The 65,905-nt window shown below is 44.1% G+C and overlaps 3 protein-coding genes across 5 annotated transcripts; 2 read left to right on the plus strand and 1 right to left on the minus strand.

Annotated features, from left to right (window-relative positions):
- The first annotated feature begins 11,054 nt into the window (after window positions 1-11,054).
- Window positions 11,055-14,064, plus strand: LOC108415222. Of its 2 annotated transcripts, none has more exons than XM_017688230.1 (5): window positions 11,055-11,649; window positions 13,026-13,124; window positions 13,209-13,271; window positions 13,428-13,508; window positions 13,812-14,064. In XM_017688230.1, the coding sequence occupies exons 1-5, from the start codon at window positions 11,086-11,088 to the stop codon at window positions 13,863-13,865; spliced, it is 861 nt and encodes a 286-aa protein (XP_017543719.1). In that variant the 5' UTR covers window positions 11,055-11,085; the 3' UTR covers window positions 13,866-14,064. The 2 variants fall into 2 exon arrangements, with proteins under 2 accessions (XP_017543719.1, XP_017543720.1); XM_017688231.1 differs by having other exon boundaries at window positions 13,428-13,502.
- A 21,196-nt stretch (window positions 14,065-35,260) lies between these two features.
- Window positions 35,261-50,773, plus strand: LOC108417063. 2 transcript variants are annotated; one of them, XM_037546310.1, is made up of 5 exons: window positions 35,261-35,599; window positions 40,176-40,315; window positions 42,219-42,642; window positions 43,020-43,220; window positions 50,119-50,773. In XM_037546310.1, the coding sequence occupies exons 1-5, from the start codon at window positions 35,597-35,599 to the stop codon at window positions 50,197-50,199; spliced, it is 849 nt and encodes a 282-aa protein (XP_037402207.1). In that variant the 5' UTR covers window positions 35,261-35,596; the 3' UTR covers window positions 50,200-50,773. The 2 variants fall into 2 exon arrangements, with proteins under 2 accessions (XP_037402207.1, XP_037402206.1); XM_037546309.1 differs by lacking the exon at window positions 35,261-35,599 and adding an exon at window positions 38,214-38,911.
- Window positions 50,774-54,256: 3,483 nt separating this feature from the next.
- LOC108416516 lies at window positions 54,257-60,550 on the minus strand. Its single transcript, XM_017689465.2, has 3 exons — window positions 60,050-60,550; window positions 59,382-59,477; window positions 54,257-55,244 (listed from the first exon to the last, which is right to left on the minus strand). The coding sequence occupies exons 1-3, from the start codon at window positions 60,497-60,499 to the stop codon at window positions 54,984-54,986; spliced, it is 807 nt and encodes a 268-aa protein (XP_017544954.2). The 5' UTR covers window positions 60,500-60,550; the 3' UTR covers window positions 54,257-54,983.
- Between the last annotated feature and the right edge of the window lie 5,355 nt (window positions 60,551-65,905).

Genomic DNA, 65,905 nt, shown 5'->3' on the forward strand with positions numbered 1-65,905 from the left:
GGCTGGCCTTTCCATTCGCCCCCACCTCATCTAGGGGGACGGGGGGGTGTATATATGGGTGGGTGTTTGTACATATTGGGGTGATGTGTATGTATATATGTGGGTGTATGTCTGTATGTAGGAATGTATATAGGTGTGGAGGTATGTGTGCGTAGGTGTATATATAGGGGTGGAGGAATATAAGGGAGTGAAGGTATGCAGGTGTATATATGAGGTTGAGTGTATGTGAGGACAGCTGGTTCTGGGTCGGGGGATTGTTGTCCCCAGTCCTCTCCCGGCTGCTCCCCTGTGGTTGCTACTTCCCCCCCAGATGGGGGGCGCCTTGGGGCTTCAGGGCCTGGCCTGGTACTCCGGCGTGACGGTTGGCCCGCTCCCCTGGGTGGTTGGGCTCCGGGGCGGCTCAGGGCCCCTCGGCGGGGATGGGGCCCTGCTGGGTGGTGGTTGGCTCTCGGGCGTATGAGGCGCTGGGTCTTTGCTGCTGCCTCGTGATGGGGAGGGGCATCCTGGGGGCGGCTCTGGTTCCTCTGGTTCCCCTGGACCTGCGCTCCATGGCTGGGGGGGGTGCTGTCCGGAGTCCCCCTCTCCCTTCCGCTGGGGTGGGCATGCAGGGGTCACTGGGAGATACGGCCCAGGGTCTCCACTGCTCCTGGGGGGGCCGCGGCGGGCGGGATTCCCTGGTCTTTCTCTGCCTTCCTCTGGCCTCTGGGGGGATGTTGTCACAGCTTTCTGCCCTCGATATTGAGTGCATCTTGTGACAAATTTATACTGTACTGCACTCACAAACACACACACTCACATACACATACATCACAGTCATTTGTGCAGTATTTCCAAGTGCTGTATGTCTCAGGTACACTTTCTTCTCTTTTCTCAGGAGCAGCAGTTGGTGAACCATCGCCGTGGCATTTGCGCTGTGTTTTTCTTTTTTTTCTGCCCTTATGTTATTTCCCTCCAGGCAAAAAAAAAAAAAAATAGATTGGGACTGTTTGTTCATTGAACTTTACTTATATAAATTACTTTAAAGTGCTTTAATTGGATTAGGCAAACATTACTACTTTGAGCTGGATTGTCAAAATTCAGTTGGGTTTCTTTCACTCCAGTTTTTTTTTGTAGAGTTGAAAAGATATTTTCATGTTGAAAAAACACACTTCCATTGTGTGGAACCACTGTCCATGATTAAATCAAGTTCGTTCAAAGATTTTTTTTTTTTTGAGAGTAAAGAACTTCAGTGAACGCATAAAACGATGTGCCCGAGGCACATAACTAACGTTCTGCTAAGCGTTACCTCACTCTGTATAACAATGACCTCTCACACATTATTACTTGTGTTAGGTTTAACTTAAGTTACATAACGACTGTAACTGCTAACTCACATGAGGTCATGCACGCATATCAGTGTAAATAAAGTCCTTCAGCTCTCTACTTGTGCGGCGCTTGCTCTCCCCCTCTTGCTCTCCCGCTCCGTCTGCGCAGCATGCTCGCTATTTGCCGCGATCCGCGTGAGTTCGGTCGGGCGGCGAACTCGGTCCGGGCAGAAACTAGAGGCAAATCCTCAGCCTTCATAACAAACTTTATTGTTGTGACATGCGCAGTAACAAGCACCAGAGCACATGGGGTCAGAGTGTAACGACACCTTTCAAACTGCAGACAATTTAGAGCAGATAGTAACGAGTATTAACAATGAGGATAATAAAACTGAGACCACTGAAACCCTCCTTCGTCAGTTTCCAGATAAACGAGTGCAGGCTGGGTCTGTGAGGCAGGGCAGCATGGAGAGGCTCGGAAAGCGCAGCTGACCCTTTGGGGCTGGGGGTCAGTGTGGCCCGGGGTCAGATCTCCTTAAACGACATGCTGAAAGAAGTGGAGCAGCTGATGGAGGACACGCAGCACAAACTGGAGGAGGCTATTCCTCAGGTAGGAAGGGGAGCACCAGCACAGCAGCTCAAAGGGCCCTGCTGGAAAAAGCACAGTAGTGGTCACTCCTCTCCTCTCCTCGTCAATAAAGAACTCTTTTACTGAAGTTTTATTGTGGCTTGAAAAAATCGTGGACTTGACATTTGACACTGAACTGTTGCCATGTCTCAGACACACAGAATGAACTGTTGTTCTATTAAAGACCCACATTCCACCTTTGTCTTGTGTTTTATTATGAGATTTGTGTAGTTTTATAAACCACAATTCATTTCAGGTCAGAATTCATTTTTCCATGGAAATTTTCCGACATCCCTTTAACCCTTTTCATTAAACAGGCTGTTCTGAGTTATTAGTTGTTATATATATATATTTGTATAAGACATGACAGACAAACCAGAATCACACAATCAATCAACAGATCAAACAACCAAACAGTTCAGACATCAAACAAAGATTCAAACAACAAAGACCAGCACAAAACAAAGAGCAAAGCACAGGGCTTAAATAACACGTGGGAAACAGGTGGAGACAATCAGGGGTGGAGTCACGAAACGAGGGGGCTGGACTAAAAAACCAAAACAAAGAACACGCAGACTGGGAAGGGCCAATCTTGACAATGTCCTTGGACTGTGAGAGGAAACCGGAGAATCTAGAGGAAACCCACAGATTGTTATTATTGCAATTATTGTTATAATAAAAATAATAATATACATAAATCTATAAATAAACACACACACACACACACACACACACACATTTTCTCCCTCAGGGTCACGGGGGGTGCTGGACCCTATCCCAGCGGTCATCGGGCGTGGATACTAGTATTAATAGTTTTAAAAGTGGGTAAAATCTGTTTTCCAGCTGCTTCTTAATGTGATGCGCTGATGTTACTTGTCTGATCTCTTTTGAGAATTCGTTCCATTTTTTGGAGCATAACAACAAAAGGCTGCCTCCACACTTCTTCTCTTGTTTACTTTTGGTACAGTAAGCAAGCCTGGGCCTAACGAACGATGTGGAACAGAGACAGGCAGCCCTTTATGGATGATGGCACTCATCCATGTCCCCCTTTGAAAATCAGCAGTAGTGCATTAAAACCTGTCCTGAAAGAGACCTGAAGCCAGTGTGATGAAGCTAGAACTGGTGTGATACGCTGCTGTCCGGTTCACCCTCTGGCTGCAGCGTTCCAGACTAACTGGAACTGATCGATCACCTTTATTGGTAAACCAGTAAAGCAGTTACAGCAGCCACATCATGAGGAAATAAACGCATGTGTCAGTTTCATAACTCAGACTAAGCTCACGGTCTAACATGGGAAGTATTTCTACATGCGCGTCCAGCGTGTATCGGCGCAGGAGCTGAAGTTCAATATACTTAAAGGGGAATTCCACTCATTTCTCTTTCCTACACAATTAAATGGCAAAAATGTTGTTAAAAATCCATCAGAGTGATTAGATGTGAAATGCTCAATTTTAGAGAAACATGTTCAATCTGAATTGTTCACAGTGGTGGTGATAGGAACCAGACGTCTGAAGAATAACTACACAGTAGTGTGTAGGCCCTGTTACATTTTGGGTAAAACCAACAGAGTCTAGAATTTAATTAAATGCCTTTTTTAGTGGGTCGTCTACCTTCTCAAAGTGAATATTAAAACCTCCTACAATTATTACTTTATCGTTGCACACTGCCAGGTTTGCTGCAAAATCACTAAATTCTTTTATAAATTCAGAGTCGCCCCCTGGTGGCCTGTAAATGTTAAATAATGAAAACGTCTTTTTTGTGACCGGATTTGTAACGTGAATAGAGAGGATATCAAAGGAAGTGAAAGTGTCGCATTGTTTCTGACTGATATCGAGAGTATTTTGGTAGATTATACAGACTCCACCTCCCACAGCTTGTTATTATTGCAATTATTGTTATAATAATAATAATAATAATAATAATAATAATGTACATAAATAAATCTATATATATAAACACACACACAGCAGCCACGTCATGAGGAAATAAACGCATGTGTCAGTTTCATAACTCAGACTAAGCTCACGGTCTAACATGGGAAGTATTTCTACATGCGCGTCCAGCGTGTATCGGCGCAGGAGCTGAAGTCCAATATACTTAAAGGGGAATTCCACTCATTTCTCTTTCCTACACAATTAAACGGCAAAAATGTTGGTAAAAAGTCCATCAGAGTGATTAGATGTGAATTGCTCAATTTTAGAGAAACATGTTCAATCTGAATTGTTCACCGTGGTGGTGATAGGAACCAGACGTCTGAAGAATTTAAAGGGGAACTCCATCAGTTTCTCAAAACGTTTGCTGGATTCCGTCATGGAGATGTAAACAACATCATTCAGAGAAGTTTGAAATGAAACGGCTCATTGTAGAGAAATTTACTGACTCAGATTTCTTTACAGTGGTGGTGATGGGAACCAGGCGTCACAACACAAACACAGCATTCACAACATTCACATCCATTGACCTGCAGCAGCCACAGTGTAGAACACTGTCTTTCTGGGTCAGTGATGTCATAATAGGTGAGATTCTCACCTGATGAACCAAGATTACAAGGCTGTGATGTCATAATAGGTGACCAAGATCAAAGCCCTGTGATGTCATAATGGCTCTGACGCAGATAAATTCCACGCGCACCGACATTTCTCGTCATTCTTCGTTGAGACACCGGAGGAGACAGCAGCACAATGAGCTGCCTCCTGTTCTGGTGTTGTAGAGGGCGGCAGTCCGATTCCGACGGAGAAACTAATGGAAATGAAGAGCAACTGCATACAGATGGAGGTAAAATCAAGAGGAAGAAAAAGTGGAGAGCAAGAAAACGGAAGAGACAGCAGGAAAAAGAACCGGCAGTGGACGTAGGAAGAGCCGAAGAAATCCAAGCAGCCCCACAGCCGGCAGCCGGAGAGGAGGGCAGCGATGGTCCACACCTCCCAGCAGGTACTGTGTGTGGTAGCTTGGAGAGAATCTCTGCTGGCTCCCCGGAGAAGATGGAACCTCCTCTACTTGAGGACTTCCACTCCACCAAGGCCATTCCTGAAGCCAGCAATGATCCAGCAGGAAATTTGCCGGATCAGATCCAGGCTGAAGCCGAGGCCGAGCCCATTAAAGCGCTCATGTCCACTGACCTGGATGAGGAGGCGGACAACAACCAACCTCTGGGTAAGAAATGGAAATTAATATCTGCCAGAATAAAAAAACAATGCTAAGATGAATTAGTCCAGCACTGACCACCAAACATCCACATGACCGTTCAATGATCAATATCAGTAAAAAAGTTGATCAACTACCAACAATATATTGCACAAAGCAGCTCTTTAAAAATGTCAATGACTAAATCGTGTTATTGAAAACTTTGCAGAGAGTCAGACGACGAGCAGTGAAGCAGAAGCCATTGAACAACTGATGGAAGCCTTACTGCAGGAGGTTGAGGCACACAGCGACGCTCTGAGTGAGTAAAGACAATGAATGACTATAATTATATTAATTATATAATTTACATCATGTAAAAGACACAGCTGGACTCACAGTATCTATTCCTGTGAAAACAGACAGCGAGAAGCTGAAGAAGGCGGCAGCTGAAGCCGAGGCCCAGGTCATCCAGGAACTCATGGATGTTTACCTGGATGAAGCAGAGGAACCGGTGGAGGAACATCTGCCAACACCGGTGGCCACAGAATGTGAAGCACAGGTCAATAAAGATCTAGTGCTCACTGACCTTCAGGACACAGAGACCGACCGTCTGGGTAAGAATCGTGAACATGAACAATCACAGAGACCTCACTTTAAAATGATGAAATGCCTTAATTCATTTTCTTAAATAAGGCCATTCACATGTTTGTCCTGATGAAAAAATATTATAAATAATAAGTAAATAAGAAGTGTCACTTCAGCCACAGCAGCTAAGAAAGGCCTGTTCTCGCCACAGCCTGTAGCTTCACTCAGCCCTTTATTACTTACTTCATTAATATTCATGACTACAGATCTAAACCATCATCTGTGATGTTAAATCAAATGTTGACGGAACTTCCTTTTACTGTGCCTTTAAAGTGAGGAACTCTGCAAATCCAGAGGATGAAGCCTCTACAAACAGCATGCCGGCCCACATGGAAGAACGTGACACACCAAATGACCACCTTCTGGGTGAGTAGTGCGAATGACCACTAAAATAAGAGTTGAACTGTTAAAAATATCAAATTCACACCAGGATTTTAACGAATGATTCTGTCTACTGTATGAACAGATGTGGAAGAGAAGCCGGATGCTGAATCAGACTGGTTCTCTGATTACGAGCCCATTAAAAGTTGGGCAGACTTCTTGGAGGACGCTGAAGGAAGCATCCAAGTGGGAGGTGTCGATCAGTTGAGACACCAGCAAGAATGTGGAGAGAAAAGAACTCTATCAGAGAACTCAGGACCCTGTGATAGAGCACCGGAAATGGATCCTCAGGAGCAGAGGAGGGCGCAGAGAAAGGAGGGTAGGAGAGAGTCATGCCACTGGACAGTTAGACATGCTCTGAAGACCCTACAAGCCCCTCCCGAGGAAAAGAGTGCTCCACAGAGGGACTCCAGAATGAACGGAGAACTAACATCTGGAAAGACAGGAACACAGCCTGAGAATCCAAGAACCTGTGTACGAGCACCTAACACTGATCCTCAGCAGCAGAGGAGGGCGCAGAGAAAGGAGGGTATGAGAGAGTCATGCCACTGGACAGTTAGACATGCTCTGAAAACCCTACAAGCCCCTCCCGAGGAAAAGAGTGCTCCACAGAGGGACTCCAGAATGAACGGAGAACTAACATCTGGAAAGACAGGAACACAGCCTGAGAGTCCAAGAACCTGTGTACGAGCACCTAACACTGATCCTCAGCAGCAGAGGAGGGCACAGAGAAAGGAGGGTAGGAGAGAGGCATGCCACTGGACAGTGAAATATGCTCTGAAGACCCTACAAGCCCCTCCTGAGGCAATGAGTGCTCCACAGCCAGACAGTAGAGAGTGTCTCAGAGTCACAACAGCTGATATCAGGCAGAAGACCCATCCCAGACCACCAAACAAGCCGAGAGACAGAGGATGTCGAAAGGGCGAGTATGGGAGAGGAGCTGCCCAGGGCTGGCAGAGCGAGTCCAGTTGCCAGAGGAGGGACGCTCCACGAACTCCTTCAAACAACGGAGGACGTGTGAGCGAGAGAGGAAAGAGAGGAAATCCCGCTCAGTGTACCCCTGCACGCACTGAGAGGAATCAACGGCCTGTGAGAGAACCGAACTGGCAGCAGCACGAAGACCGCTCTGCAGAACCTGAAGAGAGAGAGACCAGAGAGAGAGGTCAGAAAAAGAAATGGTCAAATGGAAACAGGCAGTGGAGGAGTGGGAGAAGACCGGATGCCTCACATTGACCAGTGAAAAACCCACAGAAGGTGAAGCACAGGTCATTAAAGATCTAGTGCTCACTGACCTACAGAGACACAGACAGACAGACTGACTCAGACTAGAACTCCACCTCTACACTACAACCAAACCAATCATCACAAACTGCTGCTGCTCATTCGTGGTAAAGCAGGAGATGAGATGCTTGAGGTGGTGCCCACAGAAGATGAAGCACAGGTCATTAAATCTGCTATTAATATTATTAGTATAATCATTTGTTGGTAGTTTGACCAGAGGAGGATGGGTCCCCCCTGGTGAGCCTGGTTCCTCCCAAGGTTTCTTCCTCAGCTCTGAGGGAGTTTTTCCTTGCCACTGTCGCCCCTGGCTTGCTCACCTGGGGGTTTTTACACTTCTAGATCTAGTGCTCTTTCACCTACAGAGACACAGACTGACTCAAAGTAGAACTCCACCTCTACACTACAACCAAACAAATCCATCTCTCAAACAGCCACCCCCCCGGAGAGAAATCAACAGAACAACACTTTTAAAGCCTAAAACCAATAAAAGACTAACAGCAGACTCTGTTGGAGCCTCTTTTATTATTCAGGGTTTTTGCTTTTTTTTTGCTTTAACTGTGCTGCAGGCTTTGTCATTACATCTGCTAACATCTTACTTGTTGGACAATATTCCAGGTTCCCCTTTCTGTCGTGTACAGTTGACCTTACTAAACTGTATTTTATGTCAACATGTTTACACCTTTGTCTACTCACTGGGTCCTTTGCTAATGCTATTGCACCTTGGTTATCTTTATAAGTCTTAGGTAGTGCATCATCACATTTGTCAATACCCTGCAGTAGTTGTGTTAGGTACATGCGTTCTTGTACAGTTGCAGCAAGTGCCGTTTACTCGGCCTCACAAGTAGATAGCGCTACTGTTGGCTGCTTTTTGGTTTTCCAGGAAACTACAGGCCCGTTTTCATTAAGACACCCACAGTAACCTGTTGTGCCACGTCTATCATTTGTCATCAGGCTTGGCTGATATGTACAGTTGAGTATCGTCTGCATAACAATGAAAGTTAATGCCGTGGTTACTTATAACTGTGCCTAACGGTAACATGTATAGAGTAAATAATAATGGTCCTAAAATAGAGCCTTGCAGAACTCCAAATCTTAGTTTTGAATAATTGGAAGATAAATTGTTTACCCTAACGAACTGATAACGTTGTGAAGATCTGAACCATGATAGGGCCGTCCCTGTGACTCCAACCATGTTTTCTAACCTTTCTAGGAGAATATTGTGGTCTATTGTGTCGAAAGCTGCGCCGAGGTCAAGTAGCACTAAGAGAGATATGTAGCCTTGATCAGAGGCAAGAAGAAGATCATTAGTTATCTTAACTTGAGCGTCTCAGTGCTGTGGTGTGGCCTGAATCCAGACTGAAGTTTTTCATATATATGGTTCTTGTGTAGATATGAACTAAGTTATTGGGCCACAGCTTTTTCTAAGATCTTTGATATAAACGGTAAGTTAGAAACAGGCCTGTAATTAGACAAAACGCCGACATCAAGATTTGGTATCTTGATCAGAGGTTTGATAACTGCTAGTTGAAAAGCTTTGGGTACATGGCCCAGACTAAGGGACGAGTTTACTATACTTAAAATAGGGTTTATAATAACTGGCAGTACTTCTTTGAGTAATTTTGAGGGAATTGCATCGAGTGTGCAGGTTGTGTAGTTTGTAGAGGACATCATCTTCTCTAGCTCCAGCTGTGGGAGTGGGTAAAAGGTTTCCAGGCTCTTTTCTACAGCTGTGTTTTGTTTTATATCAGCCACGTCAGATGACAGCCAAGTTGGGTTTAATACTATGGGTTGAATTTGTTGTTTAATATTTTCAATTTTATTATTAAAGAAGTCCATAAAAACTTCACTGGTGAGAGTTGCTGGGATTTCTGGTTCAGTACCTGTCTGATTTTGTGTGATTTGGGAAATCACATTAAACAGAACTCTAGGATTATACTTATTTTTCTCGATCAGCGAGGCCAGATATTCTGAGCGAGCTTCAGTGAGAGCATTTCTATACTCTATAAGGCCGTCCTTCCAGGCAGAGTGGAACACTTCCAGTTTGGTTTGTCGCCATTTCCGCTCTAATTTCCGAGCTGTTTGTTCTAAGGTCCGGGTTTTATCGTTGTACCGTGGGGCTTTTTCTGCCTTATTTCATTTTCTAAAGTGGATCGGAAGGTATTTTCTAAATAATCGGTTAGTAAATCTAGTTCCATTGGGTCTGATGGAGTGGAGACTGGGGTTGATAGCTCTGGGAGATTTTCTATAAATTGTCGGGCGGTAAACGGTTTTATTGAGCGTCTTGTAGAATAACGAGGAGACGTACATATATTATGGCTAAGATGTAGTTCATATGAAATTAGGTAATGGTTGGAGATCGCTGAGGTTTGCGGTAGGATATTAAGCTTGTCTATGTTAAGACCTCGTGTCAAAACTAACCCTAACTACACAGTAGTGTGTAGGCCCTGTTACATTTTGGGTAAAACCAACAGAGTCTTGGATTGAGGTAAATGCCTTTTTTAGTGGGTCGCCTACCTTCTCAAAGTGAATATTAAAATCCCCTCCAATTATTACTTTATCGTTGCACACAGCCAGGTTTGCAGCAAAATCACTAAATTCTTTTATAAACTCAGAGTCGCCCCCTGGTGGCCTGTAAATGTTAAATAATGAAAACGTCTTTTTTTTGTGACCGGATTTGTAACATGAATAGAGAGGATATCAAAGGAAGTGAAAGCATCACATTGTTTCTGACTGATATCGAGAGTATTTTGGTATATTATACAGACTCCACCTCCCTCGCCTGATAATCTTGGCCTATGTGCATAATTATAGCCTACAGGCGTGGCTTCACTTAAAAATGAATATTCATCTGGTCTAACCCGTTTCAGTAAGACAGAAAAAGTCAAATTTATGGTCGCCATCCCTACCTATAAGACCAGCAACGGACATCGTCTGGGCCTGTTTAATCACCTCTCTAATATTAGCCTTAGTTACCTCTGACTGCCGCAGACGGATGTCATTGATCGTATGTTCATTACACTGTCCTCACTCGATGGTGCACACATTTTCTCACCATCACGAACCACTATGAACCATCAGGCCTAATTAGATCACAAGGTGCTGCTCACTACTGGTACCTGGAACTAATAAAGCTCCATTGGGGGGGGGGGCTTTCTCATACAAAGCCCCCCAGCTCTGCTGGAGTCTCTGCTGCTCTGTTATACTGTATCTGTGGTCAGCCACTCTTTACAGAACTGACAGCGTCTAGAACTCCACCTCTACACTGCAACCAAACCAATCATCACAAACTGCTCGAGGTGGTTCCTCCCAAGGTTTCTTCCTCAGCTCTGAGGGAGTTTTTCCTTGCCACTGTCGCCCCTGGCTTGCTCACCTGGGGGTTTTTACACTTCTAGATCTAGTGCTCTTTCACCTACAGAGACACAGACTGACTCAAACTAGAACTCCACCTCTACACTACAACCAAACAAATCCATCTCGCAAACAGCCACCCCCCCGGAGAGAAATCAACTGAACAACACTTTTAAAGCCTAAAACCAATAAAAGACTAACAGCAGACTCTGTTGGAGCCTCTTTTATTATTAACTTCCTGATTACCTCACTGAAGGCGGCGTGTTCTGCTTTTGGTGGTGGGTGCTGTATAAATGAGTGTCAAAGCTGATTTCCACACTTAAAATTAAAATTTAGAGGTCAGGTTCTCTGCTGTCTGGTACTGGTGAATTAGGAATGGCACTGCCAAGCCTACCAAGGGCAGCCAATCTGACTGTTAACAAAGAGAACGGATTTCTGATTTTTATGTTAGTTAGCCTTGTTGTTTCAGAAGACTATATTGGGAAAGATTTTAACTGCCCTTGCAAATCCAACTTCAGAAAAAAGATTTTCTTTTCCTACTTGCTGGTACCTGCCTTAGTCGTTTTTGCGGTCATGTATTGTATCATGACTGAGCTGCAGACATCCAAGAAGGGACCTCAACAGCAGGAATGTAACGAAGAAACTCAAGGGCTGGAATCTAATAGGGGAGCTCAGATATCCGGAAGACCAAATGAATGTTCATTTAAAAAGATCTTGCCTGGAAAATGGAGACAGCTCATTTTTACCTTCTGGTGTTTTATTCCAAGTTTTTTTTGGATGATCTTATTTTTCTGTGATGGCAGATATTGGGCTTGTTATCTTACTACATATGAAGGAGATGCTGACAGCACTGCGCTCCCTCCATGGGAATGGTGTAACAGAAACCGAACCATGACTGCTGCCCAGAGGATAGCAGAGAGAGCATATAATGACTCTAAGGTAAGCTCAGATCTAGATTATGTGAAATATTCTAGCTGCACAGTGAACCCCCTTCCTAAAACTTTCATCTACAGATGTTTATTGTTGCCCCTGACTACCTTGACTGGATGGGGGATGTTGATACACTGGAAGGTAGCAGGGCCTCATGTTTTAGATTTAAGCTGTAAAAACAGGAGGATGGAAAGTGCAAAGAGAACATTTAGGGCGGCGTCACTACCATATTTGAACTGGCAGAACAGTTGAACACAAGTAGTGGAGAAAAGGTCTTACTGGAAATAGACACCAGAGGGTTGTGTTTCAGGTTTCTTGTGTAAGTTGTGTTTCTTGTGTAAGTTAATCTTATTTGACAATACTGACTTTAGTTCCCGTTTAGTTCTTCTTCTTTTCTGAACTTGCATTAGTACAAATGTATTTTTCCCTTCAAACTGCACGGCTGAAGCTTGAGTTTTCCCTTTCATGTTAAACTTGGTCTTTGGTCTCATGAATCTACAGATTTTTCAAACTTTGGGCAAATAAAGCAAGATGTGCTTAGATTAGTAATTACACCCCATATTCCAAAAACATTGGGATGCTGTGTTAAATGTAAATAAATGTAAATAAAAACAGAATGCAATGATTTGCAAATCTCATAGATCCATATTGTATTCACAATAGAACATGGAACACACATCAGATGCTGAAATATGAAGGCCTTCTCTGAAAGAGACGCTGTCTGGATGGCAGCATGTTGTTCTAAAACCTCTCCATACTGGTCAGCATTGATGGAGCCTTTCCAGATGTGTAAACTGCCCATGCCATAGGGCATGGGGTCTGCAACCCCAGTCCATCAGAGATGCAGGCTTTCAAAGTGTGTATTGATAATTAGCTGGAAGGTCCATCTCCTCTTGCGTCTGCAGGACACGGTGTCCGTGGTTTCCAAAAAGAATGAAAATTTTTGATTCGTCTGACCACAGAAGTTTTCCGTTTCACCTCAGTCCATTGTAAATGGGCTTTGGCCCAGAGAAGGTGGCAGTGTTGCTGGATTGTGTTGACATTTGGCTTCTTCTATGCCTGATTGCTCGTTTTATACTCAGGTGTGTGAGTTAGTTGCTCCTCCAGCTGTTTTTTTATTAGTGACACTTACTTTTCCAGCCTTTTGTTGCCCCTGTCCCAACTTTTTTGAGGTGTGTTGCTGCCATCAAGCTCTAAATGAGTTAATGTTTTTCATGAAATGGTAAAATATATCAGATGGTGAAAGTGAGACGTGTTCTATGTACTACTGTGAATAAAATATGGGTCTGAGATTTGCAAATCATTGCATTTGGGTTTTTATTTACATTTTACGCAGCCTCCCACCTTTGAAACGATAACTATGTTCTGCGTTTTTCTTGTTGCAGTTTGGAGGTTTCGTCGCCCTCTTCGTCTCCACACTCGTAATACTGTTATTATATATTATATATAAATACTGTCAAGAACGTGGAGTCTCCAGTGAACAGGTCAGTTCTCCAGCCAAGGCTTGTTTTTAATCTGCAGTGGTGAAACAACTAGACATCCTCATGGTCAAACTATCTCCTTCACAGACAGCAGCAGAGCAGGGCACTACTGGGGCGCAGGAAAGCAGTGGACAGCGGACACCTACACATGTAAATTTAGCCATCATCAAACTCCATTCAGAGATAAACTACATTAAACACTGGTTTATACATTAAAAAAAACAGTTAACATCTACATCAGTGTAGCGCAGCACTGCAGTGGAGAACAACTAGATGTTCCTAATGATCAAGCTGTTCTCTTCACAGACGAGGACACCGCATGACAACTGTCAAGACACTGCCAGGACGCAGGAAAGGAGTGGACAGCAGACATCTACATGTGTAAATGTAGCCATCAAGCTGTATTCATAAATAAACTACAGATAAACTACAGTAACAATTCAGCTGTGAGAGTCTGATCACACTGTAATTAATAATCAGTAAAGCTCGCTGTGATAAACTGCTCTGCTGAGCAGACCAGAGAGAATGCTGACCCAAACCTTAACGCTGGTCTTCATTTTGACTAATGAATAATTTGGCAATAAACACTGGTTTACACATTAGAAAAACAGTTAACATCTACATCAGTGTAGTGCAGCGCTGCAGGGAGAACAACTACACATCCTCATGATCAAACTGTTCTCTTCACAGACTGAAGCAGAAGGACTTCTCATGGCGAAGCTTCCTGCGACGGAGGAAAACTGACATCTACACGTGTAAATTCAGACGCTGAGACGTCAGCTCTGCGGAGCTTTTCAGAAGAAAGCTGAGGAGATCATGCAAGAAGCAGCAGTTCATCACATTTTATCAGGATGGATCCCGAAGGAAACGTATCAGTCACACAACACAGGACAGTAATACAACCCCAATTCTAGTGAAGTCGGGACGTTGTGTAAAACATAAATAAAAACAGAATACAATGATCTGCAAATCCTTTTCAAATTCTTGATATTAGGGACTGTAGATGATGAAATCCCTAAATTCCTTGCAGTTGCATGTTGAGAAACGTTGTTCTTAAACTGTTGGACTATTGGCTCACGCAGTTGTTCACAAAGTGGTGAACCTCACCCGTCCTTGCTTGTGAATGACTGAGCCTTTCAGAGATGCTCCCTTTATACCCAATCATGACACTCACCTGTTTCCAATTGTGGCGATACTACCCCGATCTATAACCAACTACGCCACCCCTTAGTTTATACCTAGAGTGAAGGGGAACTCTGCACCAAATAGACACACAGATTCTTTTATTAGAGAAAATAGATTGCTTTATTAAACGCTTGGTCACTCAATGTTCAGCTGACAGTTATAAAATAATAAAAAAAAGAAATATATATATATATATATATATATATATATATATATCTTTATACCTGTATACAAAAGAAGCTTTATGAAAATAGTTATAATAAAATAAAAAACATTAAAACAAACAAAAGGATCTACATATGTATAGCTGCCCACTAGAAACTTACATCCAGCCTGAGAATAGAGGATGAACTATATAGCTCTATAATTTCCAATAAATAGCATGTGAATCACAACACCCTCAAATCAAATCAATTCAATAAAATGCAGAATAAGACTTTCACTACAAACGCCAATCAGTGAACACTACACCCCACTCAATAGCTCACTACAATGAATAGCCTTCCAATTATCCCAGCTGGATGATATAACTACAATCACAGGCAGTAATACAAATTACTCATAACCCTAGGACAAAAAAAAAGGGTAAGAGATAAAAAAAAAGAAAAAAAAAAAAGGGAAATATATAACCAAACCGTAAATACTGGGAGTCAGAGTAGCATTTCCATAACGATCATCTAATACACAGTTTAAAACTGGGTCTTAATCAGAAAAAAAAAAGGGATAAAGAAAACAGCAGCTAGCAGCAGTTCACAGCTCTTATCACATTAACAGGCAGCAATTCTCCATAGCCCCCGCTTTCCAGCTTGGTTATAATGGCCTGCCGCTGTCCACAGCGTTCATTAGCTTCCTTACATTCACCAGCACCAACGCCCATTGCCTCACACTATAGCACAACCGGTCACGCTTAACTCAACAGCACATCCGTATGTCTCTTCACAACTTATTTACTCTCACTACTGTGCACAATTGCACTGCTACAGCACATTTATGCCGGTGTGCATCTATCCGGACAGCACATACGTCCAATCTAGTTATAAACGCGCGCACACACACAGGAACAAGCATTTACTCTGCATTTACTGCTTCTCCTGCCGAAGACGCCGCTCCTGTGCATGCGGACTAGCTGGGCTATCGCTAACTAGGACCCCTAGTCGCCCCTATATTTGGCCGTCTACAAACCCGCGGGGAGATCAGCCAATGCCAGATCACAACACTGAGTCATTAGGTCCCACCCGCTACACAATGAACCTGTTCACCTGTGGAATGTTCCAAACAGGTGTTTTTTCAGCATTCCTCAACTTTCCCAGTCTTTTGTTGCTCCTGTCCCAACTTTGGAACATGTTGCAGGCATCAAATTCAAAATGAGTGAATATTTGCAAAAAACAATAAAGTTTATCCGTTTGAACATTAAATATCTTGTCTTTGTAGTGTGTTCAACTGAATATAGGTTGAAAAGGATTTGCAAATCATCGTATATCGCTTATAGTGACAATACTGAATAAATATGTGCAGATACTGGTACCAAAATAAAGTGTCCAGGTGTGGCGTGTCCAGATGTGCAAGATGCGGGATAGTGGCTACAGAAAGGGCAACATGTACAGTAAGGTGTGCAGATGTGCAGATGGATAAAATGAAACCTAAAGATTTGGCATGAGGGCCTGTGGGACACCAGAGGCAGCTGGCAGGTATCGACAGGCCAAGCGATCTGCGGCTTCAGTCGTTGCCAAGGCAAAAACCTGGGTGTGGGAAGAGTTTGGTGAGGCCTTGGAAAGTGACTTTAAGTCGGCTCCGAAAAGATTCCGGCAAACCGTCAGGTGACTCAGAAAGGGAAAGCAGTGTGCCACTAGCACTGTATATAGTGGAGATGGTGTGCTGCTGACTTCGACTGAAGACGTCATTGGGCGGTGGAAGGAATACTTTGAGGACCTTCTCAATCCCACTGACACGTTCTCCAGTGAGGAGGCAGAGTCTGGGGACACGGGAATAGGCTTGTCCATTACTGAGGCCGAAGTCGCTAAGGTAATTAAAAAGCTCCTTGGCGGCAGGGCTGCAGGGGTGGATGAGATCCGTCCCGAGTTCCTCAAGGCTCTGGATGTTGTGGGGCTGTCTTGGCTGACACACCTTTTCAACATTGCGTGGACATCGGGGGCGGTGCCACTGGATTGGCAGACTGGGGTGGTGGTGCCTCTTTTTAAAAAGGGGGACCGGAGGGTGTGTTCCAACTACAGGGGAATCACACTCCTCAGCCTCCCTGGTAAGGTCTATGCAAGGGTACTGGAGAAGAGAGTCTGGCTTATAGTCGAATTCAGGAGGAGCAGTGCGGGTTCCGCCCTGGTCGTGGAACACTGGACCAACTCTTTACCCTCTCCAGGATTCTGGAGGGTTCATGGGAGTTTGCCCAACCAGTCCACATGTGCTTTGTGGATTTGGAGAAGGCATTCGACTGTGTTCCCCGAGGTATTCTGTGGGAGGTGCTTCGGGAGTACGGGGTACATGGCTCTTTGCTACGAGCCATTCAGGCCCTGTACAAACAAAGCAGGAGTTTGGTTCGCATGGCCGGCAGTAAGTCAGACTTTTTCCCAGTGAGAGTTGGACTCCGTCAGGGCTGCCCTTTGTCACAGATTCTATTCATAATTTTTATGGATAGAATTTCTAGGAGCAGTCAGGGGATGGAGGGTGTCCGGTTTGGTGACCTCAGGGTCACATCTCTGCTGTTTGCAGATGATGTGGTCCTATTGGGGACATCAGACCGTGAACTTCAGCTTTCACTGGATCGGTTTGCAGCCGAGTGTGAAGCGGCCAGGATGAGGATCAGTACCTCCAAATCCGAGGCAATGGTTCTCATGCGGGAAAGGGTGGAGAGCCCTCTCTGGGTCGGAGATGAGCTCTTGCCTCAAGTGGAGGAGTTTAAGTATCTCGGGGTCTTGTTCACGAGTGAAGGGAGCGGGAGATTGACAGGCGGATTGGTGCTGGGTCAGCAGTGATGCGGGCTCTTTACCGGTCTGTTGTGGTAAAGAAAGAGCTGAGCCATAAGGCAAGGCTCTCGATTTACTGGTCGATCTACGTTCCCACCCTCACCTATGGTCATGAGCTTTGAGTAATGACCGAAAGAACAAGATCGCGAATACAAGCGGCCGAAATAAGTTTCCTCCGCAGGGTGGCTGGACTCTCCCTTAGAGATAGGGTGAGAAGTTTGGTCATCCGGGAGGGACTCGGAGTAGAGCCGCTGCTTCTTGACGTCGAGAGGAGCCAGTTGAGGTGGTTCGGGCATCTTGTTAGGATGCCTCCTGGACGCCTCCCTTGGGAGATGTCACAGGCAAGTCCACCGGGGAGGAGACCCCGGGGAAGACCCAGGACACGCTGGCGTGACTATATCGGCCAGCTGGCCTGGGAGCGCCTTGGAATCCCTCCCAGGGAGCTAGTGGAAGTGGCTGGGGAAAGGGAGGTCTGGGCTTCATTGCTCAGGATGCTGCCCCCGCGACCCGAACCCCGGAGAAGCGGAAGATGATGGATGGATGGATGGATGGATGGATGGATGGATGGATGGATGGATTTGGCATGAGAGAAAACCTTTAATGCACAGATGTGTTTTTTTATTTGTGTGCTTTTGTATTTTATTTTCTTATTTTCTGCTATACAGGCTGTAATGTCATAAGGAAGCCGACTGCCAAATAATTTCCCCTTTTTTTACTTCTAGTAACTTTTGTGGTCTGTTGTCAGGACCAGGGGCTGTTCCCCTTCAACCCAGCGCCCAATAAAAAACAATAAAAAGTCTTTCAATTCCAGCTAAACACTTTCACTTCCACTAAACTGTTCTAAGTCTCAGTTCTCAAATGACGTCAAAAAGGAAAGTCTTCAGACGCTGAATTTGGGGAAAGAGGGGAAAAAAGTATGTATGTAGCCGGTAGGGCTACGGGTAGAACTTTTATTTTGAAAGCCATTCCTGGAGGCAGCCATAGCTGCGGGTTGGTATATAGTTCAGTAGAGTATGGGGGGACTTTTATGCTGAAGCTAGGTTGTGGGGGCGGCCATCTTGGCGGACTATTTCAGTCCCGCGATAGTCCGCTAAAATATCGTTTGGTCTCGTTGGGTTTTGGTTGGACGCAGGCGGCAAAAAGTAGTGCGTTTAATGGGCTAATTTGGAGAATTTATAGCCCTGCTTTGCAGTTTAAGCGAGTGGTTGGTAAATAGACTTTTGTGACCGTGGTATAGCGGGGATGAGTGCCGGCAGTAGAATTGAGTCCGGAGGGCGTTTAAGAGCTGGTGGAACGCAATAAGGGAGGGCCAATACTGCGGTTGTACAGGGCGGCGGAGCTAGTGATGATAACCACTGTTCTATACTGGTTTTTATAGGGTCCGTTCAATTCTTTTTAGGCCCTTAATTCCTGATCTTTTAGCTATACTCTCGGCTATATTGCCTTCTATACTGCTCTAGGGTGCTATAGGGGTACAACCTGATCTTAACGCTGTAGTTGGTTCCTTATTTTTATATAACCCAGTGTGACCTTATGTATTACTTCCTACTACAAGTGGAAAGACCTGTTAAGGGGTGAGGTGCCTAACATCAACGCCAGTAGCCAAGCTGAATACTAGTTAGGTTGCTCCCCCCCCTTCTTCTCTGAGAGGGTGGCCTTAGTGTGATATATCTGCGTAATTCAAATTCATCTCAGTAGTGTTTTGTTTTTAAAGTTTTGATGTGGGGTTTCTTTTTTTTTGTTTTGTGTGTATAATTCATTTTTCTGAAACTTTCGGGGTTTTTTTGTAGATGTCTTGATTTATTTTGGTTACTATGTATTTTTGTGAGTGAAGTTGGGGTGATCTGGTCATACTGAGAGGATTTTGTTGTTGCTGGAGATAGGTCGCAGTGGGTACGTTCCTCCTGCTTGAAGATTGTTTAGCAGTAATCGTACTATTGATTGGAAATAGCTTTTTATGGTGAGGAAGTATTGTTGTTCAAATTTTTAACCTTTTACCTTGAATGTGGAACTAATAAAATAAACTCACAGAACGGTCTGTGGTTATGTACTCCTTTGATGGGTTGATTCTTCATTTGCGTCATACTCCATGGAACTGTGTCCTTTAGTTTGATACTGTGTGGGATCACTAAAGTAAGAGTAAAGTTTGGATTGAGGGGTATATTGTTGGGTCCAATTCTGTATTTGGGGTCTCCCCCCCTCACTAATCAGGGAGTGGCGTAGTCAAATTGCCCTAAATGGTGAGTTACGGCCACATCTATTTCAGTATCGGGTGGCGCAGGGTCTCGTGAGACCCCAGCGGCGCAGAGATTCTTCCAAACAACAGTTTATACCATTTATCTGGGGTAGTTTGATACCCCTCCACCTCACTTCTCAAATTTTGACATTAGCTCATTCTCTGATAGGTTTATCTCTTCAACTGAAACCCTAAGATTGTACGCAGTCACCTTCCACTCAGAAATAAAGGCCCTAAACCGTCTCTGGGGCGGTTCCCCTCTCGACACTGGGGTGGGACCCTCAGGGCTCCATCTCAGTGCCTTTAGTCAGGGAACATAACTGAACCATAATCCACTGAAAAATCACACGATTTTAAAACACAAACTTTGCTTTAAAAGTACTTTTTAAAATCTCTAGACTGTTAAAAAAACTTCCCGCTCGTAAGCAGTAAAGATTATTTCTCACAGCAGGTTTTGCTCGTGTTTATCAGTGGTGCTGTTATCTGTGGAGGGCGCTGTATATCTGTATATATTAAGGTGTTGTAACTTCAGGCTCCTGCATACGCTGTTTTACAAGTACGATGGGGCTATAAATGCCTGTGAGGTGTGCGGCAGGACTCATAGATTGAGAAAATGTTAATGACTGTCGAGGAGGACCAACTGCATTTGGGCCACAGTGTGAAGAAAGGAACTGAGTTCGCAGGCGTATCGAAGTGTACGGTCATACTGATTGACCAGCAGTGGAGGACGTCCTAGTACACAGGAAATTCCCATCAGAGCTGTGGCTGAAAGATGACATTAATGGACAGCCTGTGAGTTTAAAAATAAATAAATAAATAATACATTGCTTTGCTTCCAGGCAAGAATTGCTTCCGAATGTCAACGCAGGTTCTTCACAGCCAAGTTTTATAAAGAATGCTCGGCATACCATGAACACCAGGAGCAGACTACGGGATGAAACCCATAAAACACACAGGGAGGAGAACGTGCATACGGAAAAGGCACCTGGCTGCCCGGCCGGGGAATTGAACCCAGGCCCTTCTTGCGGTGAGGTGACGGCAGTGCACACTGTGCAACTGGGTAGCCCCGTCCAGCGCTGGAGTCCTTCAGATTAGTGATACTGAGAGAGTTCAAATCAACACCACGTTTGTTTTACATTCGAAACTAAATCATGCTTGTAGAGAGCAGCTTGCCCTGTATTGAAGGAGCCTAGTGATGCATCAGTACTGCAGATTCAGCAGAACAGCGGCACTTTTCTATATTCACTCTGCTGTTCTTTCCAGGAACAGTGGTGGTGGGACCACTTCCTGACTACCTCATGTCTCCCTGAAGGTGGACCGTTTTGCAGTTTGTCGTTGGTGGTGTATAACTCGGTGCTGAAAACAAGACAGTGATTAACTAAACTAATCGGCACAAGCAGCTCATCACGTTTTACAAACTACTACTAGGTTTGCCGCGATGCTAGATAGTTTAATACGATTATTAATGTGGCCATATATCCCAAAAAAAGTGGTGGTGATAGGAACCAACGTCTGAAGAGTTTAATGCCTCTAAATGCTCCCTCACAATAAAGTTATGACATGAAATGGTTATGAATATATTACCTGATGCCTGAGACAGCGTTTAACAGTAGTTCTGTAATACAGCTTTGACTAACACACACACACACACACACACACACACACACACACACACTGGGTAGTTCCCACATGCCGTCTACTGTCCTGCTCATCTGTAATTGGCTATAAAAACGCTCCCACAGAAAGTTTTGTTGTTAAAACTGAGCTACTTTCTGAATCAGCTTTAACAGTTCACCTGTCATTCTGAGGAAGAAGACCCCACCCTCTGACTTGGACGGAGTTTTCCCTGGTCTCACTTCACTCTGAGCCTCACGCTTCTTGCGTTTTGCATGTGCAGGGACCCGTTTCACTGCGGTGACGGCATGCATTCTCATGTATTCTGAAGCTTTGCTGACTGCCTGTTTCATGGGACACACACTGTACCACAGCAGGTATGTGCAACTGTGACACCTCAGCTTGAGATGTTTCACCAACAGATCTTTGAGCAGCACCTGCTTTACTGCTCATCACCTCCTCAGAGGCTGGACAATCAGAATAGCCCCCGATTAGTTGAACTGTTTCAGCACTGCCCTGAGTTTACTGACTTTCTGGATCCTTCTGAAGGCCTGGTCTGAACCGCTCTGCCAGGCTCAGAGGCTCATGTTTCCACCTTTCTCCTTTGACCGTTCCTGTAGCTGTTTCTATAACAGATCAAGACCAGCTTCATCAGAGCGGCCTTCGCTGTCGCTGGAAGGAGTCGGCTCCTCCTCAAACTGGCTTGAGGAAAGCAAAACCCTGAATGATGAAAGAGGCTCCAACAGAGTCTGAGGTGTCTTTTATTGGTTTTAGGCTTTAGGCTTTCTGGATTGGTTTGGTTGTAGTGTAGAGGTGGAGTTCTAGTCTGTCAGTCTGTGTCTCTGTAGGTGAAAGAGCACTAGATCTTTAAACAAATCAAATCAAATTTATTTGTGTAGCGCTTTTTACAACAGATGTTGTCGTAAAGCAGCTTCACAGAATTCCAGAAAAGAAAGTTTTAACAAGAAGTGTAAAAACCCCCAGGTGAGCAAGCCAGGGGCAACAGTGGCAAGGAAAAACTCCCTCAGGGCTGAGGAAGAAACCTTGGGAGGAACCAGGCTCACCAGGGGGGACCCATCCTCCTCTGGTCAAACTACCAACAAATGATTATACTAATAATATTAATAGCAGATTTAATGACCTGTGCTTCATCTTCTGTGGGCACCACCTCGAGCAGTTTGCGATGATTGGTTTGGTTGTAGTGTAGAGGTGGAGCTCTAGTCTGAGTCAGTCTGTCAGTCTGTGTCTCTGTAGGTCAGTGAGCACTAGATCTTTAATGACCTGTGCTTCACCTTCTGTGGGTTTTTCACTGGTCAATGTGAGGCATCCGGTCTTCTCCCACTCCTCCACTGCCTGTTTCCATTTGACCATTTCTTTTTCTGGCCTCTCTCTCTGGTCTCTCTCTCTTCAGGTTCTGCAGAGCGGTCTTCATGCTGCTGCCAGTTGGGTTCTCTCACTGGCCGTTGATTCCTCTCAGTGCATGCAGGGGTACACTGAGCAGGATTTCCTCTCTTTCCTCTCTCGCTCACACGTCCTCCGTTGTTTGAAGGAGTTCGTGGAGCGTCCCTCCTCTGGCAACTGGACTCGCTCTGCCAGCCCTGGGCAGCTCCTCTCCCATACCCGCCCATTCGACATCCTCTGTCTCTCGGCTTGTTTGGTGGTCTGGGATGGGTCTTCTGCCTGAAGTCAGCTGTTCTGACTCTGAGACACTCTCTACTGTCTGGCTGTGGAGCTCTCATTGCCTCAGGAGGGGCTTGTAGGGTCTTCAGAGCATATGTAATTGTCCAGTGGCATGCCTCTCTCCTACCCTCCTTTCTCTGCGCCCTCCTCTGCTGCTGAGGATCAGTGTTAGGTGCTCGTACACAGGTTCTTGGGTTCTCAGGCTGTGTTCCTGTCTTTCCAGATGTTAGTTCTCCGTTCCTTCTGTAGTCCCTCTGTGGAGCACTCTTTTCTTCGGGAGGGGCTTGTAGGGTCTTCAGAGCATGTCTAACTGTCCAGTGGCATGACTCTCTCCTACCCTCCTTTCTCTGCGCCCTCCTCTGCTGCTGAGGATCCGTTTCCGGTGCTCTATCACAGGGTCCTGAGTTCTCTGACAGAGTTCTTATCTCTCCAAATTCTTGCTGGTGTCTCAACTGATCGACACCTCCCACTTGGATGCTTCCTTCAGCGTCCTCCAAGAAGTCTGCCCAACTTTTAATGGGCTTGTAGTCATACAACCAGTCTGATTCAGCATCCGGCTTCTCTTCCACATCTGTTCATACAGTAGACAGAATCATTCGTTAAAATCCTGGTGTGAATTTGATATTTTTAACAGTTCAACTCTTATTTTAGTGGTCATTCGCACTACTCACCCAGAAGGTGGTCATTTGGTGTGTCACGTTCTTCCATGTGGGCCGGCATGCTGTTTGTGGAGGCTTCATCCTCTGGATCTGCAGAGTTCCTCACTTTAAAGGCACAGTAAAAGGAAGTTCTGTCAACATTTGATTTAAAATCACAGATGATGGTTTAGGTCTGTAGTCATGAATATTAATGAAGTAAGTAATGAAGGGCTAAGTGAAGGTACAGGCTGTGGCGAGAGAACAGGCCTTTCTTAGCTGCTGTGGCTGAAGTGACACTTCTTATTTACTTATTATTTACAATATTTTTTCATCAGGAAAAACAGGTGAATGGCCTTATTTAAGAAAATTAATTAAGGCATTTCATCATTTTAAAGTGAGGTCTCTGTGATTGTTCATGTTCACGATTCTTACCCAGACGGTCGGTCTCGGTGTCCTGAAGGTCAGTGAGCACTAGATCTTTATTGACCTGTGCTTCACCTTCTGTGGCCACCGGTGTTGGCAGATGTTCCTCCACCGGTCCCTCTGCTTCATCCAGGTTAATGTCCATGAGTTCCTGGATGACCTGGGCCTCGGCTTCAGCCGCCGCCTTCTTCAGCTTCTCGCTGTCTGTTTTCACAGGAATAGATACTGTGAGTCCAGCTGTGTCTTTTACATGATGTAAATTATATAATTAATATAATTATAGTCATTCATTGTCTTTACTGCAGTAAGGCTTCCATCAGTTGTTCAATGGCTTCTGCTTCACTGCTCGTCGTCTGACTCTCTGCAAAGTTTTCAATAACACGATTTAATCATTGACATTTTTAAAGAGCTGCTTTGTGCAATATATTGTTGGTAGTTGATCAACTTTTTTACTGATATTGATAATTGAACGGTCATGTGGATGTTTGGTGGTCAGTGCTGGACTAATTCATCTTAGCATTGTTTTTTTATTCTGGCAGATATTAATTTCCATTTCTTACCCAGAGGTTGGTTGTTGTCCGCTTCCTCATCCAGGTCAGCGGACATGAACGCTTTAATGGGCTCGGCCTCGGCTTCAGCCTGGATCTGATCCGGCAAATTTCCTGCTGGATCATTGCTGGCTTCAGGAATGGCCTTGGTGGAGTGGAAGTCCTCAAGTAGAGGAGGTTCCATCTTCTCCGGTGAGCCAGCAGAGATTCTCTCCAAGCTACCACACACAGTACCTGCTGGGAGGTGTGGACCATCGCTGCCCTCCTCTCCCGCTGCCGGCTGTGGGGCTGCTTGGATTACTTCGGCTCTTCCTACGTCCACTGCCGGTTCTTTTTCCTGCTGTCTCTTCCGTTTTCTTGCTCTCCACTTTTTCTTCCTCTTGATTTTACCTCCATCTCTACGCAGTTGCTCTTCATTTGCTTTAGTTTCTCCATCGGAATCGGACTGCCGCCCTCTACAACACCAGAACAGGAGGCAGCTCATTGTGCTGCTGTTTCCTCTGGTGTCTCAACGAAGAATGACGAGAAATGTCGGTGTGCGTGGAATTTATCTGCGTCAGAGCCATTATGACATCACAGGGCTTTGATCTTGGTCACGTATTATGACATCACAGCCTTGTAATCTTGGTTCATCAGGTGAGAATCTCACCTATTATGACATCACTGACCCAGAAAGACAGCGTTCTACACTGTGGCTGCTGCAGGTCAATGGATGTGAATGTAGTGAATGCTGTGTTTGTGTTGTGACGCCTGGTTCCCATCACCACCACTGTAAAGAAATCTGAGTCAGTAAATTTCTCTACAGTGAGCCGTTTCATTTCAAACTTCTCTGAATGATGTTGTTTACATCTCCGTGACGGAATCCAGCAGACGTTTTGAGAAACTGATGGAGTTCCCCTTCAAATTCTTCAGACGTCTGGTTCCTATCACCACCACTGTGAACAATTCAGATTGAACATGTTTCTCTAAAATTGAGCATTTCACATCTAATCACTCTGATGGACTTTTTACCAACATTTTTGCCATTTAATTGTGTAGGAAAGAGAAATGAGTGGAATTCCCCTTTAAGTATATTGGACTTCAGCTCCTGCGCCGATACACGCTGGACGCGCATGTAGAAATACTTCCCATGTTAGACCATGAGCTTAGTCTGAGTTTTGAAACTGACACATGCGTTTATTTCCTCATGACGTGGCTGCTGTAACTGCTTTACTGGTTTACCAATAAAGGTGATTGATCAGTTCCAGTTAGTCCGGAACGCTGCAGCCAGAGGGTGAACTGTGACAGCAGCCTATCACACCAGTTCTAGCTTCATCACACTGGCTTCAGGGCTCTTTCAGGACAGGTTTTAATGCACTACTGCTGATTTTCAAAGGGGGACATGGATGAGCACCATCATCCATAAAGGGCTGCCTGTCTCTGTTCCACATCGTTCGTTAGGCTCAGGCTTGCTTACTGTACCAAAAGTAAACAAGAGAAGAAGTGTGGAGGCAGCCTTTTGTTGTTATGCTCCAAAAAATGGAACGAATTCTCAAAAGAGATCAGACAAGTAACATCAGCGCATCACATTAAGAAGCAGCTGGAAAACAGATTTTACCCACTTTTAAAACTATTAATACTAGTATCCACGCCCGATGACCGCTGGGATAGGGTCCAGCACCCCCCGTGACCCTGAGGGAGAAAATGTGTGTGTGTGTGTTTTTATATATATAGATTTATGTATATTATTATTATTATTATTATTATTATAACAATAATTGCAATAATAACAATCTGTGGGTTTCCTCCAGATTCTCCGGTTTCCTCCCACAGTTCAAGGACATTGTCACGATTGGCCCCTCCCAGTCCGCGTGTTCTTTGTTTTGGTTTTTTAGTCCAGCCCCCTCGTTTCATGACTCCACCCCTGATTGTCTCCACCTGTTTCCTGTGTGTTATTTAAGCCCTGTGCTTTGCTCTTTGTTTTGTGCTGTGTCGGAAAATTTCCATTGAAAAATGAATTCTGACCATTTTTGGTTTATAAAACTACACAAATCTCATAATAAAACACAAGACAAAGGTGGAATGTGGGTCTTTAATAGAACAACCGTTCATTCTGTGTGTCTGAGACATGGCCACAGTTCAGTGTCATCACTCTCGATACTGTCAGTTCTTTATTTATAGTCGTCAGCGCCAGGTTGACGTTTTTGATCTACTTTTTTTTAAAAAGGTGCTAAAAGGGTTTTAACGTGAGAACTTGTTCTGTCCAAAAGCATTTTCTGATATGACTGCGAAGATATCTGCAGCAGCGCTATATGAAGCCAGTTCATGAGACGTCTCGGTAACCACCTTTAAAACACCACACTCTATAAACTTAAACTGATGACCGTTTTACAGGCCAGTGACTCCCATCTGTTAATATTGATCTCATAATATTAATTAACAGCATCAAATAACATCATAACATTAAAAAACATCCCATGTCCTGAAAATGCAGAGGAAATCCAGATGTTTCTTCGTGGTTGAGGAGCTGTGACTGGGATTGCACTCACATGGTCCACCTCCTTCCAGCGTCTTGAAGAAGGTCTGACCGCCTGTTTCCTTGAGTGGACAAAACCAGGAGCTACACTAATAATATACAGACGTCCGTTATGGACTGAACCGGTCAGGCGGACGTCTATTGAGCCCCAAGCTGAATTACCCTGGAGTTCATCTGTGCACATCTGTGTTACTATGTGTTTTAACAGCATATGGCAGATTTACCAGCCCTACACAGACACTCATAAACGTGGAGGCAAAGTCTAATCTAAAACGCTAAAGGGGAGGTCCACTGATTTTTCAAATTCCTCCTGATTCAGTCGTCGAGATGGGAACAAAGTCATTCTGAGTGCTTTGATGTGAAATGGCTCATTGAAGAGGAATCGTCCCCTGTGATTTCCTCACAGTGATAGGAACCAGGGATCACAATGTCCACAACACAGTCATTTCCAAAAATCACCAGTGAGCCAATATGAGTCCTCTGAGTTTATATATGTAATGATTCCAGTAAAAAAGTGGTCCTATTAAAAAATCCATGGCCGAAAGCTTCTCAAAAATCTTGTGTAACCGTATTTTCGGCAGCGGATCCGTAACATGATCATCATCGTTATGTAACAACTGTTTGTGATTTAGCTGTCAGAGGCAGACGTCTGGTTCCTATCACCACCACTGTGAACAATTCTGGACTGGAATCGTTTCTCTGTGATGGATCATTTTGAATCAAACTGCTCTGAAAGGCGATGTACATCAATGCACATCTTAACCGTTTAATTATGCAATTAAATGCCAATTCAAAACATGGGTGGCATTCCCCTTCACGTAAGCAGTCCTTATAGATAAGACAGCAGTATCAGTGTGTAAGTGTGAAAGCCCACCTGGACTCCTGTTGCGTTCTGGTTCTGGTAGCTGGGCGGCAGACTGTAACCATACAAATCCCTGGACGTCTCATAGTCCATCTGAGACCATGGGGTGACCAGGGAGGAGAAAGCAGCAGTTCAGCTGCAGGTGCTACGTTTATTTTGTAAACTGATATAAACCAAGTAGAGCTCCACTTCCCGATATTATAAAAAATCTAAAATCATTAAGATTATACTACACATACCAAACACTGAGACACACTCCCCGTGACCGGGATGGGAACCAGTACTTTTGTTCTGACCGCTTTATTGACCATTAAAGAGAATCTGACTGTATATTTTCATTCTTAGAGCTCAAATTTGATCTGCCCTTCTGAAAAAGGACCATTGTGTGGCAAGTAGACACATTTTGAGGTGCCAGGGAGCGATTTTGTTTATTTAAAATAGGGACTTTTATTTCTGAACATGGCAGATCGACAGTAGCTTGCCCCATAGAGCCCAATAGTTGGCTTTGAAAGAGAGGACTTTTATTTTGACAGGCATGATCGGCCGGTCCGCGGACTCGCGCTGCTTAAAGTCTCATGGGAATTAAGCAAAGTAGCGTTTGTTCTCGTGGCGGCATGCACGAGCTCCGGTGGGAAAAGGCAGGTTGATGGTGAAGCTGTTTTAAAGTAACTAGATGGTGAGAGTTTTATTGGTGTTGGAATAACTAAAGTGGACTACGGGGACGTGTTATCTGATGAGCCAGCTGCCTCTGTATGTGAAGTCACAATTTGAACAGTGAGTTTGGGAGCTTCAGGAGCCCGCTGTGTGTGGGAGCTTCAGGAGCCCGCTGTGGGTGGGAGCTTCAGGAGCCCGCTGTGTGTGTGGGAGCTTCAGGAGCCCGCTGTGTGTGGGAGCTTCAGGTGCCCGCTGTGTGTGGGAGCTTCAGGAGCCCGCTGTGGGTGGGAGCTTCAGGAGCCCGCTGTGTGTGGGAGCTTCAGGAGCCCGCTGTGGGTGGGCGCTTCAGGAGCCCGCTGTGGGTGGGAGCTTCAGGAGCCCGCTGTGGGTGGGAGCTTCAGGAGCCCGCTGTGTGTGTGGGAGCTTCAGGAGCCCGCTGTGTGTGTGGGCGAGCTTCAGGAGCCCGCTGTGTGTGGGAGCTTCAGGAGCCCGCTGTGGGTGGGAGCTTCAGGAGCCCGCTGTGTGTGGGAGCTTCAGGAGCCCGCTGTGTGTGTGGGAGCTTCAGGAGCCCGCTGTGTGTGTGGGCGAGCTTCAGGAGCCCGCTGTGTGTGTGGGAGCTTCAGGAGCCCGCTGTGTGTGTGGGCGAGCTTCAGGAGCCCGCTGTGTGTGGGAGCTTCAGGAGCCCGCTGTGTGTGGGAGCTTCAGGTGCCCGCTGTGGGTGGGCGCTTCAGGAGCCCGCTGTGGGTGGGCGCTTCAGGAGCCCGCTGTGTGTGGGAGCTTCAGGAGCCCGCTGTGTGTGGGAGCTTCAGGAGCCCGCTGTGGGTGGGAGCTTCAGGAGCCCGCTGTGGGTGGGAGCTTCAGGAGCCGCTGTGTGTGTGGGCGAGCTTCAGGAGCCGCTGTGTGTGTGGGCGAGCTTCAGGAGCCGCTGTGTGTGTGGGCGAGCTTCAGGAGCCTGCTGTGTGTGGGAGCTTCAGGTGCCCGCTGTGTGTGGGAGCTTCAGGAGCCCGCTGTGGGTGGGAGTTTCAGGAGCCCGCTGTGGGTGTGCGTGCAGATGCTAATGGGATTGACCCAGACCAGCCAGTGATAACAGCCACTGTTTTGTCCTCCTTGTTTACTGGTTATGATCTCTCCCATTAAGCAGGTTTTAAAGATTTAAACTTTATAAAGTACATTTTAGAATATTCAGACTCTGCTATTCAACCCAAGACTGCTCTGGCCATATATCTCCTTTTTATCTGGTGCTATTTAAGTATAAATTGAGTATTAGGATTAATTGCTTGGTTTGCCAAGGGGCAGGTTGCTCCCTTGAGAGTAGGTTCTCCCCATTTATTTTTGCTGTGTCACTGTGTGGAGTGTTTGAGTGCATTTGCTTTATTGTATTTGGGATTTATTTATTGATATACTTATTTATTTTGGATTTATTTTTGGGTTTTGTGTATTTTCTGTTATACTTGTGGGTTGAACACCTGGCCTTGGGAAATAATTGCTCGATATTTACTGCCACCGTAATTTCAAATATCCAGCAATCCATTGGTAACAGCCTTGTTGTGGGTTCAGATTTTGTATGTGTGGGAGAATTGCCAGAGTAATCTTTTTTTATTGTTTATGGCGGAGTGTCTTGGAAAAGTTAGCTGCTTTAGTAGTTTGGCCCTGTAACTTCCTGTTAATAAAATGTTCCTTTTCTAAATGTTATTGTTTGTGACCGGTTTTCTACGCTTCAGCCTCAAACCGTTTCTGTGTGCCTTATGAAGGTTGAGTTGATTACTAAAAGAGTAATTAAATAAGGTAACCAGGGGTCACATTTTGGCGTAGTCAGCAGGATTTGAGTGCTGTTTGAGCGCTTGAGAATATATTTTATTTTTCAGGACACTCACTGAAATAGGAATTTTTTCGGGTTACAGTATAGAGTGATTTTGGCAGAGAAAGGGAGGAACAAAACAGTGGTTGTCATCAGATCCAGATGGGGCTGTGGAACACGCTACCCAAGAAGTCTCTATCAAGAAATTGTACAAAGGACTGTTTCCAGCAATGTTTTTTTCTTTTATTTGGTGTGTTATTTTGGGGTTACATGTCTTTATCTACTGCTGATATGGAAGAGCAATTTAGGGCATTGACTGAGCGTGTGCAACAGTTGCAAGCTGAAAATGACAGGTTGAAAGCAGCTGAAGGTGTTAATGTGGGTGCTAGCACCAGTAGCATGGAGGATGCTAGGGCTAGTTTTCCCCCAGAACCTAGTCAAACCAGATTAGAACCGTTTGTATACATTCCTAGAGAAAGAAAATGCCCTAGATTCTCTGATAAATCCACAGATATTTTGACTGTAGAAGATTGGGTTGAGGAGGTACGCTGGTCCTTGGAGAGTCGCCACATGTCACCATTAGAGCAAGCCTTATTTATATATGACCATCTGGATGGGGAGGCTAAGACAGAAATAAAATTTCGCCCTGCTACTGATAAGAATGATCCAGAAAGGATTTTTACCATTTTACTTGATCTCTATGGTTGTTCCCAATCTTATATTGGGTTACAGAAGCAATTTTTCCAACGCATACAGTTAGAAGGGGAATCTTTGAGAGTATTCTCACTCTCTTTTATCTTTAATGGAAATTAAAGAAGGGTAGCTAGCACCTCTGAGCCACAGGAAAACTAATACCCACTGGTGTTAAGAGCCAAGCATCAGATCGGGATATTAAAGGCTCAATATTGCCATCCAGTAAACTATCCAGATTGATGGGAGTTTGCCCAGTCGTTGATGTGTGCATGGGAGGGGTGTCGGTTCCTTGTTTACTGGACACAGGCTCCATGTTAACTACTCTTTCAGGAAGTTTCTTTTATCAGCACTTTCAGTCTTCATCTAGACTCTAACAGGAATGTCGTTGGCTTCAGTTTAGAGCAGCAAATGGCTTGGAGGTCCCTTATATTGGCTATTTAGAGTTGGATCTGCAAGTATTAGGTAGGACCTTTGTTGGCATGGGAGTTTTAGTGGTCCGGGATCCCACTGACTTCCATAGTAAAGCCCAAAAGTCGTAAGGTACCTGGATTACTGGGCATGAATGTGATTAATCAGTGCTATCATGAATTGTTTCAACAACATGGCTCTTTGTTTCAGGCTCCTCCTTTACAGTCAGTTGGGGATGAGTGGAAGCAAGCGTTTAAAGAATGTCAGCAGTTAGCTTGCCTGCCCCCCAGTGGCTGCTTGGGTCCAGTGAAGGTAGCAGGGCAAACAGCGGTCCGTATTCCTGCAGGCTCAGTCCAACTAGTGGGGGCGGTCAGCAATCAGCACGTGGGGTCATCCTTGAGGTCAGTGTTGTTGGAACCGGGAAATAGTAAACTTCCACCAGGCATTTTACTCTCCAGAGCGTACCTCTCTTTTAGTAAGGGACAAACCTATGTACCTGTAGTTAATGTAGAGACCAGGGATGTGTGGTTACCCCCTCGTACTGTGCTGGGAAGTCTATTTTGTGTAGAATTACAAACCAGCAGCCAGACAGTAATTTTTGAAGAAAGGGTAGAAAATCAAGAGGGTGTTGCTGTTGTGAGGTCACTGCATGTCGAAGGTCAGCCATTGGATTTGTCCAATGGTTCTTGGCCTACCTTATCTTTAGCACAAGAACAGGATGGTAAAGCTCTGCTCCAACAGTATAGGGGAGTTTTTAGCCAAAGTGAGGGTGATCTTGGGTGTACCACCTTAATTCAGCACGAAATCCCATTGACCGATGATGCCCCAGTCCGTCAGCGTTATCGAAGACTACCACCTTCCCGGTATGAGCAAGTTAAGGCACATATTCAGGAGCTTTTAGAGAGGAATGTTGTGAGGGTGAGCTGTAGCCCCTATTCCTCTCCCATTGTTGTGGTTCAGAAAAAGGACAGCTCCTTGCAGTTATGTGTTGACTTTAGACAGTTGAATGCCAAGACGAGGAAGGATGCTTACCCATTGCCACGGATCGTGGAATCCTTGGATGCTTTGGCTGGTGCACAGTTGTTTTCCACTCTTGACCTGACAAGTGGATACAACCAAGTTCTTATGGCTGAAGAGGACAAGCACAAAACTGCTTTCTGCACCCCTTTTGGCCTACTCGAATTCAATAGGATGCTATTTGGGCTCTGCAATGCCCCAAGTACCTTCCAACGACTCATGGAACGTGTTTTTGGAGATGAACGCTTTCAATCTTTGTTGCTTTATTTGGATGATATATAATCTTCTCTTCCTCTTTTGAGTCCCATTTACAGCATTTGGAGATGGTTTTGTGGAGGTTACAGCAGCATAATTTGAAGCTAAAACTGGAGAAGTGTCATTTCTTTCAGAATGAAGTTCGCTACCTTGGCCACGTGATTTCTGCATCTGGGGTAGCAACTGACCCTGATAAGATTACTGCCGTGTCTGAGTGGAGACGTCCAACCACAGTAAAAGAGCTTCGATCTTTCCTAGGGTTTGCCTCATATTATAGGCGATTTGTCGATCAGTTTGCCAGATACGCTGCGCCACTTCATAAACTAGTGGGTGCCCTTCAAGGAACCAAGTCAAGACCAGGAGTGACTCTGCTAAATGGGCACTGGAATGACAAGTGTGAGGAGGCATTTGTCTTACTGAAAGACAAGTTGGTAACGGCACCTGTGTTGGCATATGCAGACTTTTCCAAACCCTTCATTTTAGAAGTAGATGCAAGTCATATGGGTCTTGGAGCAGTGTTGTCGCAAGAGCAAGAGGGCAAGAAACAGCCGGTGGCATATGCAAGTAGGGGGTTGCATCCTACTGAAAGAAATATGTCAAACTACAGTTCTATGAAATTGGAGCTTTTGGGATTGAAATGGGCAGTCACTGAAAAATTCAGAGAATACTTGTTGGGAGCTGAGTTTACTGTGTTCACTGACAACAACCCTCTGAGCTATCTTCAGACGGCCAAATTAGGAGCTGTTGAGCAACGTTGGGCCTCACAATTGGCCCTTTTCAATTTTCAAGTGAAGTACCGCCCTGGAGCTACGAACAGTGCTGCTGATGCTCTGTCCAGACAAGCCAACCTGCCAGCACCTTCTCACATTGAAGACGTTTCCCCAGGGGTTTCTGTTCCACCTACTGGTCTGAGTCCACCGGGTAGTTCCCTGTGTGTTGGTGATACCTCAAGTATTGGTGCTTTTCCTACACGACAAAAAGCAGATCTCAAAGCTCTCCAATCATCTGATCCAACTATTAGTGCTTTTCTGGTTTATTGGGGGTGAGGCCGACCCCCTTCTCCTGAAGAGCGAGCAGTAGAAAAGAAGCCAGTCTTAGATCTGGTCAAGCACTGGAAACAGATAAGGGATCAAGAGGGAGTGTTGTACCATCTGACCCATAGGCCTGGGGAGCACAAGGAACTGCTGCAGTTGTTGCTACCAGAAGCTTTACGGCCAGAGGTTTTAACTGCTCTTGATGACAACCACGGCCACCAAGGGTGTGAATGCACAGCATATTTGGTGCGGCAGAGATGTTACTGGCCCCAGATGGGAAGGGACATCGAACAGTGGGTTCAGCAGTGTGCTCGTTGTGTTGCAGCAAAAGCTATAATCCCAAAAGTACGAACTTTTCCAGGTCATTTGTCGGCCTCCAAGCCTTTAGAAATTTTGGCCATAGATTTCACCCTACTTGAAAGGCCCAGTGATGATCGTGAGAACATGCTAGTGGTGACAGATGTCTTCTCCAGATTTACTCAAGCATTCCCTACGGCTGACTAAAAAGCAAGTACTGTAGTACGCATCTTAACAGAGAAGTGGTTTTATGTCTATGGAGTACCACAACGAATACACTCAGACCAAGGGCGATGCTCTGAAGGAGAGATGCTCAAGGCATTGTGTAAACTATACGGAGTGGAGGAAAGCCGTTCAAGCCCCTATCACCCGGCTGGAAACGGCCGATGTGAGAGGTTCAATCGGACCATGCATGATCTGCTGCAAACCTTGCCAGCTGAGAAAAAGCGAAGGTGGCCACAACATCTACCCCAATTACTGTTCGCCTACAACACCACGGTGCACCAGTCGACAGGTCACTCACCGTACGAGTTGATGTTTGGAAGGAAACCCCAATTACCCACTGATGCACTACTGGGTACGGTGGAAGAAGAAATGGTGGAAGGTATTGTAGAGGATTGGGTGATAGAACAACAAGAATTCCTTCATTTTGCTTATGCGAGTGCAGAGCGACAACTAACAGCAGCAGCTAAGCGAAGAGAACCAACCTCATTGCAAGGAATTGCCCCTGTACTTCCTAGTGGCACCATAGTTTATAGAAAGAATCACATGCAAGGTCGTCACAAAATCCAGGACACATGGGACAGCACACCATATCAAGTGGTAAAGTGTCTGGATGACAGTGGGAGAGTTTACACCATTCGCCCAGTAGAGGGTATGGGTCCCACCCAGAACCTCCACAGAACAGAGCTGAGAGTGGTCCCTGGACAAATGGTGTCTAAAGTAGATGGTGACAGAGTAAGTCCTGTATCAAGGAGTGAGTCTTGTTCAGAAAGTTGCAATGAAGAGCTGGATGACTCCTATTCTGGTCAGTGGGTGAGACAGGAGGCCATCCCTGCATTAGTTAACGATCCAGAAACAAAAGTTGACCGTGTCCAGCAAGAGTGTGGGATGTCTCCATCAGAGGAACCAGTGCCCTTAAGGCATTCTGCCCGTAGAATAGCAGGCCAGCATTCTAACCCACACAACTTACCCCGACCAGTGGCATCCCAACATGAGGTTTTTGGGGGCTACAGCTCAACCCTCTCTTAGTACTATGCAGTGTTTTTTTTTTTTTGTTTTTTTGTTTTTTTTTAAGACCTTGGTGACAGTTGTTTCACTTAGTCACTGGGACGGTGACCTTTCAACGTTGGGGTGGATATGGCAAGTAGACACATTTTGAGGTGCCCGGGAGCGATTTTGTTTATTTAAAATAGGGACTTTTATTTCTGAACATGGCAGATCGACAGTAGCTTGCCCCATAGAGCCCAATAGTTGGCTTTGAAAGAGAGGACTTGACAGGCATGATCGGCCGGTCCGCGGACTCGCGCTGCTTAAAGTCTCGTGGGAATTAAGCAAAGTAGCGTTTGTTCTCGTGGCGGCATGCACGAGCTCCGGTGGGAAAAGGCAGGTTGATGGTGAAGCTGTTTTAAAGTAACTAGATGGTGAGAATTTTATTGGTGTTGGAATAACTAAAGTGGACTACGGGGACGTGTTATCTGATGAGCCAGCTGCCTCTGTATGTGAAGTCACAATTTGAACAGTGAGTTTGGGAGCTTCAGGACCCCGCTGTGTGTGGGAGCTTCAGGAGCCCGCTGTAAGTGGGAGCTTCAGGAGCCCGCTGTGGGTGGGAGCTTCAGGAGCCCGCTGTGGGTGGGCGCTTCAGGAGCCCGCTGTGGGTGGGCGCTTCAGGAGCCCGCTGTGGGTGGGCGCTTCAGGAGCCCGCTGTGGGTGGGCGCTTCAGGAGCCCGCTGTGGGTGTGCGTGCAGATGCTAATGGGATTGACCCAGACCAGCCAGTGATAAACAGCCACTGTTTTGTCCTCCTTGTTTTCTGGTTATGATCTCTGCTTGGTTTGCCAAGGGGCAGGTTGCTCCCTTGAGAGTAGGTTCTCCCCATTTATTTTTGCTGTGTCACTGTGTGGAGTGTTTGAGTGCATTTGCTTTATTGTATTTGGGATTTATTTATTGATGTACTTATTTATTTTGGATTTAGTTTTGGGTTTTGTGTATTTTCTGTTATACTTGTGGGTTGAACACCTGGCCTTGGGAAATAATTGCTCGATATTTACTGCCACCGTAATTTCAAATATCCAGCAATCCATTGGTAACAGCCTTGTTGTGGGTTCAGATTTTGTATGTGTGGGAGAATTGCCAGAGTAATCTTTTTTTATTGTTTATGGTGGAGTGTCTTGGAAAAATTAGCTGCTTTAGCAGTTTGGCCCTGTAACTTCCTGTTAATAAAATGTTCCTTTTCTAAATGTTATTGGTTGTGACCGCATTGTTGATTATTCTCATTTATTAATAAATTTTCTACGCTTCAGCCTCAAACCGTTTCTGTGTGCCTTATGAAGGTTGAGTTGATTACTAAAAGAGTAATTAAATAAGGTAACCAGGGGTCACAAGTGTAAAAGTTTGAGCTTTTTATGTATTATAATTGTTTATATTGTTTTTTTTATTTTGTGAAGGATAGAGTTTATATTTTTATCTTATTTTTTTTTTACTTTTATTATAATATATATTGTTTATATAGTAACAAGTAACAAACTGGAAAAGCCTTGTTCAGCAAGTAATCTTATTTTATCTGTGTAGCGCCCCTTTCCCTCTACGGTGAATACTTATGTATGTGTTTACGAGATAAGTACGGGGGCTTGGGTTCCAGTAGTAAATGCCAAATTTGTAAAACTCTTTAGTATTGACTGGATTATGTTGCTAGGTAACCAATAGTACTTAGTGAATTAAATAGACTGTAAACAAAGCAATATCACCCGTTTTAGCTTGATTCAAACTGTAATTCAGTTTATTGCTGCTTATTTTCTCTCTCTGGATTAATTCTTTGCAAGGTTATCAGTTTAAATACTTCTTGTCCCCTTTCTGGTTCTGTTTAACAACGTAGGACAAGTGGAGCAATTATGTAAACAATGTACAATTCACCATAAACACTTAACCATACTCCCAAGATGAACAAAATGCACACCTTCACCTTTGTGCAGTAATAACTAAATGAAACAAATCATTTGTTTTCATATATCTAGCATGCAGTGCATATGCTTATGGCGGCTAAAACCCAATGTACCCAATGAACCGGTTGCAGGCCTGTTTCGTGGCTCGGGTGCGTGGTGGCCTTAAAACAGTAAACACACTGGCCGCTTCACTCCGTAGAGCCAACAAAATGAAATAAAAGGGTGACGTATCGAGCTTTAAGTTATCTTGGTTCAGTAGTTCGGAAGGAAGGTTCGTTACTCACGCCCGGGGCTCCGACCCCGCGGGAAGTTGCTTGGGCTGTTGAAGGTTCAACCGGCCAGGATTAACGAACGGCTCCGACCCCCTCCTCTCAGTGTGGGACGGCTCTCCCGTTGCAGTGATAACAGTCCCTCGTTAACGGCAGAGGATACTGGATACGGACGAACGTCTGACTGTTTTAGTCAACTTCGATGCTAGTCAGACTACACTGTAGCTGTACTGGACACGCTAGCCTACAACTGGAAGCTGAGCTACTCACGGGCAAAACATACGGCAGTTCGGTGCTGCTTAAATGCCGTCTAACCGACCGCGTTTGGCAGATAAAGTCACCCACTCACACAGGGCTATCGCACCGACAACCTAGGGCAGGTAATGAACTTATTTTTCTCCAAAAACCTTGGAAAATGTCGTTTGTAGTGCCGTCGCTGCTCCACACACACGCCCTCTCGGTCTCCCAGTCTCTCCCTCGTTCGTGTTTTTTTTCTCTCTTTCCCGCCCCCTCCCACCGAACCAATCACTAAAGGCTCGTACAGGTTAACTATTGATCTGTCAAATCGCGTGAGGCACAGAGGGTTACTGACAGGCAAGGTAAACTTGGTTGCACTGCGCACATGGCAAACTAGTACCTTCCAATCTAACTTTAAGAAAACCGGAAATGTCAACTTTTATAAACTATAAACCCAACTATTGTATAATTATTTATTTATCAAACTTATGTACCAGAACTTATCACTTAATTCCTTTTAAAGGGCTACATCTGTCCTGAGTTTTGGAACCAAGATGATTGTGTCAGTTCCTTACACTTCAAATGGGAATGACAGTGAACTCTGAAATTTCTGGAATCTCTAGGAATTGCACTAGTTAATAACTTGTTTGCATGATCACCAAATGTCATATCAAACTCTGCATCCACAAGCATCACCAGCAGTGTCTGTCTGTGATGATGACGACACAGCTTCCTGTTTTTCTCTTGTAGAAATGTGACCTTACCATATTGTCGCAGAGCAGTCTGTATCAGGCTTAAAGCTGATCTCAGCACTGCAGGACCCGTTTAGATTCCATGTTGGCAGTTTTGTGCTATATTCCTTAAAAATGGTATTATCAAGACTTATTGTACTATTGCAAGACCACCCATGGCGTAGCTTTGGGATGATCAACCTTGTTCTTGTTGTTTTAGAAAAATTCGTTGAGCAAGACTTCGTGTGCCCTTGTGGATGTAAATTTGCTACCGCATTTTTCCTTTTTTACTTGATGATACCTCTGATTCTTGCCATTGCCTTTGGCGTTTACTTGTGGAAGTCCAACATCTGGTCTGATTCTGGAACTCCACAGCATCAGAATTGTTCCAAATGCGGTTATACATGCTGCGCGAAATTTCTGACCTGTACAGTTCCACTTGTTGTTTGGCTGGTCTTGTTCTTTGGTGATGGCAAATATTTGGCCTGTGTAAAAATATTGTGCGAGTGTGACTCAACAACGACTTCCAGGGAGAAATTTACAATTTACGTATCTAAGGTAAGCTAAATTTCCTAGATTTCCTTCGGGATCAATAAAGTATCTATCTATCTATCTATCTATCTATCTATCTATCTATCTATCTATCTATCTATCTATCTATCTATCTATGCTACTTTTACTTAAAAGAGAAGTCAATTGATTTTTCAAATTTTCTCCATAAATCATTGAAAGGCATATATTCTAATGGCTTATAAGCCCCCCAAAAAACTCATATTAGACCACTAAATAAAAGGCATTAATTACGTTAACAACTTATGTAGCCTAATTACATTTTTGGCAGCAATAACATAATTTTATAATTAAAGGGACATTGCAGTTAATAACTTCTCATTTTGAAACATTTGTTACCTAACTAACATGAAATGATGAGGCAAACTAACAAACAAACAGCAGAAATAGCATTTGGAATGTTTTTTATTTTATTTTTCGATCAGCTACATTATATTACATGCATATATGTGAAATTTGTCATCTAAAATTAATAGATTAATAGAACACTGAGAAGGTGGGCAAAAATATTTTCAAAGGAAACATGATTGGTTTAGTATCCACCTCAGTACTTCAGCACTGAAGAAAGCTTTTATTCATGTCTGGGTGGAGAACCTTCCCTGCTTACAGTATTCAGTCACAAAAAGTGCAAAAGTCAGACACCACCCATCAAGTACAACCCCATTTTCACAAAGTTGGGACACTGTGCAAAATATAAATAAAAACACAATGCAATGATTTGCAAATCAAACCTGATTAAACCCTGTATTTAATTGAAAACAGTACAAAGATAACATTAAATGTTAAAAGTGAAAAATATTTGCCCATTTTCAAATTAGATGCCAACACATTCCAAAAAGTTGGGACAGGGGAACAAAACATTGGTAAAGCTGTGTGATGCTAAAAAAACACCAGTTGGTTGTTTGGCAACAGGTCATTAACGTGACTGGGTATAAAGAGCGTCTCAGAGAGGCGGAGTCTTTCAGAAGTAAAGAGGAGGAGGGGTCACCACTCTGTGAAAGACTGCACCATCAAATAGAGCAACAACTCAAGAATAAACATAAAACAGCAAAGAGCTTCTGCTTTCCATCGTCTACGGTGCAGAATATCATTAAAGACTCAGAGAATCTGGAGAAATCTCTGTCTGTGAGGGACGAGGCTGAACACCAGTATCTGCTGGCCGTGATCTTTGGGCCCTCAGGCAGCACTGCATTAAAAACAGTATATATATATATATGGACATACTGACAGTACTGTGCTGTCTTTTTTCCAGATTACAGCTTTGGGTGTCATTGCCTTCATCCTGATTGTAGCAGTGATTGATCGTTGCTGTGGCAGATGCTGTGCCAGATGCTGGGTTGGATCCTGTTGTGGATGCTGTGATGAATTCTTTGAAGAATGTATAGCCAGCAGGTCTGTTGTTCCTCGTGGTCATTTATTTGTAGTCACTATAGCTATAACAGCAAGCTAGAAGTTCAATATATTATTAATAAATTGATGAGACAATAAACAGATACAAATTTAGATGACTAACTGAGACTGCCAAGCCAAATTCAGTTTAAATTCTATTAAATTCAACTTGGACCAAACAAGATCATTTAGTTGTTGATACATCCAAGAATGTAACAGTATGTTTTATTTATGATGGCTCTTTTTTCACAGGTGTGAGCAGAGTCTTTCTCAACTGTTCTTTTGTCACATTTGTCTTCTTTTGTTTATTCAGTTAAACACAATCAATCAATTTTGTTCAAATTACTTTCTGGTTTCTTATCTGTTTCTTGTATTCTTGTTAGTTGTGTTACAATGTGAAGACACAGAGCAACTAGAGAGGATGTTTTGAAAATGAAAGATTGCATTAGTAGAATAATCATCTATAGATTTAAAAAAATCTTATTATAACCTATAAATTCCAATACCAAATACTATATCTGAGGTCATTATGGACTTTTCATTAAAGCAGGTTTTTACAGCATCTTTATTATTCATTCAGGCATTTATCTCACACATTCTCCACCAATATCTTGTTTTTCCTTAAATGTGTTCTTGAGAAAAAGTCTACATCAGACTCATGTTGTGGTCTTAAAGAGCATACTGTACTCAACTTTGTGCTCGAGTGTGTGTAGATTCTGTTCTTACTTATGTACAAATAAGAAAACATTGCTGACTGTCAGAACCTTTTAAACACTGCATAAATGGGTTTTAAGAAGAAATGTATCCTTATGAACGGTTGATGAATGAGGCCCACTATTATCATCAAGCATCATGAAGTTCAAGGTTCAGTGTGTAGATATGCTGAGTAAACTGGGAGTATCAGGGTTTAGATTAGTAACAATGCTTAGTGTGTTATTTGCATTTTCGTTGGTGTTACTGGTGTAATCAGTTGAATACAACCCCTGGTATTAAACTTGTATTATGGGATGCCTTGTCATCATCAAACATCCTTTCAGCTGATGGAATAAGAAACGTGTCCAAAATTTCAATGTAGACTTTGGCATTTATTGAATGCCCTTTTACAACCTTCCCATCTTGTTTGTACTTGGTCCAGATTTTAGACACAGCCGACTGGGAACAATCAACATCTTTTGCAACATTCCGTGATGATTTACCTTCTTGAAGAAGTTTTATAAATCTCTCCTTTGTTTCTACTGACATCTCTTGTGTTGCAGCTGTGATTCATGTCTATCCACTTAGTGCAACAGCTCTCCAAGGTGTGAGCACTCGGTTTTAACTGAAGACTAACTAGCAGATTTAATCAGGTGTTTGTTTTAGAACTGCAAATTACAGAGTGATTCCATAATATTTCTCAGAATTTAGTCATTCCATATTTTTTTTCCTCTTGTTGGTCTAAAAATACAAGTGTGACTGATTACAACAATGATATTTCTTTCCTGTTTTTATTGGTTTCTTAAGTCTCTTTGATGAACTTTTTTTCCACAAAATTAAACAATTGGAAGAATTTTTGCCAGGGGTTGTATTCGGTCAAGAAAAATTAACCTAAGTCAGTGTTTCTACCAAATGACATTATGTTTTTGACATAATTTGAAAATGCATGTTGTGTAAATTTCATGAAGGATGGACCAAAGTAAATGGCCAAAAATGACTTGGAAAATAATCTGGTTCCACTGACTTACATTGAAAGTAATATACGTTTTTTCCTTCTCCTGTAAAGTGACCATTTTTGAGATACGAGGTTTTGTTCCGACAGCAGTGATAAAAACATCTATTAAAAAATACAGAAATATATATACAGTATATTTAAATTTAAATATGAAATTAGGCAAAACTTCATTAATTTTTAATTTTTTTGTCTCCCCAGGACAGAAACATCTTCAGTGTACAGAGTACGCTGTGCGGTAAAGCGCACTGTGCAGCGCGCGAGTACATATCACTTTTCCGGAAACTCTGTAAGAGTCACGGAGAGAGAAGATGTGGCTCTGTGTTCCGTCTCTGATGGTACTACAGTTTATCGGATTACTCTTAAAGGGGATCAGATCTCTAAGCTACAGGAGGGAAAGACTTACATTATAGAAAACGCCACAGTGAAGGAGGACCATCCAGTCTCTGAAATGATCCTGGGAAATGAAACAGAAGTGCTCCGGATGGATCCACTGCAGCTGGATGAGAAATTAATTTGTAAAGTGAAAGAGAGCATCAGTCCTTCTTCAGAGAGAGCAGCTCTGAATGATCCAGGACTTTACCTGAAAAAGGGCTACATAACCCTGACAGGAAAAGTTGTTTCAGTAAGTATTATGATTCCTGGTTCATCAGTTTGTTCATGTTCCTCAAGGTCAGTTCACTCTTGGTTTACTACCTTAAAAAGAGGGAAAAATGGGAAGTCAAAGTGATCCAGATACAGAGGCCTGAATCTGGATTCTCTCTCAAACTCTTAGAGATGTTCCGGAGCCCTTAAAACGTGTTTATTTTTTTATTATTTATATCACAGGTTACTAACTTTCTCTAATGCAGATGTGATGATGGTAGGGATGCGCAGAATGTTAATAAAATTAAATTAATAATTAAATAATCATTAGTATTATTCAATCTTTGAGGAGTGTCACTCTTTCCCTGGCACTCTATTGGTAGTTATTATTGTCCTCACTCTGTTTTTCCTCTTTAGCCGAGCGCTCCCCGGCTGATTCAGGGAATCCCTGTGAGAGATATTGTGATTGAGGAGGCTGGTGTCAGGGTGACAGTGTTACTCCAGAAGGAGGCAGCAACCGAGCCACTTATGGCAGGCCAGGAGATCAAGATCACTCACGTCAAAGTGGGCAACACACAGGAAAAGAAGTTAAACTCCTCTGACTACACAGTTATTTCTGTGAGTATTATCAGCTTTTCTTTCTCTCCATCAGTACCTTCCAAATCCCGACTTCAACTTTCCTGTTCAGCAGATCCTCCTCTTGTTGGCTTGAACTGTACACCTGAACCACTTAAATCGTTTTTTAACAGTTTTTTTGTTCATTTATTTCACACACACCGTTTGTTGCTCTTAATATTTGGCTCATAACACGTACGGCCAATTCAAATTAAATCACACTTGATGAAAATGAGCTAAAATAAATATATTACTTAAACCACATCCACAACAAGTGATATTTTGGGCTTTAATAAAAGATTCAGCTGCATATTTTTATTTGTATTCTGTCTTTTGGACCCCAAAAAAGGCAGATTTTAAACATAATGATCCAACAAGAACACATACCTTCATCCCTGAATGAGTGTAAAATCAAGTGCTTTTTACCACAGAAGAGAAGTTTAACTTGCACCAATAATATTTTTTTTTTTCATAATAATTAGTGAAGACTTTTTTTTCCAATAATTCCTCTTGTTTAGTTGTATACACTTCCACCCATTAGTACCCGAAGGCATCTTTTAGGCTTCACTGGCTGGCATCACACTGAGCGATGGGTGGCAGGAAGGGTCATCCTACCCATCCAGAGAGAGCGAGAGCATCACATGACAGTGTCAACACTTAGAAAGCTGCACCACTCACTTTAAACTTTCATAAGAGTTCATTGCTCACTGCTGTGCGCTGTCTCCCTTCAGCTGAGCCATGTGATATGCAGTATCTGACTAAGTCGTGGTAACTCTCATCCATTAGTGACAGCTGAGGCCTTTTTGGTTTTAATGTTATAGGCTATATTTCTACTGAGGTAAATCCAGTGGGCAGGTGAAAGAAGCTGTGCCCTCTAGGTATTTAGTTTTGCTCCCTTGTCTAATCCTGTCTGCTTCTGTGCCAGAAGCTGGCTACCAAAGGTTTATACGTCAGGTTGTATGCAAATCTTTTATAAATGAAGCCAGTTATTCAGTGGGAATTTACTCACGTTCAAAGTAGCCTGTGGACCACTAGCAGCACAACAGCCCCAAAGGTTCAATGATCCACCAACTGACAATGGCTATCAGGTACAGATGTGTTTGAGGGGCCACAGCTAGTTTATATATATATATATATAGCTTTAGATATATCTCACTGCTGTTGGAACAAAACCTCATATTTCCAAAATAGTAAGCTTACAGGAGAAGAAAAACCTACTTTACTTGTAGTGTAAGTCAATGGAACCAGAGTTTTCTCCAAGTCATTTAGGGTTGGTTCTTTCGGTCCCTTCATCATGAAATTTACACATGATGTAAAAAACTACAGGCCTTTTCAAATTACTTCAAAGACTGGAAAATGTCAAAAATGCAGATATGAAGTTTTGTACATACCAAGAAAAATAAATGGGGAACACTAACACCTCCTAGATCTGAATGAATGAAATTCTCATTGAATACTTTGTTCTGTACAAAGTTGAATGTGCCGACAACAAAATCACAAAAATCAGTTGAAATCAAATTTATTAACCAGTGGAGGCCTGGATTTGGAGTCACACACAAAATTAAAGTGGAAAAACACACGACAGGCTGATCCAACTTTGATGTAATGTCCTTAAAACAAGTCAAAATGTGGAGGCCACACACACACACACACACACACACACACACACACACACACACACACACACACACACAACACTGAGCCTCGTGCCTGTATGACCTCCCTACAACGTCTGGGCAGCTCCTGATGAGGTGGAGGATGGTCTCCTGAGGGATCTCCTCCCAGACCTGGACTAAAGCATCCGCCAACTCCTGGACAGTCTGTGGTGCAACGTGGCGTTGGTGGATGGAGCGAGACATGATGTCCCAGATGTGCTCAATCAGATTCAGGTCTGGGGAATGGGCGGGCCAGTCCATAGCTTCAATGCCTTCATCTTGCAGAAACTGCTGACACACTCCAGCCACATGAGGTCTAGCATTGTCCTGCATTAGGAGGAACCCAGGGCCAACTGCACCAGCAGATGGTCTCACAAGGGGTCTGAGGATCTCATCTCGGTACCTAATGGCAGTCAGGCTACCTCTGGCGAGCACATGGAGGGCTGAGCGGCCCTCCAAAGAAATGCCCCCCCACACCATCACTGACCCACTGCCAAACCGGTCATGCTGAAGGATGTTGCAGGCAGCAGATCGCTCTCCACGGCGTCTCCAGACTCTGTCACGTCTGTCACATGTGCTCAGTGTGAACCTGCTTTCATCTGTGAAGATCACAGGGCGCCAGTGGCCAATTTGCAATCTTGGAGTTCTCTGGAAAATGCCAAGCGTCCTGCACGGTGTTGGGCTGTGAGCACAACCCCCATCTGTGGACGTCGGGCCCTCATACCATCCTCATGGAGTCGGTTTCTAACCGTTTGTGCAGACACATGCACATCTGTGGCCTGCTGTAGGTCATTTTGCAGGGCTCTGGCAGTGCTCCTCCTGTTCCTTCTTGCACAAAGGCGGAAGTAGCGGTCCTGCTGCTGGGTTGTTGCCCTCCTACGGCCTCCTCCACGTCTCCTGGTGTACTGGCCTGTCTCCTGGTAGCGCCTCCAGCCTCTGGACACTACGCTGACAGACACAGCAAACCTTCTTACCACAGCTCGTATGGATGTGCCATCCTGGATGAGCTGCACTACCTGAGCCACTTGTGTGGGTTGTAGAGTCCGTCTCCTGCTACCACGAGTGTGAAAGCACCATCAACATTCAAAAGTGACCAAAACATCAGCCAGAAAGCAGAGAGGTACTGAGAAGTGGTCTGTGGTCCCACCTGCAGAACCACTCCTTTATTGAGTGTGTCTTGCTAATTGCCAATAATCTCCACCTGTTGTTTATTCCATTTGCACAACACCTGTGAAATTGATTGTCAGTGTTGCTTCCTAAGTAGACAGTTTGATTTCACAGAAGTTTGATTTACTTGGAGTTATATTGTGTTGTTTAAGTGTTCCCTTTATTTTTTTGAGCAGTGTATATACACACACACACACCTGTCTGTCTGTCTGTCTATCTATCTATCTGTCTGTCTGTCTGTCTATTTATCTGTCTATTTATCTGTCTATTTATCTGTCTATTTATCTGTCTATTTATCTATCTATCTATCTATCTATCTATCTATCTATCTATCTATCTATATGTGTAACGGGGAGCGAGGAGGCGGATGCATGTGCTGAGATAAGCGAGATTTATTAGGGGCAAATCCAGGGTCGTGGTCAAAACAGTGCAGGTTCATATAGCCAACACGGACAGATCGGGGGACAGACAGAAAAACCAGAATCAACACAACAAACGGAGACCAAGACATCAAACAAAGACCGGCAAACACAAGCACCAAACACAGGGCTCAAGTATACAGGGAAAACGAGGGACAGGTGAAAACAATCAGGGGCGGAGTTACAAAAACGAAGGGCAGGACTACAGAAAGGCTTTAGCAGAGCTCAGTAACACTGAGATTAATAACCGATCACATTGATTTATCAGTCTACTCAGGCTTTAGCAGAGCTCAGTAACACTGAGATTAATAACCGATCACATTGATTTATCAGTCTACTCAGACTTTAGCAGAGCTCAGTAACGCTGAGATTAATAACCGATCACATTGATTTATCAGTGTACTCAGGCTTTAGCAGAGCTCAGTAACGCTGAGATTAATAACCGATCACATTGATTTATCAGTCTACTCAGGCTTTAGCAGAGCTCAGTAACGCTGAGATTAATAACCGATCACATTGATTTATCAGTCTACTCAGGCTTTAGCAGAGCTCAGTAACGCTGAGATTAATAACCGATCACATTGATTTATCAGTCTACTCAGGCTTTAGCAGAGCTAAGTAACACTAACACGTCAACATCCCAACGCGAGGTAATAACACGCTGGACCGTGTTTACACCAACGTGAGGGATGCGTACAGAGCCTTCCCCCGCCCCCACCTCGGGCTCTCCGACCACATCTCAATCATGCTGGCCCCTGCATACCACCCCCCACTGCGTCGCTCCAAACCCACACAGAAGACCATCACTGTGTGGCCCGGCGACGCTGTGCTGCAGGACTGCTTCGGCTGCACAGACTGGCAGGTCTTCAGGGAGGCTGCTGAGTGTGAGGGGGAGCTGGACCTGGAGGAGTACACATCTGCTGTTCTCGGGTACATCAGCAAGTGCACGGAGGATGTCACTACCACCAAGACTGTGACTTGCTACCCGAACCAGAAGCCCTGGCTGAACGCAGAGGTGCGTTCTCTGCTGAAAGCCAGGGATGCTGCCTTCAGGTCTGGGGACTCAGGTGAACTCAGGAGGGCTAGAAGAGAGCTGACTGTTGGAGTCAAGAGGGCAAAAGCAGCATATGCTCTGAAAATCCAGGGACACTTTTCCTCCCAGGATCCACAGAGTATGTGGAGGGGCATCAAGTGCATCACGGACTACAAATCCAACGTTGCACAAAGCTCCAAAGACCCATCCCTGCCAGAGGCTCTCAACAAGTTCTACGCCCGCTTTGAGAATCCTGACACCCCCCCCCCCCCCCAGCACCAAACTCACACACTCACCAGGAGAGGAGCCCCTCAGCGTGACACCAGCAGAAGTAAGGAGGACGCTGAGGAGGATCAACCCCCGGAAAGCTGCTGGCCCGGACAACATCCCCGGAAGGGTGCTAAGAGACTGCGCCGACCAGCTCTCGGACGTCCTGGCGGACATCTTTAACGCCTCCCTCATCCAGGCAGCAGTCCCCTCTTGCATGAAGACTGCCACCATCATCCCGGTCCCCAAGAGCTCTGCAGTGACGGGTCTAAATGACTACCGGCCAGTGGCCCTCACACCGATAGTAACAAAGTGCTTTGAAAGACTGGTTCAGACCCACATCAAAGCCACTATCAACGTCACTGTGGATCCACACCAGTATGCGTACAGGAGGAATCGATCCACAGAGGATGCCATCTCCTCTGTGGTCCACACTGCCCTCACCCACCTGGAGCAGAAGGATTCCTATGTTCGTATGCTCTTTGTGGACTTCACATCTGCTTTCAACACCATGATTCCTCAGACCCTGATAACAAAACTCTCCTCACTTGGACTGAGCTCTTCCATGTGCAACTGGGTCCTAGACTTCCTGACCAACAGGCCGCAGTCTGTGAGGATCCACAACATCTCCTCCCCCACCATAACCCTCAGCACTGGCTCCCCTCAGGGCTGTGTGTTGAGCCCCCTCCTGTTTACACTGCTTACATATGACTGCTCACCTATCCATCCAGGCTGTCATATTGTGAAGTTTGCGGACGACACAGCAGTGGTTGGATGCATCACAAACAGAGATGAGTCCAACTACAGGCAGGAGGTGGAACACCTGGAGGGTTGGTGCAGAGAAAACAACCTCTGCATCAACGTAAAGAAGACGAAGGAGATGATTGTGGACTTCAGAAGGGGCCATCATGACCACCTCCCTCTGCACATTGGAGGTTCTGAGGTGGAAGTGGTCGACAGCTACAGGTACTTGGGTGTGCACCTGAGCAGCAACCTCACCTGGAGCAACAACACTTCCACTCTGGTCAGGAAGGCACATCAGCGGCTCTACTTCCTCAGGAGGCTGAGACGAGCTGGACTCGGGAGGGCAGTCCTCACCTCCTTCTACAGATGTGTGGTGGAGAGCGTCGTGTGCTCCAGCATCAACGTGTGGCATGGAAGCTGCTCTGCTGCAGATAGGAAAGCACTGCAGAGGGTGGTGAAGGCTGCACAGAGGATTGCTGGAGTCAGCCTCCCCAGCACCACAGACATTTACACCTCCAGATGCAGGAAAAGGGCTACCTGCATCAGGAAGGATCCCAGCACATGCACTTTTTGTCCCGCTCCCCTCAGGCAGGAGGCTGCGGAGCATCAAGTGCAAAACAACCAGACTCAGAAACAGCTTCATACCAGAAGCTGTAAGGCTCCTAAATTCCAACTGACACTTACAAGAACAAGTACTGTTACAGGCACTGTCACTTTAAACCGCACTGAGACACTTTATCTAGACACTTTATCCACTGCTCTAAGTCAATATCATGCTGCTATAGCAACTTGCACTCTGGACTTCATATTGCTGCTAGCTTCCTACTCTCCCTCTCTTGTGTACTTCTATATATTTATCTATTTTAATAACAGCTCTTGGGTGTAAACTGGACCATGAGATCTTAATTTCGTTCCACCTCATGTACCATGTGATGCGAATGACAATAAAATCTCCTTGAATCCTTGAATAACCGATCACATTGATTTATCAGTCTACTCAGGCTTTAGCAGAGCTCAGTAACACTGAGATTAATAACCGATCACATTGATTTATCAGTCTACTCAGGCTTTAGCAGAGCTCAGTAACGCTGAGATTAATAACCGATCACATTGATTTATCAGTCTACTCAGACTTTAGCAGAGCTCAGTAACGCTGAGATTAATAACCGATCACATTGATTTATCAGTCTACTCAGACTTTAGCAGAGCTCAGTAACGCTGAGATTAATAACCGATCACATTGATTTATCAGTCTACTCAGGCTTTAGCAGAGCTCAGTAACTCCCACTGCCTGTAAGTTTTGTCTTAATTCTTATGGGGGCCACCCAGTGGCTCGGGCACGTACCCATAAAAGCCATGGGATAATCAGGGCTTGCAGTTTTTACTGCAGGGCTGTTTGAGGGATGGAAGTTCAAAGGCATTCAGTTGTGTTTTTTGACCTTGCTGATCAGAGATTTCTCTGAATTCTCTCAATATTTTTTAATCTCACATTATGCACTGTAGAGGGTGAAATGCTTAAAAGCACTTAAAACCTGCACAATTTGGGAGCATCTCCTCAGTGTTATATTCTCATTGTCATTAATCTTAACCGTGTCTTGTTTCTATTGCTTCTCCAGCGGAGTGCTCAGACCCCTGCCGAACCCAACCCGAACCCCGCTCCCAACCCCGATGCTCAAGACGATGAACATGCTGTTTAAGTGGTAAATGGTGTGCAGCTCGAAGACATTCCTTCCAACCAATAACTTTGGGATTATTTTAGCTTCTTTCAGCCATTACTGTTAATGTTTTTGTTCTGTCCTGTCACTGATTCAATTCTCTCCACTGTTACTCATTCAATTTTCTATTCTGCTACTGATTCAGTTTTCTGTTCTGTTACTGATTCAGCGATTCAGTTAATTTCTCTGTCACTGATTTTAGTTCCCTGCATCACTGAATCAGTTTCCTCCTCCGTCAATGATTCAGTTCATTCCTCCATCACTGATTCAGTTTCCTGCTTTGTTACTGATTCAGTTCATTCCTATAGGACTATATAATGGATCATTTTTGAATGCAACTACTCGTGAAACCCATCTGCATAGTTTTGGGCCTTAGAGTAAACACTGGTGTTCATGTCTGCAGCTCTCATGTTGCTGAAAGTGATGTTTATAAGACTTTCTGGTTGATTCATGCCCAAACTTGGTGCTGTACACCATCATCTTCAGGGGCAGTCGTGGGCTGGAGGTTAGTGAACCAGCCCTGTGACCGGAAGGTCACCGGTTCGATCCCCTCAGCTGACAGTCTGTGACTGAAGTCACAGGGAGTGATGCTCCCTGGGTGCTGTGGATAGGGCTGCCCACCACTCCGGGCAAGTGTGCTCACTGCCCCCTAGTGTGTGGGTGTTTCACTGCACGGATGGGTTAAATGCAGAGCTATTATTTCACAGTGACAAATGGTTGTTAATTCTATTCCATCATCTCTGCTTCACAACTTTCAACAGCCCAACAACAGAGGCTCTCTTTGTTCAAGTTCATGTTTAGTCATGTTCATCCACATGACTGTCAGGTTTGCAAGGTTTATTGTCCCTCCTCATTGATCTACATGATCTGGCCCTCACTGTAACCTCCTCATTCACAACGTTTGAAACCACATGTACGTATAAAACATTAATACATTAAACATAAATACAATTTCCAGTCAGGTGAGCTCGCTAGGTCAGTTAAGTTTGCTTCCTATGGTAAAGAAAGTTATATAGATGTACTTTAATGATCTTGTATTTTTTTTCCTTCTTTGTATTTCTATTTTTTTTACTTTCTATTTTGTAATCTTTTACATATTCTTTTATTTCTTTGGTTTAGCTAAGAAAATGTCCCTGGTGTTGTAAAAATGCTTTTTTCATTATTTTAATTTTCAAATACTTTGAGAAATCAAATACACAGCTTAACACATTTGTAACAGATCAGTAAAGGCTTTATGTTTGAACTTTTCATAGCGTGTTTTATTATGTCTGCTGAAGACGTCTCCGGATTTCTGAGACGACAAACTTAAATATTTGCTGAAAAGAAACTCGTTATTAAACCCTGCAGCCTTTTCACTGTGAATTCCCGGCTCCTGCTACACCTCCTAATTCTCTTAGTGTCTGTTTCTTGTCTTGCCTTGGGCTTGACTGAGGTGGTCTTCACTACAACACTGGAATAAGCGTAAAGGCAGGGATGTGGAACTAAACGGAAAACTGGGAGCGTTTCTCTCCTCTTAGGTAATGAAGCAACATCGCCATCTAGGTGCTGAGGTGTGGATAAACACCCAGAGGAGATAAACACAGTGAACATAAAGTCCTGTTGATGAAACATCAGCAGGTCTCAAACTCTTCAGCTATAAAATAAGTCGCACTGCACTCATGATAAATAATGTGAAATAAGCGTTAATATATACAAGAGGACCCATTCACGTCCTGCAGCGGTGTATATGGTAAGATATAGAAAACCGTGTACTTCCATCCTTTTGAACTGCTTTGATTATATGCAATTGGGACTTTTTACCATGATTTTACCATTTTTAACATGATAAGCTCCTTTTGACGCATCAACCTTTCATCAGGTTTGTGATCACATGTGTGCCTTAGTGCCCATTTTATGGGGCTAAAGTATGTTTCTGACCTGTCCACTACATCTGGACTGGTTTTGTGACTGTGCTCTTACGTCTGACCCACATTACCCTGATATAAACATGGTGTGTAGGTGTATATGAGTGTATATACCCGGCAGTTATATAGTGTGGATATTTTATAACATCTTTTATGGCTGCGTCTTTTTGTTTAGTTTGTTTATCATCACTGCATATTTACATGTTTATTATTTGTATTCCTCGTTCAGTTCACAAAAGCCCTAGTGTTGCAAGCCGAATTTGGTCGCTTAATGTGGCCTAGAACCATTTACGTCAACTGGTGCATCTCTGGGTGAAACCGGCTGATAAAACAGAAAATTTAAATAATTCCGAGGGCCCAACAGGACTGCGTCACGGCCCTCACTTGGCCCGTGGACCTTGTGTTTGACACTGGATTTAGTCTATAAATGCACTTTGTAGTTGATCTGATTCTCTGCATAATAACTCCATAACCCTTTTACCTCGTTCATCAATGATCAGGACCCCAACCAGGATCACTGCAGAGCAGGTATTAATAATAATAATAATAATAATAATATTTTGCTCTCAGTACTGCAATACCACTGGCTTGGTTGTAAACACCTCAGTGTCTCTGCTGGAGTGAGAACACCGAAAAAAAAATGCCAGTAGCGTCCTGTGACCACCGATGAAGGACAATCACCTGATGACCAACACAAACTGTGCAGCAGCAGATGAGCTGTCGTCTCTGACTTTACATCTACAAGGTGGACCCACAAGGTAGGAGTGTCTAGTACAGTGGACAGTGAGTGGAAAAACTGCTGTGTCCAATACACCACCCAAATAATACCTGCTTTGTGGTGGTCAGACCGACTGCAATCTGTAAGTCAGGAGAACCTTAAAATGGCCAGTGAGTGTATATATACATGTGGGAGAGACAGACAGCAAGACAACGAACGTCTGAAGCCTCCCTCACGGCGCTGCATCAAATAAGAAAAAGTAAGCAAAGTTAGTCTGAAATCTTTCTTTGTTTGATTACCTCATACAACCCCAATTCCAGTGAAGTTGGGACGTTGTGTAAAACATAAAAACACAATACGATGTTTTGCAAATCCTTTTCAACCGATATTCAATTGAACACACTACAAGGACCAGATATTTAATGTTCAAACAGATAAACTTTATTGTTTTTGTAAATATTCACTCATTTTGAATTTGAGGCCTGCAACACGTTCCAGAGAAGTTGGGACAGGGGCGTGTTTCCCACTGTGTTACATCACCTTTCCTTTAACACTCAATCAGCGTTTGGGAACTGAGGACACTGATTGTTGAAGCTTTGTAGGTGGAATTCTTTCCCATTCCTGCTTGATGTACAGCTTCAGCTGCTCAGCAGTCCGGGGGGCTCCGCTGTCGTATTTTGAGCTTCATAATGCGCCACACATTTTCAATGGGAGACGGTCTGGACTGCAGGCAGGCCAGTCTAGTACCCGCACTCTTTTACTACGAAGCCACGCTGTTGTAACACGTGCAGAATGTGGCTCGGCGTCGTCTTGCTGAAATAAGCAGGACGTCCCTGAAAAAGACGCTGCTTGGATGGCAGCAGATGTTGCTCCAAAAGCTGGATGTACAACCTCAATTCCAGTGAAGTTGGGACGTTGGGTAAAACATAAACAAACACAGAATACGATGATTTGCAAATCCTTTTCAACCTACATTCAATTGAATAGACTAGAAAGACGAGATATTTAATGTTCAAATGGATAAACTTTATTGTTTTTTGCAAATATTCAATCATTTTTACACAACGTCCCACTTCCCCCTCAGAGAGCTAGTGGAAGTGGCTGGGGAAAGGGAGGTCTGGGCCTCATTGCTTAGGATGCTGCCCCCGCGACCCGAACTCCGGAGAAGCGGAAGATGATGGATGGATGTTTATGCTGTCTGCTAAACTCTGCTTTATTTTCCCATTCCCTCAATCACTGCACTGCAATTAGTTGCTATCCTCTTTTGCTGCGTGTCTTCGGTTTGTTCTCAGTGCGCCAGTGTTCGAATCTGAAGATCCAGTTGTGGTTGTGGTGGACATAAAACCAGAGGACATTTAAAATGATATTCCATCCCATAGTGTAGGTCGGTTTCTACCTTTTTCAAAGCCAAAAAAAATAGCGTTGCTGGTTTTACTATAAAGGCTGAAATGGGCTTTCAGAAAATGTCAAAGCAAACACGTTTACATTTACGGCATTTGGCTGACGCTCTTATCCAGAGCGACTTACACTTTGATCATTTTACACAGGAAGGTGAAGTTAGGAGGCTTGCCCAAGGACTCTTATTGTTATAGTGTAGGGTGGTTACCCAGTGGTTTTTGGCTTTGATTATTAGGTTTAGATGTTTTAGGCTGCTGTGTTGTTTTATCTCAGCTTGTTTTATGTCAGTCACGTTGTTTTTTGGGGTCTGCCGGCTGTGGCGGAGTTCTTCAGGGTGATTAGGTTTAGGTTTTATATTTGCTGTGTTGTTTTCCTCCACTTTCTACATCTCAGCTGTATGTATTTAACTTTAACAGTTATGTCTACATCTACAGCCAGATATAATGATACTGCAGCATGTTTGGGAATTCTGTCTACCAGAGCGTCATACACATTTTTTCACAGGCCTGTCCAAAATTGTTGCACTAGCATTCAAACACAATACCTGTCACTGCAAAATCGGAACAAGCTCTTAATATATTGAGAAACAACCCCTGAGTGTGGAGTCTGAAAGCTCACAGAGAAGCCCTCAAAGACCAGTTGGTGAGCTGAGTCAAGTGTAGGTGGGTCCTCAAGAGTTGGATTAAGAAACACTGAATCAGTGACTGGGTGTGGATCTGCATTTGTGAGGAGGGAATAATCGAGGGCTATGGCTGGTGACCGTCACAGCGGCAGGTTTGGTGACAGAGACAAGGACAGTTGTCTGTTTTGGCACAAGGGCTGGCAGCAGTGCTATCCATTTGCCTTAGAGGCACGCCTTCTTGTTGGGCCTGAGTGTTTGCTTGACCTTGGGAGGAAACGTCTTCTTCGGGGAGGTGGGATGAGCAGTTCATATCTCTGTGCTCTGAGGAGCAGTTTGGTTTGTGGTGTTCGCAGCAGGCTCGACAGTGGGCTGAGCTGCGGGGCTCCTGGAAAGTACAGGGGAACCAATAGAGTTAATGAGGAGCACAAACAGGACACAGGTAACAGTAATCATGAGGATAAGCCAAGGTGGAGTGGCGTTAGGTGGGAACATCATGAGATTTTGCAAATCTGAGTAAAACCTTAACTATAGACACTGAAAATGCATTGCAGTGAATGGGGCAGATGGGTGTATGGGTGCAGGAGCAATCATGGCATCTGCTCACAGTGTGCATTAAATAAATGTACCATTTACTAAAGCAGGTAATTCCACACCAGCTGAAACAGAACCTGCAAAACAAACTATTTTGCGGTCCATCTTCTTACATATATACGTTTCATCTGACATCACTAGGCACATTTTACAGGGGCTGGGCAGTCACAGCTTTATCACTCAGGTCGGCCTTTTAAACCTATTTGTTTAACATCAGTAAGAAGGAAGCATGAGACAAGCTGAAAAAGGAAACATCCCATCAGAAATACTTATTAGTGATTAAACTAAATTCTCTGTCTTTTTTCACATAAAAAGCAAAAAAGTATTAGCCATTTATTCATTTGGCAGATTTTCACTCTGGGCTGAGCACAAGCTCTTAACACATGAGGAAAAAAAAACTGTAAAATTTTGAAAATGTATGAAAATAGCCAATGTATTCATGCTTTTATTTAGGGTAAACAAGTGAATATAATCATTGGAGATGGACAGAATTCTGTGTAAAGAGGCCAAACTTGAGAAAGGGATTAAAGCAGCACCACAGTGCTGCTAATAACACAACTTTAGGGTTCTCTAAGAGATCTCCACACTACAAGGTGAGAAGGACTCCTCCTCTCCTGAATGACTCTCAGCTCACCAACAACCTGAACGAGTTCTACTGAACACACAAAAGACAATCTTCAGCCTCTCTCTGCCAGTCTACTGCATCTTTTGGCAACAGAGCTGGTGTAGTCTGAGGTGTCCTTGAGCAAGACACCTAACCCCCAATCGCTCCCAGGGTGCCATGGATAGGGCTGCTCACTGCCCCCTAGTGTGTATGTGATTTTTCGCTTTAGGGATGGATTAAATGCAGAGGTGGGATTAATAAAGTATCACTTAACGAGACCCTCCGGTACTCTGCGAAGGCAAAGGTTGTTTCTTTTGGTTCTCCCCTGTAGATCCCCACATTTTGCCATTAGCACTTTAACTTCTCCACGTAGGATTGGCAGTGTAGCTTTATTATCACATCACTGTGCGAGATGACAGTTTGGTGTGGCGTTCAACTCTCTTATTGATCAAGTCAATTGACACATTTGTTGGTTAGTGAACGATCGTGGCACAGATTTCCTGAGTCCTGCATAGTCTCGTAGACGAATCGAGCACCGGGGCTTTACCGGGTGCTGCCTTACTTTCGTGCAGCACAGCTCACAGAAAAACTCAATCCATCCGTTTCAATAACCTAATCAACATATATCCGTGTTCTGATGATAGCACTAACACCTTAGATCTAAAACTTGGACTACTCAATATAAGATCACTAAACTCTAAAGCAGTCATCGTAAATGAAATTATAAGCGACCATAAATTTGACTTTTTCTGTCTTACTGAAACGGGTTAGACCAGATGAATATTCAGCTTTAAATGAAGCCACGCCTGCAGGCTATAATTATGCACATAGGCCAAGATTATCATGCGAGGGAGGTGGAGTCTGTATAATCTACCAAAATACTCTCGATTTCAGTCAGAAACAATGTGACACTTTCACTTCCTTTGATATCCTCTCTATTCATGTTACAAATCTGGTCACAAAAAAAAAGACGTTTTCATTATTTAACATTTACAGGCCACCAGGGCCATACTCTAACCAAATCTTGATGTCACTGTTTTGTCTAATTACAGGCCTGTTTCTAACTTACCGTTTATATCAAAGATCTTAGAAAAAGCTGTGGCCCAACAACTCAGTTCATATCTACACAAGAACCATATATATGAAAAATTCCAGTCTGGATTCAGGCCACACCACAGCACTGAGACGCTCTAGTTAAGATAACTAATGATCTTCTTCTTGCCTCTGATCAAGGCTACGTATCCCTGTTAGTGCTACTTGACCTCAGCGCGGCTTTCGATACAATAGACCACAATATTCTCCTAGAAAGGTTAGAAAACATGGTTGGAGTCACAGGGACGGCCCTATCATGGTTCAGATCTTCACAACGTTATCAGTTCGTTAGGGTAAACAATTTATCTTCCACTCATTCAAAAGTGAGATTTGGAGTTCCGCAGGGCTCTGTTTTAGGGCCATTATTATTTACTCTACACATGTTACCATTAGGCACAGTTATAAGTAACCACGGCATTAACTTTCATTGTTACGCAGACGATACGCAGCTGTACAGATCAGCCAAGCCTGATGACCAATACAGATTAAAGGAAATAAAGGGCTGTGTAAAAGTTAAATGTGAAATGCTGGATGTCACGGAACTTCCTCCTATTAAACAGTAACAAAACAGAGGTTCTCCTTCTGGGTCCAAATTAGCAAGAAGTAAATCACCAGATTTAATCCTAAATCTCGCCGACTTTCCAGCCACACCTGGATCAGCAGCTAAAAATCTCAGCGTCATAATAGATTCAGATTTATCATTCGATCAACACACAGGACAGCTAGGACAGCTTTTCTACATCTTCACAACATCGCCAAGATCAGAAATGCCCTGTCGCTGCGTGATGCAGGAACACTAGTACACGCCTTTATTACTTCCAGGCTAGACTACTGTAACGCGCTACTGTCAGGATGCACGAGCAGGAATTTAAACAAACTCCAATTAGTCCAAAACGCCGCAGCCAGGGTCCTCACTAAAACTAGAACATCTGATCATAATAGTCCAGTCATATCATCACTTCATTGGCTGCCTATTAAATTCCGCCCTACATGGTCTCGCTCCTGAGTACCTGCAAGACCTTATTTCTCATTACAAGCCATCACAATTACTCAGATCCCAGAGTGCTGGCTTATTAATAGTCCCCAGAATTCCTAAGGCTGCAGCTGGGGGAAGAGCTTTTTCTTATAAAGCTCCCAAACTCTGGAATGATCTTCCAGAAAGTGTTCGGGACTCAGACACAGTCTCGATCTTTAAGACTAGGCTGAAAACTCACTTGTTCAGTTTAGCTTTTGGTAGCTAATGTTCCCCCTAGATAAAGGCAGCAGATCCAGGGGTCCATGGACACAGGGAATTATAGTAAACTGTGACGCTGGTGCTGTCGTCCCGCTGCTCGCACGCGGTCACTCAGGTTTGTGGACGGTGGAGTGGAGGGATGCCAGACTGTCTCAGAGTGCTGCCGTGTCTGTGTGTCCTTCTGGTTCTCTCCTGTTAGTTAAGCTGTCATAGTCAGATCTGCCGGAGTCGTTAGCCACACTCTGGGAATGTTCACATTCCCTGTTTTACATACAAACAAAGACAATAAAACTAATTCCCTCTCCCTGCCTTTTATCCGAGTATACAATCACCCATATGTCCGGCTGGACACTGAAGGACGACTGATTGTTGAGCTCTCCTGCTGCCCACTTCAGACCAGCTGCCCACGCCCCAGCTACCACCACCTGCACTGGACCAGCTGCCCACCCTACACTGATGTTCTCATAGACTCCCAGCTATTCCTACTACTAACACTACTGCTATTAATATTAGTAGTATAATAACTCTGTAGGCAGTTTGACCAGAGGAGGACGGGTCCCCCCTGGTGAGCCTGGTTCCTCCCAAGGTTTCTTCCTCAGCTCTGAGGGAGGTTCTACTTACTACTGTCGCCCCTGGCCTGCTCACCTTTTTACATTCTTGTTAAAACTATCTTTTCTGGAATTCTGTGAAGCGGCTTTACTACAACATCCGTTGTAAAAAGCGCTACAAATAAATTTGATTTGATTTGATACTGTGGTGCTACTTTAGCAACCAATAATAAGATCATTAATATTTTATAGCCTTCACTGGGCACAAAAAGCTTTGTGCAGGAATACCACAAATTAGCCACAGTTTAGCAGAGCTAACGGCGCATGTGTCACTCCTTCATGTTCCCCCTATCGGTCCTCACGTCAAATTTAAGTCTAAATACATGAAGTTCAAAGACTTTGGGCTTGGTTAAAAGAATCAGGTTTGTTTATCTGTTGAGATTGATGACTTACTTGATCAGTGAAGTCCAGGTACTTACAGCCCTTCTTGCAGAATTTATAAATCAGTGCTACAGATGAGATGAGGATAAGGACAATGAAACCTAGCAACTGGAACAAAAGACAACACGGCAGTGCATAAACTCATGAGGTCACAGAAACAGGTCATTTACAATGTTAACTTCTGTCCAACAGAGTAAGAGCGATGGTGGGAATGACTGTAGTATATTCGTAGTATAGTACAAGGTAAATTTGTTATCTTGAAATCACAAGATAACTAACTCGTTATCTTGAGATAACTTTTGTTATCTCAAGATAACAAGACATAATGACTTACTTGTCAAGATAGCAATCTAGAAATTTCTACCTACCTCATGGCCTCTCTGGACTTCCATGGGGATTCTTATTTCGTATCACAATTAACATTAACCACTTAAAAGGCCAGGGCTCACTGGGCGGCCCAAAGGTTTATTACACACTTCTATAGCTTAAGAACAGCTCGGCCAGTTTGCATCCCTGTGATTACTGAATAATAACTCTTAGTAATGTAATAAGCCTGAGATTTTGAGGAGTTTACCCCTTTTAAGGTGCTACATTGCAACTATGATGGGTTACAGGGCATTGCTCGACTGTACACCAATATTTCTCACAATGATCAGTAAAGTTGAGCATTGGTAGCTTACCTTAGAGACGTAGAATGATTTAAGTGCTTTGCGCTCGCCAGCAGTGAGTGTTTGATTTTTTTCACACCATTTCCATGGAGACGGATTAGCGCTGTCAATGTAATCTTTCTTTAACTCAGTATATAAACAGGCTATGTATCTACCATCACAGAGGAACATGGCCAGCCAAACAACAGACGGAACCGCACAGGCCAGAAGTTTCAGGAAAGCTGAACAACATTCTCCACATGATGAACATTTAAAGCTCAGAAGGTAAAGTCCAAAGACAAAAGCAATGAACATGGGCACCAGTAAGTAACAACAGAAGAAGGCCTCTGTGTATCCGCTTTCACAGGGGCACACGAAATCAACCTCAACAACTTTTTCCAAAACCACAAGAACGAGGCTGAAGAGCACGCTGCTGCTGTACGGGTGCTGTTTAAAGAAATCGCTCCACTGACGCAGCGCCATCTCTAAAGCTTAAGAGCAACACAACACCACTAACTCAGAATCAGAACCAACCCTTACAGCGTCCGTCAGCTTGAAGACTCACGTTCCATCTGCAGGAAGACGTTAGGATCTTAAGACTATATGAGCTGTGAAAAGAGAAAAACAGGAAGCCCGTGTGGCCACCACAGTCACAACTGCTATTCTTGTCTTGCAGGCTTCCACGTTTTCACGCCTGGGCTGTTTCAGCACCTGAATGCTCTGAAGCCGCTGAGTTATGGTTTCTTTTGAGGTGTCTTTACACTCATCTTGTCATATTCATGGGTTTCTTTATATTTTGTTATCTTATTTTTTACGTAAAGTCAGATTCTCTGTTAAGGTGTGTGTGCTCTGTTGAGGGCCTCACTCGCCCGCCCTCAAGAGAGGGAGCGAATGTATAGAACAGTGTGTGCCGGGGGTCCCTGATTGCATTAGAATAAGCCTTTCCAGATGTTTTCTTATGGGGATGTATGGATGTGTGTGTGTCTCTAATCATCATGTGTGTGTGCGGTCATTCACCATATATAAACCAGAGCCAACTCGGACACAGGAGGGGATCCCACATTGGCCTTCGGGACTCTCACAGGGCTTTAGCACTATCCTTTAATTTGAAGTTGTTCATGTTTAAATCCAGATAGTGTCTACAGGGCTTTCGTCTCCCCACCTACACAACAGAATAGACAACACTTTGGCATATGAGAACACGCCAGGCAAGCTCAGACCCCGACCACCTCTCAAGGTGGTCTCAGTTCGGTTCGTTTGTAGTCTGTTTTATGGCTCGATTAATTTGTGCATTGTTAAAACAAATGGCCCAGTGCTCAATGGTGCTTAATGGTGAAGACCTTGAGGCTCACTGTATACAGTCTTCCAGCAGTTCAGCAGGTAAAAACAGAGCACCAACAATTATTTATAAAGATAATTTATGCGCAATGCAGTTTTAAGCTGCTTTCACACTGAACGCAGAATGAAAAGTGGTCTGAACAAGAAGTTGTCTGAGATCTCAAAGGCCCAGAAAGAGGCCCTCTTTATACTTGGCACACTATATGTAAAAACACTGTATAAGTGAGTGAGCTCATGTTTGGGATTTGTTGAGACAGCATTCTAGTCTGAAAGCTGGATATGCAGATCCTCTTGTGGAGAAACACTCCACTCCACTCACTACATGCTAATGTGGCGAGTATTCCCACAAAGGGGTTGGTTTCTAAATCATTTTAGTACCAGCCACTGCTGTCAGGAGTTGTGTGTTGTTGTTTCAGCCCTCATAGAGTCTGGAGCTGAGGGGAAGTTCATCCATTCCAGTGGAAGACCTGTCGACTCTATTGTGTCAGCGCTGGATGAAACAACTTTCTCTTCTAGTCACTGAACAATCAGAATTTGAACTCATACTATGTTTACCTCGGTTAGAAAGCCATAACCCCACAATTTCCTGGTTAAAGTGAGAAATTCCGAAATGGTCCAACTTTTCTTATCACACCTGTATTTGTCCACCTATAGTTTCAGTCAGATCCACTTCCACTGAAAGTCCCAATGCCGACGTTAATGAAAACATTCCCCCCAAGTACAGAGACCTCAAGGAGGTGTTCAACAAGGGAACCACCACAAAATGACCTGCCCAGAGATGATACAATTGTGCTATAGCTCTCATAGAAAACTCAGTCCTTCCCAAATCCCGAGTTCACCCCCTTAATCAAGAGGAGGAACAGGTCTGAACACACATTCAAGACCAGGGCTTTATCAGAACATCCACTTCCCCAGCAGCATCCGGCTTCTTTTTTGGTAAGAAGAACAAAAAAAGCCCCCAAACTTTCAGTTTCTTCCAGAAACTGTTCAGGACTCAGACACAGTCTCAATCTTTAAGAAGTATCCTGCAAGTCGCTTCCTATTGTATGCTAATCTTCCTGGTGAAAATTGCCACACATTTTAAGGTAAAGCAATCTACTCCACAAGTTCATTTTGTCTGCCACAGCAATCCTTTTGCACACGATCTTCCACCCTTTTCCTCAGGAAAGGCAGAACACACACTCTCAGCAGCACTTGTCACGTAGAGGCTCAGGAAACATCTTTTCCGTTTGTCTTATAGAGAAAGCAGTTAGAGTCAAAGGTTACAGTCGACTGAAAATATTTGAAGAAGGTTGATATCGAGTCTGTATGACAAGCTAGATCACAAATAAAGAAATGATTGATATATAGATTCACATATTTAAGTATTGTTGTTTCATTATTTCCATGTTCCTGTCATACTGTATAAAACCCCCTGTGGGAAACATCTGATGTTAAGTTGTGATTGTAAGACTTGCACAGGAAGCAGAGCGGATTTCTGAAACAGGATGTGGTTGGTGTGTGTTGAGGCGTGTGCTGTGTTAAAGAGATGTGACTGTCACCTATAGGCAGAAGCTGAAAAGGTACCGCACACTGTCAGAGAGGTCCACCGCTGGTCACACCAATCGTACTCTGCGCTCCAGGACCATTCTGATGACGCAGACTGTGAGATGTTCCACGAGGCATCAAACTATCATCGACAAATAAGCCGTATGTTACTGGATTCATTAGAAAGTGTATAAAGTATGAACTTCCTGATGGGCCGACATCAGGTGGTAAAGATGGGCAACATCACCTCCTCCTCACTGACCCTTAACACCAAAGATCCTTGGGGCTGTGTGTTCTCTTGTATTGAATGTTCAGCCAGACACAGCTCCAATGTCCTCATCAAATATGCAGATGACACCACAGTTGTGGGCCTGACCTCCAATGACAATGAGGAGGCCTACAGAGAGGAGGTCAGCTTCGTGACACACTGGTGCCAGGAGAACAACGTTTCTCTCAATGTCAACAAGACGAAGGAGCTCATAGTGGACTTCTGGAGGCAAGAGAGAGTGCACACTCCATCAACAGAGCCAGTTTAGGGGACCAAGTGGATGAGGTCTAGTGGAAGGAGTGGAGACAGACGGAAAAGACCGGCAGATTCTATCAACCTTCTCCTAAAAGAAAGTAGCAAAATCCTCAGATGTGAGAGAAGAGGGTGGAGGGGGAGGAGGAGGGTGGAGAGAGTAGAAAATGCTGAACAGCTTGCTTCCACTTTCCCTTTGTAGAAAGCTGACTTATACATATATATATATATATATATATATATATATATATATATATATATATATATATATATATATATATATATATAACATAATATAAAAAACATACGAAAAGCATAAATATTGAATATAATAACTGCAATAATAACAGAAATTTAAAATAAAGAAGAAACAAAAAAATGGTAAATATTAACATCCATCCATCCATCCATTTTCTAAGCCGCGACCCCTAAATATTAACATAATATCACAAATTTAAACAATAAATGAAGTGATACTAGTATTACACACACACACACACGTTCTAAGCCGCTTCTCCCTCAGGGTCACGGGGGGTGCTGGACCCTATCCCAGCGGTCATCGGGCGTGGATACTAGTATTAATAGTTTTAAAAGTGGGTAAAATCTGTTTTCCAGCTGCTTCTTAATGTGATGCGCTGATGTTACTTGTCTGATCTCTTTTGAGAATTCGTTCCATTTTTTGGAGCATAACAACAAAAGGCTGCCTCCACACTTCTTCTCTTGTTTACTTTTGGTACAGTAAGCAAGCCTGAGCCTAACGAACGATGTGGAACGGAGACAGGCAGCCCTTTATGGATGATGGCACTCATCCATGTCCCCCTTTGAAAATCAGCAGTAGTGCATTAAAACCTGTCCTGAAAGAGACCTGAAGCCAGTGTGATGAAGCTAGAACTGGTGTGATAGGCTGCTGTCCGGTTCACCCTCTGGCTGCAGCGTTCCAGACTAACTGGAACTGATCGATCACCTTTATTGGTAAACCAGTAAAGCAGTTACAGCAGCCACATCATGAGGAAATAAACGCATGTGTCAGTTTCATAACTCAGACTAAGCTCACGGTCTAACATGGGAAGTATTTCTACATGCGCGTCCAGCGTGTATCAGCGCAGGAGCTGAAGTCCAATATACTTAAAGGGGAATTCCACTCATTTCTCTTTCCTACACAATTAAATGGCAAAAATGTTGTTAAAAATCCATCAGAGTGATTAGATGTGAAATGCTCAATTTTAGAGAAACATATTCAATCTGAATTGTTCCCAGTGGTGGTGATAGGAACCAGACGTCTGAAGAATTTAAAGGGGAACTCCATCAGTTTCTCAAAACGTCTGCTGGATTCCGTCACAGAGATGTAAACAACATCATTCAGAGAAGTTTGAAATGAAACGGCTCACTGTAGAGAAATTTACTGACTCAGATTTCTTTACAGTGGTGGTGATGGGAACCAGGCGTCACAACACAAACACAGCATTCACAACATTCACATCCATTGACCTGCAGCAGCCACAGTGTAGAACGCTGTCTTTCTGGGTCAGTGATGTTATAATAGGTGAGATTCTCACCTGATGAACCAAGATTACAAGGCTGTGATGTCATAAAAGGTGACCAAGATCAAAGCCCTGTGATGTCATAATGGCTCTGACGCAGATAAATTCCACGCGCACCGACATTTCTCGTCATTCTTCGTTGAGACACCGGAGGAGACAGCAGCACAATGAGCTGCCTCTTGTTCTGGTGTTGTAGAGGGCGGCAGTCCGATTCCGACGGAGAAACTAACGCAAATGAAGAGCAACTGCGTAGAGATGGAGGTAAAATCAAGAGGAAGAAAAAGTGGAGAGCAAGAAAACGGAAGAGACAGCAGGAAAAAGAACCGGCAGTGGACGTAGGAAGAGCCGAAGAAATCCAAGCAGCCCCGCAGCCGGCAGCCGGAGAGGAGGGCAGCGATGGTCCACACCTCCCAGCAGGTACTGTGTGTGGTAGCTTGGAGAGAATCTCTGCTGGCTCACCGGAGAAGATGGAACCTCCTCTACTTGTTATTGAAAACTTTGCAGAGAGTCAGACGACGAGCAGTGAAGCAGAAGCCATTGAACAACTGATGGAAGCCTTACTGCAGGAGGTTGAGGCACACAGCGCCGCTCTGAGTGAGTAAAGACAATGAATGACTATAATTATATTAATTATATAATTTACATCATGTAAAAGACACAGCTGGACTCACAGTATCTATTCCTGTGAAAACAGACAGCGAGAAGCTGAAGAAGGCGGCGGCTGAAGCCGAGGCCCAGGTCATCCAGGAACTCATGGATGTTTACCTGGATGAAGCAGAGGAACCGGTGGAGGAACATCTGCCAACACCGCTGGCCAAAGAAGGTGAAGCACAGGTCAATAAAGATCTAGTGCTCACTGACCTTCAGGACACAGAGACCGACCGTCTGGGTAAGAATCGTGAACATGAACAATCACAGAGACCTCACTTTAAAATGATGAAATGCCTTAATTAATTTTCTTAA

This window comes from Pygocentrus nattereri, chromosome 16, assembly GCF_015220715.1.
Source record: "Pygocentrus nattereri isolate fPygNat1 chromosome 16, fPygNat1.pri, whole genome shotgun sequence".
In the NCBI taxonomy this organism is placed as follows: Eukaryota; Metazoa; Chordata; class Actinopteri; order Characiformes; family Serrasalmidae; genus Pygocentrus; species Pygocentrus nattereri.

Excerpts from the sequence above, each read along its gene's own strand:
- LOC108416516 (XM_017689465.2), bottom strand. The coding sequence starts at position 60,499 with ATGGCGCTGCGTCAGTGGAGCGATTTCTTTAAACAGCACCCGTACAGC. Across the intron at positions 59,478-60,049 it reads AATCATTCTACGTCTCTAAG|TTGCTAGGTTTCATTGTCCT; the intron begins GTAAGCTACCAA and ends CTTTTGTTCCAG. Across the intron at positions 55,245-59,381 it reads ACCTGGACTTCACTGATCAA|GAGCCCCGCAGCTCAGCCCA; the intron begins GTAAGTCATCAA and ends TGTACTTTCCAG.
- LOC108417063 (XM_037546309.1), top strand. The coding sequence starts at position 38,489 with ATGGTATTATCAAGACTTATTGTACTATTGCAAGACCACCCATGGCGT. Across the intron at positions 40,316-42,218 it reads GAAGAATGTATAGCCAGCAG|GACAGAAACATCTTCAGTGT; the intron begins GTCTGTTGTTCC and ends TTGTCTCCCCAG. Across the intron at positions 42,643-43,019 it reads TGACAGGAAAAGTTGTTTCA|CCGAGCGCTCCCCGGCTGAT; the intron begins GTAAGTATTATG and ends TTTCCTCTTTAG.
- LOC108415222 (XM_017688230.1), top strand. The coding sequence starts at position 11,086 with ATGGCACTGCCAAGCCTACCAAGGGCAGCCAATCTGACTGTTAACAAA. Across the intron at positions 11,650-13,025 it reads GAGCATATAATGACTCTAAG|TTTGGAGGTTTCGTCGCCCT; the intron begins GTAAGCTCAGAT and ends TTCTTGTTGCAG. Across the intron at positions 13,125-13,208 it reads GTGGAGTCTCCAGTGAACAG|ACAGCAGCAGAGCAGGGCAC; the intron begins GTCAGTTCTCCA and ends TCTCCTTCACAG.